General features: G+C 35.8%; 2 protein-coding genes across 2 annotated transcripts in view; one reads left to right on the forward strand and one right to left on the reverse strand.

Annotated features, from left to right (window-relative positions):
• LOC142347842 (uncharacterized) overlaps positions 1–11,351 on the forward strand; it is a 22,903-nt gene extending 11,552 nt beyond the window's left edge. Inside the window, exons 6-7 of the mRNA XM_075398962.1 lie at positions 8,646–8,759; positions 11,213–11,351. Coding sequence (XP_075255077.1) covers positions 8,646–8,759; positions 11,213–11,230 — 132 coding nt within the window. The 3' untranslated portion in view covers positions 11,231–11,351. The remainder of the gene's footprint in view (positions 1–8,645; positions 8,760–11,212) is intronic.
• Positions 11,352–27,224: 15,873 nt separating this feature from the next.
• On the reverse strand, positions 27,225–58,511 carry LOC142348606 (uncharacterized). The gene is made up of 4 exons (XM_075400006.1): positions 58,331–58,511; positions 48,325–48,454; positions 46,762–46,881; positions 27,225–27,362 (listed from the first exon to the last, which is right to left on the reverse strand). Exons 1-4 carry the CDS (start codon positions 58,501–58,503, stop codon positions 27,330–27,332), a joined length of 456 nt encoding a protein of 151 aa, XP_075256121.1. The 5' UTR covers positions 58,504–58,511; the 3' UTR covers positions 27,225–27,329.
• Between the last annotated feature and the right edge of the window lie 2,929 nt (positions 58,512–61,440).

Raw genomic sequence — 61,440 nt, forward strand, 5'->3', positions numbered from 1 at the left:
GCAACAAAGCTGGGATTGCCGATGGCAGCGCCCAAGATCTCAAGTCCTTCTTTGCTATTTCTCTTTACTCTGTTGTCTATAGCGTTCAGAAAAACGGGTGACCAAAGCTCACATTTTTCTATTCTGAGCTCTAAACCGCATCCTTCACCCAAATATGTCAACAAATTCAAAGCTGTGCAATTTTTTGGTGAGTACCAGCAAGGATGCCATCATCCAAATACCAATTATGCTGTACTAGATTTGGTATCTTTGTTTCAATTTCTTTAATGATTGGCCACGGAGCTAGTGAAAACAAAAGCGGCCCCAAAGGATCCCCTTGTTGAACTCACGATTGGCTATTTAAGTATGTGTTGTTAAAATGCAAATGACTGTGTTGTGAGTAGCAAAAGGTCGCAAAAGGGGCAACACTAGGTAAGAATTTTGCGACTGCTTCCAAAACTTTGCTTCTTTTTACCGAATTGAAGGCATTTTTGAAATCAATCTGCAATATTCCGGAGTTTTTTGATTTTTGCAGTTTTTCAAAGGAAACTCTTGTTGCGTGTACTATCCCCTCAGCACCACCCTTGACTGCTACTCCCAATTGTTTTGTGTTAAATAGATCAGCAGCTTCTGAATTCGCTTCGCGAACTATGCATTTAGCAATAAGACGTCGAATGACTTCCCCAACAGCGATAGGAAGAACCCCACCTTTCAACTTTTTCAATGCAGTTAGTGTTGCACTACATAGTATAGGAGCAACGAATTCGGGAAGCTGACCCCTGCTGGCTAAGTTGACGAATTTCGTTAAACTAGTGATTGCTCGCTTTGACTGATCAGGGGCACCACAGTTTACTGCATGCAGCAGATGCTCGGGATACATTTTTGACCGCCCAGCTGCAGTAAATTTGGAGAACGACTCGATTTGGGAGAATACTGATGCCTCGTCAAATTTAAATGCGTTCGTGTTAGCATCTTGATCAAATTGGGGATCAGGTTGCTTTTCCTTAGGAAGGAGCTTTTTAAGTTCATTCAACGTTGCAGCATTGTCAGGTGCGACGCCGTCAGAAGACAGAACTTTCGCTGCCCTCCCAAACTGCCCCTGCAGGCAAAGAGATTTCGCGCGGCCTGCTAAAGCGTCTATTGACTCATTGCTAGTTTTATTTGAATGCTTCATTGAGGCCGCCTCATACTACAGTGCAGCATAATCACCTGATTTCCATCGCTCAAGTCTGCTCAACAACTGTTTCTCTTGCTGCTGCTTGTGTTTCTTACCGCCACGATTAGACGCGCGTAGAACACATTTGCTAATTGCGAAGAGCTTTTTCCAATTCTCTAACGATTGCGCGTGTGAAATGCAAGCATCAATAACGGATGTTAGTAATTCTGACCATCTCACCAGAAACTTTACAGGAATAAGCCTTAGGGTTGGGATGTGCTTTTTGCTGATGGTTTCGAGGTCTGGGAGTTCATTTAGATTTATGTCTGTTGCAGCTAGATTTGGTGAACTCACGGATTGCACAATCTCGTCTATCCGCTTCGCTGAATTGCGTGGTATCTTTTTCACTTTAGACAGTAAAGGCGTAAATTGCGAGTAGGCCCATATTGATTTGGAGCACACCATCTCATCAAAGTTCGGTCCCCACTGGTCATATCTAATTTTAGTTTTTCCAAGATGATGTTCGATAACAGATAACTGGTACAGTTTATCTTTTTTGTCGGGGTAGAAAAGTGTTGTTTTGGGGGGCACTTGAAAGCGGGAAGCGGTGTCATCAATTATTAAAATATTCATTTGCTGAGTCAGTCCCGAAGATGAATTGCATTGTTTTGCCCCCTGACTAAGCTCTGTAGTTTCGTCAGTCTCAGCTAACAAAACCTTCTTGCTTTCTCTGGTTTTCATAACTGTTAACATTGAATGCGCAATTGCGTACCAAGTTTTTTTTTATCCCACCAGATAAAAAAAACTAGGGCGGGGGTCGTTTTGGTTAGATCTCACCGGTTTGAGGTCCACATAAGCTGCTGAAGAACCACTACATAATTGATTTGCTCACATACACAGTGCTTCTGATATGATAACAGCCAAAAAAAGTTGGTGGGGGATCAATATAGGGTGCTCAAGATTCAGTGTAAAATTTGTTTCTATTTTCGTCTTGCTTGTTGAAATCAAGAGAGCAACTTAAACGCACGCGATATGATATGTAATTGCTAAATAAACAATGGCTAAATGGTTTATTGTTTCTCAACAGATAAATAAAAAAAATGTGATTTTCCAGCTCAATGAAGGTTTTATCGTTGAGCCGTTCATAGGCTGATGTGTCATTGAGGCTTTTGTTCATACACAAAATGTTTTTTTTTTGCTTCATAAGTGTACTTTTTCTAAAACAATAATTTCTCTTCATGCCCTGCTTCGTCACAATAAATTTTTTTTTTGCAGATTTCATCGTACTTACAGTAAATTAAGTCATAATTATCACACAATTGTTAGCAGCAATTAAATTGGTAAAACACTTCAATTAGAGATTACTATAGATAATCCAATTCAATTTTCTCATTTTTCCTTGTTTATGACATTTTATCCTTCCTTGAAAATGCTTCTCTCATTTGCAACTTTTCAAAGATTGAACCCAAAACAAAATTCATTGGTGTTTTATAGTCCTTATCAAATGTAGACAATACAATGGTAGCAAGTATCGGCACGATTCAACAACTTTTTGAAGCTTTTTTGAATAAATATCAGACAGAAAGCAGAATTTCAGTTTAATATTATTCGTCTTAATTTTTTATAGTATAGCCATCTCTAGTCCGACACACGCTTCTTTTCATGACAGTGACGTGCCGAGATCCTAATACTACAAAAATAGGGAGATTTATTCGAATTGAAAGATTTTGGAGGCATCTCCGATGCTTTTGCCGTCTTTTCAAGAATGTTTCAACATTTTCACATCACAATTTTTTAAACTGTGAAGTGAGCACTTGATTTAAATGATGAACTAGAAAAGAAAAAGAAAAAATTCATGCTCTGTATTCAAAATGCTTCGTCTCAAATTCTGAAACAATCCCTCTCGCCTGGCCAGAAATAATTACGTTGGATGAGATCTATTTGCCCGATAAATTTCCTAGAAATTTTAATGTTGTCCTCGGCTGCTCTCAGAAAATGTTAAACAGACTTAAATCAATGATTGCCGATTTGAGGAAAGTAATTATTAGTAATTTCTGAAGTAATTTCTACAAGGTTTATTGTTTCTTAAGTGATAAATAAAGAAAATAGTTATTTTCCGGCTCAATGACGGTTGTGTTGTTGAGACGTTCATAGGATGTTGTGTCATTGATGCTTTTTTTTATACACAAAATGTTTTTTTTTTGCTTCATAAGTGTACTTTTTCTAAAACAATAATTTCTCTTCATGCCCTGCTTCGTCAAAAGAATAAACTTTTTGCAGTTTTCATCTTACTTACAGTAAATTAAGACAGAATTATCACACAATTATTAGCAGCAATTAAATTGCTAAAACACTTCAATTAGAGATTACTATAGATAATCCAATTCAAATTTCTCATTTTTCCTTGTTTATGACATTTTATCGTTCCTAGAAAATGCTTCTCTCATTTACAACTTTTCAAAGATTGAACCAAAAACAAAATTGGTGTTTTATAATCCTTATCAAAAGTAGACACTACAATGGTAGGAAGTATCGGCACGATTCAACAACTCATTGAAGCTTTTTTTGAATAAACATCAGACAAAAAGCAGACTTTCAGTTTAATAATATACGTCTTAAATTTTTATAGTATAGCCATCTCTAGTCCGACACACGCTTCTTTTTATGACAGTGACGTCTTTTCAAGAACGTCTTTTCAAGAATGTTTCAACATTTTCACGTCACATTTTTTTCAACTGTGAAGTGAGCAATTGATTAAAATGATGAACTAGAAAAGAAAAAGAAAAAATTAAACAAAAACAACGTATGCCTGATTTACAATGAAAACAATGAGGCTCGGTAATGTCTGTTCGCACATTAAGTTCCGACCCCGCTCATCTACATGTTTCACTTAATCGTCTAACAAATGAGGAAGAGATAAAAAAATTAACATATCACCATATCATACAACGAACTACTAAAAGAATAAAATAGTCTACTCTAGATGGCCTATGATACCTGTGGTTACCATAATATGAACTACCAGAAAAGACGGCAATAAAAATCAATAGTTACAAATATTAATTATGATCAAAACTACTTGTCCATTTTTTGAAAACCACTAATAACCAAATCAAAATGGCATCAGATAAAAATTATACTAAGAAAAATAACCGGTACTTTTTGGAACAAAACTTGGGACTTTGCCTCAATGCGACTTGGCAACAAGTCGGCTAGACAGGAGCAAAAGCGGCAAAAGTTTATTAAAACATTGCTTTTTTTAAAAAAAAAGAATTAAATTCGAACTGATTAGAAACATTGAGCTACAAATGAAATCATTTAGAGAGTCATTTTTACCTCAATAGAGAGCAACTGAGGCCTTTCATTATTCCCGATATGTCATACGACTAAAAAAAGAACGACAAATACAGGCAAAAACCAAAAAAAATGCACGAAATATCATGCACGAAAACGATGCCCCCCAATCAATTCAATATTAAGCTGATCACTAAAAACAGTAAAAATCTTCGTTTGCATTTTCTGCAGTTCACAACATTTGTAAGTAAAATGACGCCCATTATAGTGACACTTTGAAAAGAAAACAAAAACCTACAAAAAAAGTGGCAATTTTGCAAAAATCACAAAAATTGGTTTTATGAAAACTGGTTGGTCCAAGAAGAAAGACCATTTGAGGAAAATAAAACCGTTATGAAGAGCAAATTGTATTTCAAAAGATAAATGATGTGAATTGTATATAGAGATGCTTGGCTACAACTCAACAGAAATAAAATTAGATCTCAGAAGTCTATCTCTTTTTTAATTAAAAACAAATAATTTCAAAATTCATAGATAACAAAAGCTTTCGACTAAAAGGGTAGACAGTTTGTCTTGCAACTACTTGGAAAACTATTTGCGACTGTTAATAATGAGACTAAATCATCAGACTATAAAATAACATTAAATACAAGCTGAACTAATAAGTTTTACAAACAACTTTACGAAACAACAGTTTTGAAGCCATTAAATTTAACTGCTCTTTACCATAAGATGTTAACCGCGAGAATATAACATCTTCATTTGCGTCTCCTTTGATCATCATAACATCTTGTACTAAAACGACTATCACAAAATAACAACAAAAAGAACCAAAAAACTGAAAAGTGTCTAAACTTCACAAAATACTTCTGAAACAAATTGTCTAAGACCTGAAGACATCATTTGAAAAGTTTAAGCAACAGAAAAATTTTTGTTTGATTCAACAAAACATTAAAAAAGCACTAATTATGGGGCTAATTTACGAAAATGATACAACATTGTAAAATACGAAACAACCCAAACCAGAACAAAAAGGGATAAGTTGAAAAATACTATTACTCTTTTTTTAGAAATTTAACTAGAAGGTCAAAACAGCCATTAGTTATTTACCGATATCAGCTATTTAAGTTCACTTGTTTATCTACAGTTGAACACTGAGATCTTTTGTTACAAAATATTTGGCATAAGACAACCAAAAATTAACAACAAATGAAGAGCAAAATATAAAACTCTGCTGTTTCGGCAAGAGAACGGCGTCGCAGCCCTTCAAAGCATATGTTATGAAAACAAAAATAATGTTCAGTTTCAAATAATGTATAGAGTTTTAGTTAGTTTGTTAAATAATGTGAAAATTTACAAAAGAAACAAGAGCAACAGCAAAATTGGGCAATTATGCACAAAAATCAGGAAATTTTGTATGAAAACTCGTAGTAACAAAAGCAAGAAATTTTTGGGCCACAAAATTAGTTTTTATTCTATAAGGAGGAAAGGTTGACCTGTACATACTGAGAATAAGCAAAATGTTGACTAAAATAAAACAAAAAATTGACAAGTTCAAAGATCACAGAAATTTCATTAAAATAAAAACATTCAATAACAAAAGAGACATTAGATAACAACCGAATGAATAAAAAAGGTTCACTTGCAACTCTTGAGGAAGAAATTTAGGTCTTTTAGTGGGTAAACTTAAATATCAGACTGCCAAACTAATAACAATTGAAGGCAAAAGACAAGAATTCAGTTAAATTTCACTAAAGCTCTTCCTCAAAACCATAAAAACCCTTTGGTTGTTTGAAAACAAACTATCTACATTTGACCCCACAATTAAGTAATTAACTTTAAAAATCAAAAGCAAATATTTTGAAAAAAGGCAGCATGAATAAAAAACCCAAAAAGTCTCCGATTCTTAGAGTCCATGATTTTAACAAATCTCTCCTTGATTATGTCGCGCGCCCGGCAAAACGACCAAGGATTCCAATTACTTGCGAATTAGACCAATTGTTGAGTGGAGTTCTTCAAATATTGAAAAAAGATGCATTTTGTATAATTATCGAGTTAAATCTGTAAAAAACGGCAAAGTTTTAATTCCAGAAGAATTTCATACGGCGCGTAATTGCAACTAGCGCTCATTTTGTGATTAGGGAACCTGTGTTAGGGTTTCTGGGTCACTAAATTTGGCAAACTTTAACAAAGTGGCCAAAAAAGCATATTTTGTGCCATTTTTGATGAAAAAAACTTGAATTTTGAAAATTTTATCAAAAATTTTAGCCTAAAAAACTTCAATCAACAATTCACCAACGCTCTTCTATCTCTAACGGTAACAACAACTCTCTGTCGTTAAAAATTTTAAATAATTTTGAACTATATTAGCGAAATTGTGGCAAGTTTTGTCAAAAATTACTGAAAATGTGAACAAAAACAGTCGAATGTTCACAAAACTTTAAACCTCCATAATTCCCTGTAAAACACGAATATTGAAAAAATCTTTCTATTTCCGTATTCTACGCTGGACGGGCTTTTTAATGATACCACTCACAATTCTGTACGATGAATATATCGGTCGGCCAAAATTGACTGAACAAAAAAACCAGTTGAGTATATAGTTCCTCCCTCCCCACAAAGTGGGGGTCGGAACAAAAACACTTTTTTCAGGCTTTATGGTGGTCTTTATAAATGCGGTCTTCTCATAAACACAATTTTTTTAAAAGGTTGGATCTTAATTTTTTATGTCTGCCTTAGTTTTTTCAGAAATCGAAACCTTTTCTAGGTCGCATCTATAACTCATATACGTTATTTGCTTGATTTACAAGATTGATTTGCAAAGTCTACTATTCAAAATTTGGGAGGTTTTGATAACAAACGGTGTCAATTTCTAGATAAGAGATACCTTCTGGACAAAAAGGGCTGCGTTTATAACAGTTCAGAATTTTTGGCACGATGCATTTAGCTAAAAACATTTGAAAAATATGCAAACAAATTTTATAATGTACAAGTAGATGTACAGGAAAAATTATGCTGCAGAGTGACCTATATTAAGTATAGATAAAAGAGCAACCAAATTTTATCTCTCGTGTTATAAATCCAAATTCAATCTGAAGTAATCAATCGGAAAATATTTTAATTGGCAGAAAACTTTCTCAAAAGAAAAATAGTTTTAAATTGCGACCAGTTTGCTCGAAGATAGAAAACATTTTACTATATAACAAGGTCAAACTCCAGTTTATCAGAAAGCTGCAAAAAAGCAAAACTGGTCTCCATTTGTTTGAAAAAATTGTCAGCAGAGTTTGTTTATGGCAGCGATCAGGCAAAATTGGAAGATATCAACTTTAAGTTTAGTATTTTTCATATTTTTTAATCGCATATTATTAAAAACTTACAAGGTAGCAATCAAAGGGCCAAAAAATTAAGCTCTCGGGGCTTATGCGGTAGTTAAATCTCTGTCAAAATACAGAAAAAAATGTTTTCAGACTCATCGCTGTATTATTACTAAGCATTAGAGTCAAGTCAAATTGAGCATAGCGCCTTTAGCTATTAAAACGAGTATCTTTCTACTTAAAACACGGGTTGATCACCATGAACTTTTCTTTGCAACAATATCAAAGCCCAATTTTGGAACTTTTGATTGCTTTTCAACCAGATAGCTCACCTTGAAAAACATCAACATTGATAGAAAACTCTTAAAACAAAAGAGTTCCACTCTGAGTGGAGAAAACGTCATAATAATACAGGAAAAGAATAAAACTTTGTATTTTTGAAAAAAAATTGAGACAATTTATATTTATGGTGCTTTATAAAACCATAAAACTCAATGTAGAGAAATCCAAAACAACGAAACAAAATATCGAAATTTTGGCAACCATATCAAGAACTTATTAGGAACTTTTGCATGGCCAGAACCTTTTATGGTTATTTGATTTAGTTCTCAAGAAAGGTCAACCCGGCAAATTTTGATCCATTGCTTCTCAGAAACTGGAGCACAATTAGGTCTGAGTGATTGGAAAAATCACTATTATCCAAACCGTGTTCTGAACGTATGAAAGGGCAAACATACCCAAAAACAGTCCCGGTCAATTGATTGAAAAGTTCTGTTAAAGTCCTCTGCCTAATAAAACCATAAATAACTGACTTTTCACAAATCTCTGGTCCAAATAAGTAAAAGGAGTCAAGCTCTAACCATGTATACAATTGCCTGTGTGGTTAAGTGAACACTTTTCAGGTGGACTTGCGAGTGAATGACAAGGTGCAGTCTACATATGGAAAAGGAGTGGTGTGGATGGGAAAGAAGGGCAAGAAGGACAGAGTCAAATCAGAGATACAATCCACCAAAAAAGTTAGACAGCAATTGGTCTTTATAACAAAAATTGAAACTAAACATCGAAAATGTTCATTTTAGGACTACGCCTAAAGTCTACCTCATCATAATGTGTCAAAACGTTCAGTGAATTTTTCTAAGTATGACAGTGAACTTCGCAAAGGAATTTATTGCTGCTTTTGTTGAACTTCTTTTGAAAACTAACAGGTGCTTAAGCTCCACCGTTGACAATGCAATAAAGTAGAAGTCAATTTTTCTTCTTCGTTATATCATTAATTTCCTGTTTTGATCTTAATTTATTTCGATGAACGAATCCATCACTCAATGATGAAACATTTGAGTTTACAATTCATGATCAAGATTAGCCGTGAATGGCTGTAAAACCATTTTTATGTAATACTTAAAAAACAGAAAAAAATATTTGATACCGGAAAACAAGATTACCAGAAACGTCGGGGAAAAGCGATTAAGAGGGAACAGAAGCAATTGTGTGGTCAGGTCAAACTTGGAAATTTAATATGAATAAAGTATAATTCATAAATATTTGTAATACTTCGTTGTCTACGTGTAATTTGTAAATATTTGCAAATAGTGCGGAACTGCATTCCTTAATTTTTCTCCGGACCTTGTCCGTTTGTGCCCCTAACGTGCAGAAAGTCAGAAAAAAGTATCTCTGCAATCAGACTGCACATAACGAGGTAGAAAAACACTCTTAGGATACACTGATACAGTACTGGGCCAACAATATACAATTGGAATACAATGCATCAGCACTGATTTACTATGGCACTAAGATCCGGGTGCTCGGTTGGTGCAAAGTAACTTTGGCAGTCCACAGATTAAAGCAAATTGTACACAACTGTCCACGAATTCGAGGTGGGGGTGCGGTGTTGGGGTAGATGAAAGGTAAAAGGTTTGGGGGATTGGAGGGTTTGTAACAAATAGGGGTCACAGGGATGCAAGAATTGGGGGGGGGGGGGGTTGAATTCAGTTGCGGGGGAGGGGGTTAGGGTTAGTCAAGGGGCAGTAATTTGTCATTTGGGGGGGGGGGGGGCAGCCAATTCAAGGGGGCTTACCTGTGGTTCCATGTCAATCAGTACCGATTCTGAACAAATTCAGAGAAATTTCATGATTTAGTACTGACTCAGAATCAAGTGTGAAATGGTTTCTGAATTTCTCTGAATCAGAACAAAATTCGAAGAGAAGTTCGTTAATCTTCTGAATCAGAAGATAATTCAGAGTTTTTCACACAATTAGCACTGACTCAGTTCAGCACAAAAATTAGACCTAATTTGGATTCTGACTCAGTACTGAATTAGACCATTGAGTTGGGCACGGAGGGGGGTTGAACGAGTGAGGAGGGGTTTGGACATGGGGGAGCCCGGGTTGAAGCCTCTTTGATTTCATAAAAGTATCAAACAAGATTTCTTACTGTCCAGACTATTCTCTTAGTACGATTATTTTCTTAGTCTTTAGTTGCACTCTGATTACATTATACTTGGATATTTGGCATCCATCATTGTTTCATTTACCCTTTATGACCATGTAGGATATCCATTTTTTTCTCCTTTTTCTACCGAAAATGAAAATTAGTGAAATTTTTGTCAAAATGCGGCCGAAGTTTGTTGATTCAATTTTGAATTCTTATCACTTACAAAAAGCTTATTTGTTTGTTGCGCCGAATGATCAATCAGAACTAAAAAATATTTTTTTTTACAAAAGGTGACTTTAGTCACAAATTGCAAATGTGTGTTTTGTAGGATTAAGACCGGAATAAATTTGCAACTTAGATCGGTCAAAACTAACATTCTGCGCTCCACTTTTTCTCGTCTATAGATGTCATCTGGCAAAACTGTGCCAAACGAAAATTTAATCGGAAAGCAAGAAAAATTGTGCAATTTTGCTGACAAGATTTGATGCTCCTTTGTTTCTGAGTGTCTCTAAAAACTTTCAAAAACAAAGAAGAAAAGTGTTTTGGCTACAGAAACACAAAGTTTCTAATCACGTGGAGATCTATCGCGTTGAGATATGAAGTTTTACAAGCTTGATTATTGGATAGCATATTTTATGATAACTTCCTGCTTCCTTTGCTAAGTAGTCAGGAATGAGTTTGCATAATTAATCGAAGATGATTAAAGAGTTTATAGACAAGCTGAAAAAAATGTTGGAAAGTTTGAGAATATTTTCAGGATTGATTTTACTCGGTCTACAGTTCCAACAGTAAGAAAATTGCTGCCTATGCAATCAATATAGTCGAGATTTGGCAAGGCGGGATAAAAGAAGAAAATGAAGACGCAAAAACAGGACCAACTTTAAACAGAAGACAGTTGCGTTTTTTTGGGGTTCTCGGTCATTTTTAGAATCCAATAATATGAACAAAATTTCAAAGACAATGCAGATATTCTTGGTTCTTTTTTCAATCAACACATTGGGTTTCCGAAAATTGTCAGTTATTATTTCTACTGTTTCAGCTCGTCTATCCATGGTAATGAAGCTGAAATTGCTTAACAAACACGGACAAGTAAAATTAAGTTCAAAAGAAAAGAACTATTGGTTGAGGTTGGATAAGGGATCAAAACAAAACAAGAAAACAATTAAACTGTATACATTGATTGTTTTGTAACTCAGGACGCTGCACTGATTCGGGAATTTAGTCTAGAAAAAGTTGTGTTTAGAAAAATGTTTATGGAAATACCAAATGAAGATGAAGTGCTTTTCATACAACGTATCACGTTCAGATTTATACCTCAACTAAAGAAATACAACGCTCCACCGAAAATTGTTAATAGATGATTGTGCTCGACCCAAACAGCGCGTGATAAGACTCATGATTGTTTTTTATTGTTTTTACCATAACTCATATCTAAAATTTCATTTTTCACGAAAGTCATTGATCAGTCGGATTTAAAAGTTTCCTTAGTATTACAGAATTCTTGGTATAACGGAATAGTTTTGTACCGTTAATTACAAGAAAGTCTATTTTAGTGTTCTCATTTGAACCAGATATTGTGTAACATTGTGTGAAACCATCAGTCGAAAATTTTAAAAATTTTTTAAGACACAAGGTCACTTGGATACTTCAGTGCAAATGTGTATTTCGGAGAATTAAGACTGGAAAAACTTTGCGACTTTGATCAGTCAAAAGTAACATTCTGGGTTCCACTTTTGCTCGTCTATAGATGATATCTGACAAAACTGTACCCAATCAAATTTTAATCAGAGACCAAGAATGGTTGTACAATATTGACGACATTATTCGATGCTCCCTTGGTTTTGAGTTTCTTCAAAAACTTTTAAAACCCAGAAAAAAAGGGGGTTTTGGCCACAGAAACACAAAGGTTCTAATCACGTTGAAGTCTATCGCCTTGAGAAATGACGTTTTTCAAGATTGATTATTAGGTAACTTATTTTAGGATAACTTCCTGCTTCCTTTGCTAAGTAGTCAGGAATGGGTTTGCATAATTGTTCAAAGGCGAAGATAAAGAGTTTATAGACAAGCTGAAAAAACTGTTGGAAAGTTTGAGAAAAATTTCAGGATTGATTTTACTCGGTTTACAGTTCCAACAGGAAAAAGGTTGCTGCCAATGAAATGGAGTCGAGATTTGGCAAGGCGGCATCAAAGAAGGGATTGGAGACGCAAGAACACGACCAACGGTAAACAGAAGACAGAGTTGCTATTTTTTGGGGTTCTCGGTCATTTTTAGAAGCCAATAATATGAACAATATTTCAAAGAGAAAGCAGATATTCTTAGTTCATTTTTTTTAAATCAACATGTTGGGTTTCCGAAGAGTGTCAGTTATTTTTGCTGCTGTTTCAGCTCGTCTATCCATGGTAATGAAGCCAAAATTTCATATCAAACAAGGACAAGTAAAATTTAGTTCAAAAGAAACATTGTTTGAGTTTGTTTAAGGGACCAAAACAAAACAACAACAGTATTTAAACTGTTTACATTGATTGTTTTGTAATTGAGGTAGCTGCATGATTTATGAATTTAGTGTACAACAAGGAGGCTTGATAATTTGCGTTCGCACATTAAGTTCAACTACATTTTCACTTAATTGTCTACCAAATGAGGAAGAGATAAAAATTAACAAGGCAACATGTCGTTAAAAAACAAATAAATGAATAAAACATTCTACCTTAGAGGGCCTATGAGACCTGTGACTACCATAATATGATTACCAGAAAATACAGCGATAAAAGTCAAATAGTTTCAAATATTAATCAAGACCAAAACTCGTTGTCTATTTTTTGAAAATCATTAATAAACCATTCAAGATGGCATCAAATCAAGAGAAAACTTATACTAAGAAAGTTAACTTATACTTTATTAGAACAAAATATGGAACTTATCCTCAATGCGAATTGGTAACAAGTCGACAAGAAATGAGCAAAAGGGCAAATTTTAATAAAACGTTGCTTTTTTGAAAGTAAAAAATTTCAAACTGATTAGAAGCATTATGCATCAAATGAAATCATTGAGAGCTTCTTTTATGCCTCTAAAAAGAGTGATTGAGACCTTTCACTATCCAGGTTATGTCATACGACTGCAAAGAGAACGACGAATACAGGCAAGAAGGAAAAATTTGAGCAAAAAAATTTGCACGAAAATGGTGTGCCGGCCATTGAACATTAAGCTGTTCATTAAAAACATTAAAAATCATTGATTGCGTTTTATTAAATTGAAAAAACAATTGAGAATCATGTGATAGCCTTTATTGAAATACTGTGAAGAGAAAAAAAATGTACAAAAGAGGGGCGAACATGCAAAAAAATCACGAATATTTTATGAAAACTGGTTGTATCAAGCAAAAAGACCCTTTGAGGAAAATAAAACCGTTATGAAGAGCAAATTGTATTTCGATAGATTAATGACGTTACCGGTCATTAGAGATGCTAAGCTACATGTTAACAAGTTAACAAAAATAAGATTGGCAATTCTCAACAATCTGTTTTTTTTTTAAAAAAAAAAAATTTCAAAATTCGAAGACATCAAAAGCTTTCGACTAAAAGAGTCGTTCAGTTAACTGGAAAAGTAATTGTGCCTTTTTGTTATTGAGACTAAATTATAGGACTACAAAAAACATTAGGTACAAGCTGAACTAAAAAATTTTACACACAACTTTACAAAACCACATTGTTGAAACCATTAATTTTTTTGAAAAATTAACCAGCAGAACATGCAGTCCTCATTTAAAAGAAATCATAAATTTTTTTGTAAAACGGCAATCACAAATTGAATAGCAAAAGAACCATAAATGAAAAGTATCTAAATTTCACAAAATTCTTCTGAAACAAATTGTTTAAGCCCTGAAGACGTCAGTCAAAACGTTTAAAAGACAGAATTTTTTGTTTGGTTCAACAAAACAATAAATAGAGCTCTAAATATTGCGAAGTAACAAAAGTGATACAACCTTGTAAAATACGAAAAGAAACGCAAATCTGAACAAAAAGGGATAGGTTGAAGAATACTATCACTCTTTTTTTAGGAATTTTATTTGAAAGTCAATAAAACCAATAGCTATTTACCGATATCAGCTATTAAGTTCAGTTATTTATCTAAAGTTGTCCACTGAGACCTTTCAACACCAGATATTTGGCATACGACAACAAAAATTAACAACGAACAGAGGCCAAAAAAAGATCTACCAAATTCTGCAAGAGAATGGTGTCGCAGCCCTTAAAACCATGTATTGAAAACAAAAAAAGTTCAATTCATTCTTCTTATAAAATTTCGTTTAGTTAGACCGATAACTATTGTGACAACTTAACAGAGAAACAAAAAACAACAGCAAAAATGTGCAATAATGCACAAAAATAATAAAATTTTGAATGAAAACATGTAGTATCAAGAGCAAGAAAACCTTCAGTTAAAACAATCCTCCACAATCCAAAATTAGATTCTACTCTATAGGAAAGAAAATTTGACAAGTTTTTACTGAGAGTACGCAAAAATTGACTAAAGTTAAAAAAAAAACTAGTTAAATTTCCTTAAAACAAATACATTCAATAACATAAGAGACATTAGGTAGCAACCAAATGCATGCTAAAGGTTCAAGTACACCTCTTGAGGAAGCCATTTGGACCTTTGAATGGTTTAACTTAAAACAGAGACTGCAAAAAGAATAACAAAAGAAGGCAAAACATAAGAATTCATTTGAAATTTTATAAAAACTATTCCTCAAAGCCATAAAAACACAATGGTTCTCTGAAAACAGACTCTATACAAATTCAGCCTCATATTTACTTAAAGCGGAGCTGTCATTATTGGAGCCGTGAATGAAAAATTCTATCAATAATTAACATTAGAAAAACAAAAGCAAATTTTTTTGAAAGAAGGCAGCACTAAAATTAAAACTGAAAGTTTCTGATTCTAAGAATCCATGATAATATTGAACCTATCCCCGGTTTTGCCGCGCGCCCAACAAACCGCCCAAGTGGTCCAAGTGTTTGTGAATTAGACCAATTGTTGAGTGAAATTCTTCAAATATTAAAAAAAACAACGATGCTTTTTGTATAATTATCGAGTTGAATATGCAGAAAACCGCAAAACTTTAATTCCAGAAGACTTTCGTAGAGCGCCTAAAATCATCTAGCACTTTTTGGAGGTTAGAGAGTCTATGTTACGGTTTCTAGGTCACTACGTCTGGCAAACTTTAACAAAGGGGACCGAAAATCTTATTTTCTGCCAATTTTTGATAAAAACAATTCAAATATTGAAAATTTTATCAAAAATTTTAGCCACAAAAATTTCAATCAAACAATTCAGCAAGGCTCTTCTATCTCCAACGTTAACAACAACACTCTACCGTTAAAAATTTTAACTTACTTTAGTTTTATTAACGAATTGGTGGCAAATTTTAGAAAAGGTTTCTGAAAATGTGAACAAAAACAGTTGAATGCTCGCAAAACTTTAATACCCGATAGCTCCCTATAATAAACGAAAACCGTAAAAATCTTTTTAATTTCATATTCTAGGATGTACGTGCTTTTGAATGATACCACTCACAATTCTGTTCGATGAATATATCGATCGGCCAAAATTTACTGAACAAAAAAAACCCAGTTGAGTGTATAGTTCCTCCCTTCCCACTAAAGTTGGGGTCGGAACAAAAATGTTTGTGTTTAGAAAACTGTTTATGGAAAAACCAAAGAAATATCAAGTGCTTGTCAGATGACGTATAACGATTAGATTTATACCTCGACTATAGAAATACAACGCTCCACCGAAAATTGTTAGTAGATGATTGTGCTCGACCCAAACAGCGCGTGATAAGACTCATGATTGTTTTTTATTGTTTTTACCATAACTGTTGTTTCAAATTTTCATTTTTCATGAAAGTCATAGATCAATCGGATTTAGAAATTTCCTAAATATTTTTGGTTCAACTGAATAGTTTTCTACAGTTAATTATAAGAATGTCTATTTAGTGTTTTACATTTGAACCATGTCTGTCAGGAAGATTGTTCTCCCGGAACAGAAAAGTGGGGAAAAATCACTCCGTGTTAATTCTGACAGTAGTAAAAAAAACTTAATCTATTTGTTTAATAAAGTACGATATTCAAACTGCTATTGTACAAATCTACTGATATACTGCTCAATTTTAAATAAATTACGTCAATTCATTCCTTTCTTTTGCACAACCTTTTGTTCATTTATCAGTTGAAACGGCTTTAGGGAAAAGCATAATTATCTTGACGTTTAAATCTTTTAATTATGTAGAATGATCGATTTTAAAAATGGTTGATATTGATTTTTGAACTTTGCAAAACGCTAAGTTTTGATTCGAAAGGCGAATAAGGCATGAGTGTCAACAAATGCTGAAGACAAAAAAATCATGGAGAAAGTTATTATAACGGACATTTTTTAGCTTCGGTAAATGAGTAAATTTCCATTTGATGAGGTAAAAATGGGATCGGTCTAAACCGTATAAGAAATGGTCCGCACGTTGTAAGTAAAAAAAGTTGAAGACAATTTTTATTCCTCAAGGAGTGAGCAGCAGGTAGCTTTGATCTAAAGCTAGTGAAGAAAAGCAAATAGATTCATGGGTTTCTACGTTTACTGATGTCATTTCTACTTCCGTGAGCAAGCGTTTTGTTTTGGTTGACCAGCGCGATCAAACTAATGATTGTTTTGCATTGAATAATGTATGATCTAAAGTATAGATAACATGAGATGGAAAAAGACAAAATTTGCATCTGAAATTGTTTGACAAACTGTTGTTACCGTGTATAAAGAATCGAGTTTTCTCGTGTGGGCTGGAATTCGTTCTGTCAAATGTAGACCATTCTCTTTAGAAAAGTGTCATTTCTATGTGCTTCAAATAAACTTGTCATTTTCTGAACATGTTTTTTGTATAACTCTCAAAACAAATGCTCTTAGCTAAAGTAGAGAAATCCGAAAGAACTTCATTAAATTAAACATACCGCGTGTCTTACAAGTGAGTAAACTTCGGAAACATGCACATATTTAGCCGGAGATGTTGTCAAAATTGCGAGTGGGCTGCAATGTGCTGCAGGCACAAGGTAGGCCCGACCTAGGATTTGGGCTTTCAAGGTGGGTAAAAAAGTTTAAGTGTGAGCGGTAAATTGTCGAGAGAGGAGTAATTTATCAAATATTTTTTATATAGGTAGACCGTCAAGAATTGGGCATGCAATGATGGTCTGGAGGCTGAGGAGGAGAACCGGCTTAGAGTATGAATAAGACTGGTGATGTGAGAGTGGCAATGCTATGATAAAGTTCACAACGAAATTGCAGCTCAAAGCTCTTTCATCTTTTTTGGCTGCAATAGGCTGCCAAGTGGGGTAAACTGATGTACCAGTGGTTGGGTAGAAGATAAATTAATCTCCTACTCCAGCATCTTTTTGCACTGTCAAGAACTCTTTTTACGATGTAAGAGTTTGGGTGTAAGGGAGAAATAATCCTTGACTCTTACATCATTTGATCCTCATTGACATACCAAAAAGAAAGAAGTAAGAGACAGGGATTAATTTAACCTCGATACCCTGACATCATTTTACCCCTCTTGGAATCCCATTGCTGCCCAAAAATATTTAAAAGTTTTCAGCTGCTTTTTCTAAAAATTCCTCCCATTGCAGCCCAACTCTTTCATTTTGACGGACAGAAGATTGTGACCCGGGCTTTCTCAAAAAGAAAATTAGTTCAACAGTAAAGGGAGAAATGAGATGAAGCATCATTCTGTGCAGCATGATGAATAAATTGATTGGTGACGAGAAATTTTACTAAAATCTGACGAAAAGCAGAAGAGCAGATCGTCATCCAATTGTTGACTGTGCGTAAGTGTGTGTGCGTGCGTTTGTGTGTGTATGTGTGTGTGTGTGTGTGGATGGGTGGGTGTGTGTGTGTTAATTTGGAACTGATTATTTTTCAGCAGAAGCATTTAGTAATAATAAAGGGTAGGAAAATAGCAGAAAAGAGTGACTTAATATACTAAGATCAGTCAACTAGTCCCTAAAGCAAAACAAAGATGAAGCGGAAAAAACTCTCTCTCTAAAAGTTTAAAAAGTTTGTTTTGAAACATGTAAAATTTAACAAAATTTAAGCGCATACTAAACAAGGAGTCTTGTACTTTATCTACCAACCAGTATCAGCCACATTCCTGACTCAGTTTTCTACAAACTGAACACTTGAAACACAGAGACTACGATGGAAAAAAGTAGCAAACATTTTTTAAAAACTAAATTGATTCCTAAAGTTACCGACATTCATAGGCAAAACAGTTATTTTCAATGAAAACTAATTTAAACGGAAAGACAATTATGAAATATAGTAGAATGCAACAAGGAATGAGACCAAAAATCAATATCTTTCCGGTTTTCCCATTAAATCGCAAGTTAGATAGAGGGGTCAAACATCCTTTATATTCACGAGACAAGATTTGAGACAGTAGTGCCTTGTTATGGACTTATCTTTTGAATCACATATAACAATTTCTTTATCAAATCAAACAAACACAAAAAAAAACAAGGGTGACAATAACAGAACTCTGAAAAAAAGGAAACCATTTGTTTTAATTTGGTATCAAAATTTGGAGATTTGTGAGATAACATACATTTTTCATAAATTTCGAAGCACGCGTTTACGATAAATCGGAAAAATGAAAAAAAGCAGATTGAAAACTTAAAACCTTTTGGAAAAGTATAGCTTTTTGTTGACGAAACTAAACTAAAAAAATGAAATCAGTGTTAGTTAATTTGGATTATTCTTCACCCGACGGCTGGTCAGTCGTGCTGATGTTGGCAATAAGCAACAAAACAAAGAAATTTTTACTGAGTAACCACCAAAGAAGAACAATTAGTTTAAGCAGAAATAAAATTGAACAACCCAACATAAATTTTTAAAAAGTAATGTAAATAATGGATGTGAATAAGAAGGAGAAAATTAAGATTTTTAGTGAATGTGATATGAAATTTCAGTTGAAACTAAAAGTTGGATTCACATAATTTTTTTTAATCTGAAGTTGTAACGGCTGCTCTCCTATCAAAGTCAAGGAAAACTTTACATCGCCCAGTTCGTTTCAGCGTTTTCAAATCTGTCCGGATATTGTGTTTTTGCAGTTAACTTTTGTGAACTGTACTATTCGTTATACTGTAGATAAACGTTGCATTACTTGTTGCTCTATTACATCGGATAACCAATTATTCAGCTTTGCTGAATAACTAACTTGTTTCTCTCAGATTAACAAATCAATTGAAATTGAAACAATCAATCTTTTGCTTGAGTTTTTGTTAAAAACTCAATTTATGAACTGAATTTATGAATTCTAAAACCAATAAGTTGTAGCCCTATAATATGGCTATTCTTCTGCAAAGTTTCAGCTCTCTATCACAAAGATTGCAAAATCAGTCAGAAAAACTGTAAGTTTAACTGATCAACAATAACAAATAATCTAACTTTAATGTTAGCAAGTCTCTCTATTGGTTTCATTAACACCAAAGTTGAACTAGACTAGACTTCGTTAAAGCCAGTAAGAGAAACTGACTTTATGCTTTGCACAAAGCTTCTCTTACTTAGGAACTTCGTTCCTCAGAAAGAAAAATTTGAGAATATCAAAAATAATTCTATTTTCACAAGTCAAAGTAAGGTTAAAACTGCACAATCACTATTATGATCTACAGAAGCAAGACACAATAACAAGTAATTTACCGCTCAAGAAAGTGTGCTTCAATACGCACTTTATGCCAGTTTAAAAAGACAAAATTAACTAGTTTCAACTGATTTTTGTTAGTATTTAAAGTTCTATTTGTACTGCCGTACTTGTCAAAATTGCATCTCTGATTAGTTGTAGCTCACTATGTTGTATGAATCTCTGAATACACTTAGTTTGGGGTTCGAGAAACCGAAAACGGTGCCCCGTACTCTCTGAATTGGTATGAAAATTGCAAAATTCATCTAATCTGGCTTACCAATTTGGGTATCTTTCGCTCCGTTTGAGCTAAATTTGTGTGGCCGTGAACACGTGGCAATAATAACGTAGTTCGAATTTGAGTTTCAGTTTAACTTCATAAGTGACGATTGTGTGCTAATGTTTTTTGCTAAATATAAATGCTGAACAAAGTGAATAAATCCGTATGGCTTCAGTAGAATGTAGCATTAAATTCTGCTCTTCATGCTACTCTTGCTATAATGCTTCAAATAGCCTTGAAGCGCTATTCATTTTGATTATTGAGTTACCCACATCGCCGGTCCTGTTTACCATTGTGAAAACATCTTTCCCAGTTAGTACTGTGCGAGCTTCACTACTGGTCTCTTGTACACTCCGTCGTTCGTTCAAACTTTTGCTGATCGAACTACACCGTCAGATCCACCGATGGTCTCCATTACTCGACATAGATTGTAATATCCAGGTTTATCGCTGTCTTTGATCAACCAAACGAGATCACCTTTTTTAAGGATTTCATTCGACGTAGATCGCCATTTTTGTCGATTATTTAGAGTTGGCAGATATTCTTTCCGAAATCTGTCCCTTATGAGATTTGCGTATGCTTGATTTTGTCGGAAGAGCTTTCGATGGTCAACAAATTCTTCTGCTTATGGTAGATAGGGTAAGCAAACATTCCTGTTGCCAAGCAAGAACTGATTGGGGGTCAATGCTTCTAAGTAATTAGCATCTGAAGTGACTGAAGTCAACGGTCTTGCGTTCAAAGTCTGCTTAACAATCCACATCGTTCTTGAAAGAACGTCCTCGGTGACTGATCTGTTCCCCAACACTACATAAATTGATTTCTTGCAACCTCTCACCAACCGTTCCCATACTCCTACGAAGTGAGGTGCTGTGGGTGGGTTTAACTTCCATTTGATTCCTCGTTGAACTAGATGTTGTTCAATCCCTTCTTTGTTCCATGCCGCAACGTACTCTGAAATTTTTCTTTCAGCTCCAACGAAGTTGGTCCCGTTGTTACTGATGATTGTACTCGGTTTGCCTCTTCGCGCAATATATCTCATTATTGCTTTGAGACAACTATCGGTGTCCAACTTGAGTACCACTTCTATATGCAACGCTCTCATAGTTAGACATGTGAAAAGACAACACCATCGCTTTTCGTTCCTCCTCCCAATCTTCACAATGAAAGGACCTAATTGGTCAACTCCAACTTTTGTAAAGGCTGTTGAAGCATCTAACCGCTCTTCGGGTAGATCGGCCATTACTGGTGCTATCGTTTGTGCTCTGCCCTTTCTGCAGGTAACGCACCTGTTCCTGATTGATCTTAAGGCGTTCCGTATGCCTAGAATTTTCTGCTGAACAATGTTTTTTTTATGCTCAGTGCTTCCGCGTTGATTGTCTTTGTGCTCGTTTCGCAAAAATAATTCAACCGCATGATGTTTCCAATGTAACACTATGGGAGGGTTTGCATTGAAGTCCATCTGCTTTTTGCCTTTTCTGCCTTTGGCTCAAATAAGACCGTGTTCATCTAGGAAAGTAGAATTTTGCTGCCTTTTGGAATTTTCTTTTCAGCTTTGAGAGATTTCATCTCTTCACCAAACTGTTCTTGATGTATTAGTTTGAAGATTCTTGCCTTTGCTTTTTCCCTTTCTCCAATGCTGACTTGGAGTGTTGCTGGTTTGTGTTTGTTCAATTCTCGCTGTACGTATGCCAGTGTATTCACTAGTCAGTTAAAGTTACTAAACCATTACCAGGGAATAACATCTTTCTTCTCTTCAGCCTGTATCATGAAGACTGATGAGGGTATACTCTCTTCATCAGACGCAAAGATTGGGTTCACTTGCTCTGGCCATTCATTTTCTGGTCGTTTGAAGCAGGACGGCCCAGTGAGCCACTCACTTCTCTTGAATTCCTCGATGCTGATTGCTGTGGTGCCAATGTCCGCTGGGTCGTTGATACCGCTCATATGTTTCCACTGTGAAACATCAGTTGTATCTTGTATCTCCAACACTCGATTGGCCAAAAACACTCGTTGTTTATGATGGGAATTGTGTATCCACTGCAATACTGTAGTTGAGTCCGACCAACAACTGCAACTTTATATCTTCATTTCTTGTTCGTTGACTATCTGTTCTACCGCTTGCAATTCCAATCGAGGTGTTGAAAAACGATTCATCGGTGCCACTCTGCCTTTTCCAAAGACAACTGCCAAGTCAGCTGAGCATCCTTTTGGTTGTGAACGTAGATAGGACACTGCACATATCGTGTTTGCGGATTTGTCAACAAACACATGAAGTTCGGCTTTATCCATTTCTCTGTTGAAGTATCTGCTATCGATACTTGTTTCAGCTACAATTGGAAGTTGTTCGTGCCGTTTCAGGAACTCTTCTTCCTCACCAGGCTCCACTTCGCGATCCCAATTTTGTACATTCTTAGTCCATATGCCTTTCAGATGTTGTCTCATGTGAACACTGAACGGAGCAAACAATCCGATCGGGTCGAAAACTGAGGAATTAGTGATAGAATCTTCCTCTGAGTTATAGGTGTTTCATTTTCCTTGTTCGTATTTGTGCACAATTGAAGATTATCAATAGTAACAGTCCATTGTAGTCCTATCTTTGAGGATCCCTCTGTATTAAGTTCCACTTCAACTTGCTTTGTGTTGCTGATTGACTTCAAGTCTTCGTTTTAAGTCTATACTCTCAAGTCTATACTCTCTTTCGTTTTCCAGTTCCATTCGCTTGAGAGCATAGTTTGCACAACTTGGAGAACTTTTAGCTCCAAATACTTGATATTCATATATCTGAACGGGTTCATTTGCTCTTGGACGTCATAGGAACCTCAAGCAACTTCTAACCTGATCGGGAACATGCACTTGTAGAAACATGGATTCGATGTCAGCTGTCAGGGCTATTGGTCCTTCAAGGAATCCGAATATTGTTCCAATCAAACCATGTAGCAGAACAGGGTATGCTATGAGGCAGCATTGCAAACACGTCTAAATTTGCCAGGCTTGTTCGTGTTTAGCACTGGATGGTGTGGCAAGTACCATTCTTTCTCGAATGTGCCTTTCACTTCGGACTCGTTCAAAATCTTTGCGAATCTTTTTTCTACATCTGTATCTTTTGACTGTTGATACAAACTTTTCAGGTTTGTGTCCCTTTGGAATCGACCTTGTGAATAAAGCTGACCCAAGGCTGACCTGTAGTTGTTCGGCAGTTTTGGCTCTGGTGCACTCCACAACATTCACACTTCGTACTGCTCGCCTGTGAACTTCGTCGTCTTCTCTAGCATTTTGTGTGCCTGCAGTTCCTTCTTGGACTGACTGACGACCTTGATTTTGGAAGCATAGGTTTCATATGTCCCACCAGGTTTGAATATTCTCAACCACTTTCACATCTTCAGTGAAGGCGAAATGACAAACATTTAGTCTTCTTTTTTTTGCTCCTCATGGGTCCACTGACTCCCCATCCTAGCTCTGTAAAAACGATGAAAGGTTCACTTCGGGTTCCTATTTTGTAGTCCAAAGGGCGTTGTAGCTCATAAGCATCTTGACCAAGGATGATGCCAACTTCCATCAAATTGAAGCTTTTGTTAGGGTAGAACACTCAGATGGTTGAAGCTTTACTTCAGCTTGTTGTAGATGTAGTTTGTTTGCCAAGGACATTGACGGGTGTGCAAACGCTTCGATTGAATGCACCTTTGAATGTAGTCCCTTAATTTTGAGAGGAACCCTTTCTGTCTTCATGTCCCTTGTTCCATGTATGCCAGCTATGTTGAGCGTCACATCGGCGCCTTGGGCCCGTATCTTCTCTTGTACACTTCGATCAATGAATGAAACCGTTGATCTACTATCGAGGAAAGCATATGTGTTCAGCCTGTTGCCACCGCTCTGTATTGAGAAAGAGCGGTGAAGAAACTATCTGAAGAAAGCTAGTAACTTCGTTACTCTTGTTGATTGTTGCTGCGCTTACGTTGACTGCGTGATTGCCCTCATCCATTTGGTTTTCTGAGTGTAGCAATCGGTTGTGCTTCTTGATGCATCCATTAATACTGCACGGATTGACTGTACAACCTTTGAATGAATGTCCTTTGCCTAGACATCCGTAACATCAGCGTTGCTTCCACCCTGCTGCGTCCCGATCATTCACACTCATGTTCCTGAAAAGTGGACAGTTCCATAATTTATGAGTGCCATCGGCTAGCGGACAGTGATCACTTGCATTTGGGTTGTTTCTTAAACGTTCGAACTTGCACTGAAGTTCGATGTTTTCGAGAACAGTTTGTCTATATTTGTACCTCTTCGGTCTTTTTCTCTTCGCTCTCACTTGAAAGCTGAAAACCCTTCGTGGACGAACGCGATCCTAGATAGCCATTTTTCAAACAAATTCAAATCAGGCCAACCTTCATCATTATCATCAACATAGAACCACTAATTCTCTTTGAGACCTTGGGGTAGTTTGTCTACAGCCATATACAGTGTCGACCTTGGTTGCAGATCACTAATCTGCTTGTACTCTTTGAGCACATTCACAAAGTTCGAATCAATAACTGAGAAACTTATCAGGTCTGTTGAGTAGTGAGGTTTTACCTGAATTGCTTTGAGAAGACTCTCCAGTTGTTGGAACACTCTCCAGTTGCGAAAACTCTCAGATTAACAAATCAATTCAAAATGAAACAACCAAATTTCTGCTTGAGTTTTTGTTAATAACTCAATTTATGAACTGAATTTAAGAATTCTAAAACCAAAAAATAGTAGATCTATGATATGGCTACTCTTCTGCAAAGTTTCAGCTTTCTATCACAAAGATTGCAAAATCAGTCGGAAAAACTGCAAGTGTATCTCATCAACAATAACAAATTTTCTAACTTTAATGTAAGCAAGTTTCTCTATTGGTTTCAATATAACCAATATTAAACTAAAGTAGGCTTCTTTAAAGCCAGTAAGAGAAACTGATTTTATGCTTTACACACAGTTTCTCTTACTTAGGAACTTCGTTCCTCAGAAAGAAAAATTTAAGAATATCAAAGTTAATTCTCTTTTCACATGTCAAAGTAAAGTTAAAACTATACAGCCACTAATATGATCTACAGGAACAAGATACGATAGCAAGTAATATACCGCTTAAGAAAGTTTGCTTCAATACGCACTGTATGCCAGTTTAATAAGACAAAATTAACGAGTTTCAACTGATTTTTGGTAGTTTTCCAAGCTCATTTTATACTGCCGTACTTGTCAAAATTGCATCTCTGATTGGTTGTAGCTCACTAAGTCGTAAGATTTTCTGAATACTCTGAAAACACTATTGCAAATTTCATCTAATCTGGCTTACCAAGTTGGATATCTTTCGCTCCGTTTGAGCTAAATTTGTGTGGTCGTGAACACTTGAACACGTGGCAATAATAGCGTAGTTCGAACTTAAGTTTCAGTTTAACGTCATGTGTGACTATTATTATTTGCTAAATATAAGTGTTGAACAAAGTGAACAAATCCGTATGGCTTCAGTAGAATGTAGCATTAACTTTCACTCTTCATGATATTCTAGCTTTAATGCTTGAATTGGCCTTGAAGCGCATTCAATTTGGTTTTTGAGTTAGTAAACTCAGGTGGCACAGAAGTCCTTAACTAATGAAATGAAAGGGAACGACAACAAAATTTTAAAAGTTTCGTCAGAATTGGAATTTCATTTATTTTCCTTTATAAACAACTTGCGTCCCATTTAAGAAATTATCTGTGCTCAAAACAGTAACATAGGTGAGTATAGGTTATTGTAAAAATTGCCGTAAGAGTCAACAAAAATATTGTGGAATTGAAAATGTTGAACATTGATAACTCCTCCTTGTAGATGACTCTTAAATTTAAAAACTGGTTTAATGTTCATCTCTTGAGAGTCTTTCTAGCTAAACCATTAAACTCCGAATGATTGAACAAAAACAATTGAGCATGTAGTTTGCTCTGCCACTAAATAGTGATGGGATCAAACAGCATTTGCTGCAGGAAACAAAACCATTCAAAAAAATTAATTACTTTAGATATTAATTTATGATTACCAATTCCCAGTCCTTGTAATCTTGAATTGAAAATTTGTTTTAAAAAAATTGAATTGTTGTCACAACAGTAATTCACGAATTATTATCGAGTGTGATCTGATAAGACGCTGATGAAAAATCTTTATCTTGTACGATCTTATCTGGTCTTACACCATAAAAATTTTACCTACGTGAACTTTAATCGTGTAAGACCTGATATCATACTTATCAGATCTTTTATGATAATAAATCAATTATCAGGTCTTACACGATAAAAGCACATGGTTCAATGATATCAATAATGCCGTATAACGTAGTGAAGTTCCTATGAAAATAAAAAAATAATCGGTTAACTTCTCAATTGAAACTTGTAAGATCTTATGACAGGAGTTTTTTTACCGTGTAAGACCTGACAAACGTCCTATCAGATCTAATAAGACGATTCATCCCCCTCCAGGCTATTAGTAAGATGAATTTGTCAGAAATTGTTCACATCTTACACGATAAAATTCGGTGAACACTGGGGAATTACTTGGGACTCGTGGAGTGAAACCAGCCGATTAAAAAATGAACGTACTTATTCAGAAAAAATTTTAATCAGAACTGCATACTCGTAAAAAGATGTCTGATAAGAATTTGTATCATTGCTAATTGTTTTGGATTAATACTATTTGAGAAGCTCGATTAGCTACCTTATAATGTATCTAAGCCATATGATTTTTCAAGTACATACAACGCTGAACATTTTTCCTGAAATTTTGTCGTATCTGTTCACTCATTTTTGCGGGGTGCTATTGACAATCATCTTCAAGCATTTGTCTAAAATCAATGATTTTCTCTTATTTCAAATTTCAAACTTTCAAGTTTTCTTCTTTCCAATTTCTAGCTTCAATCTTTAAATTTCACAACTTTATTTTCAAATTTCGGTGAATCGACTAGTAAAACAGGATATGTAAGGCCTTTAGGACCAATAGCTCTATGACAAGAAAAAAGATTTTACCAAATATATAGCTGCCCACATTTTGGCTAGAGGCTGTGCGAAAAATATTTTCTGGCTTCCAATTGAATTGAAATTTTTCTGATATAATTTGACGAACAAAAAACACCATTTCACAGCAGATAACCGCATGTGACATTCTCTTGTTTCTCCACTCACTTCAAATCAAGTTTCTCGCCCTCTTCGATCTGAAACATGCAAACAGTTGTCATCAATCTCTTTTAACATCAAAAGTCACTTTTATATTCCAAGAATTCTGATCCGTTTATCAAGGACAAGATCTTCGTAACAAACTACAGTTCGAATCCTGTTCGTTTTTTTTTGTTTTTATCATAAGGAAACGGTAGAGCAAAGAATTTGATTCAAAATTAGCCTCCCAGTAAGCGTCTCTCAGTGACTAAATTTGACACCCGTGAAACGAAACTTGATACACCTTGCCAGGACATGCAAGATCTTGACAGCCTTGATAAAACACGGAGTTTCTTACCAAGTTCTTGATAGGACAAAAATTCTTTGTACATCAAGCTGTATCAAGAAAATTTCTTGATTAAACTCGCCAAGATCATGGTAAAATATAGCAATAATTTTTCACTGAAATTGAGAGGCGTAATAAGTAATCAAGTGTTGTGATTGCTCCTTTCTGAACATTATATTTTTAAGTTGCTCTTTCAAGACTTAACGCATTCAAACGAATGTTTTTGCCCTCGGATTCTCGAATCCGTTCTGTTAGACATATGTCAACAAAATACGTTTCAAACCAAAAAGAAAAGTTTTTATTTCTTTTGAGCGCTTTTTTAATATTGATTTCGGAACAAATATATAATTAAATTGTGATATGTAAAAGTCCGTAAACAAATGAGGGCAGAGTGGATCAAATACGCTTTTCGACATAAAAGGAACTCATAAATGTTTTCTAAAGTACAATGAACAAAGATAGTTCTCAAGCCAAATTCAATCTCATGACTTAGCTCTGAATTATTTGATTCATTAGAAATGCAGAATTGATGATTTCAAATCAGACGAACTTTTGTTAATTTTCGGAAAAATATTTTGAACCTTTTTTCCTCTGCTCTCTCTCTCTCTCTAATTGCAAATTATCAACCTACTACATCGCTAAACCTAGTTTTTGGCCTCATTGAACTGAGTCAGAATTAATTGGTTGCTCTTTTTCTCAACATTACATTTTTGAAATGCTCTCTTCTGGGTTTTTCGAATTTAAACAAACATTTATGTCTGCGGTTTCTCGAATCTTTTTCTGTTGGTCATATATCAATAAAAAATACCATGCAAACTCACAAACAAAGGCTTTTATTCACTTCCACCCATTTTTATTATTGATTGCGGCACAAACCTTGAAAAAATTTGGCCTGAATTAAGGTAGTAATTAATAATCAGAATAAAATGATTGCTGTTTTCGTCAAATTTATCTTATTAAGTTGCTCTCTTAAAGAATTCTCGCATCTCAAAATAATTAAAAAAAACATTTTTGTCCTCGGGTTCTTTGGTCATTTTTCTACAAAAATTTTTTTCACGCCCAGAAATAAAACACTTTTTGTTTCACATCAACTCACATGTGTTTTGATTTGAGCTGTAACATTGAAAAACTGGTTATATATTAAAGTCTGTAAAAACATGAGGGCAAGGTTTATTAGAGACGTTTTTCGATAAGAGATGAACTCATGATTATTTTATAAAATACAATGAGCAAAGATAAGTCCCAAGGCAAGTGCAATTTCATAACAAAACTCGAAATTATTTCATTCAGTAGTACTGCCGAAAGGTTATTTTCAATTCAGTCGATAAGATTTGTAGTTTGAATCTACACTTTCAAAAATCACAGCACGTGAGTCACAAATCTGTCGAAAGAGCTCAAGAGTTTGCTGAGAATTATGAGAACTGCATTGAGGCCTTTGAAACAATCATTTAGCTCCAATTTTCAAACTTTTCCTAGTTGGAGTATCGAAACTGAATAACTAGAATCTCTGTACCCTCCAGGTGTCAGCATTTTATGTGGTTCAATTTTAACGCAACAAAATTGCAGAAAAACATTGCACACGTTGAAAAATGATAAAATGAGCTTTTGAATTGGGAAATGCTCAAAATTTCTTTTTGTATTAGAAACTCGCTGAACTTCTTTGGAAGAGTATATCATAAGATAGAAGCCACTTTTGCGCTCGATCTTGTGAAACTATGGACAATTTGAGGCAATACAATGAAAATTTTAGGTTAATCGGCAACTTTTCAATATGCGTTAGCGAATATAAGATAACCGCCGATTAAATGACCTTGAAATTGAATCGACATATGCGCATATTTTCGTGTCATCAAATTTACCACCTATTGAAACTTTGGTGCACGTTTGAAATGAGCTGAGAGCTTAAAGAGGAGCGTACTTTGGGAAATAGGAAACATTGTTATTAGCGGTCGCTTCAGTCTCTATATCTGAGAATCCTTATGATTATTACAGCTGAGCAAGGAGGGGGGGGGAGTAGTCAGTAAATACTGTCTCAACAGAGGGGGGTTATCCTAGGATACTTAAACATGGGATAATAGGGGGTTATCCTAGACGGAAAGGGATTAAGGGGATTAGGCGGCCTTGAACCTCATTTTTCCGCCATGACAACCCTAGCGACGGTTGATTTGAAAGCTATTCACGAAATTTACAAGGAATTGAAAAAGGATTATTTTCAATACGGTGAAAGGTTTCTTTATTTCTTGGCAACATGTCAGTACTTGGATCCTGACCTTGATTTGGATATTGCGATGAAAATGAGACCCTATGGTGGACTGATTGGTATTGATAATTCGTCTATGGACAAGTATTTCAAGTCTTACAAAATTTTGAGGTTGCATGCTATACTTCACGACGCTTCAGGTTTTGTCTTTGAATATAGTGAAAAAGGGCCGGGCTATTCGTATGTCCTACCGTGTCCAGTGACAAACGAGTATCTTGGTCACGTGACAGGACTTGCCTTCTGTCTATATATAAAGATTTTTAAAAGCAATTTATTCTGTTTGCTGGAATGTTGAAATCAAGACCAGTTGATCTTGATTTTGAAGGCTTTCGACATAAAAAGTCTGGTTTTATTATCAAAGAACTAGCTGTTTCGACAGAAAATTATTGCGATACTGTGTCATTTTTACCCCCAACTTCATTCAACATACTGTCCACGAGTGAGAGACGATCATACAGTTGGGTGTCAAAATATCTCCATGGTTTGAATTGAGAGAGTGGAGATTATCCATATTGTTATTTGCAACAAATTTTTGATAGCATAGCACTTCGATTTCCCTTGGCAACTTTGTATGCGAAGGGAACAGAAAAAAACAGAAACTATTCAGAAACTTCTCAAAAAGGACGTTATCAATTTAGAGATTTTATTATGTCCAAAAATTGAAAATTTGAAATTTTTTCATGAGACAACAATTTGTACTTTACATGTTTTAAGCTGTCCTAAGCGGCAAAGAAATCAACACTGTGCAAGAAAAAAAGCTTCACATTTATACCTGTGGCTAACGAATGAATCGACGGTCCGAGAAAGCAGCATCGTCTCTACTTCAAGTGAGCTTGTCCCCAAATTTAGTGGTTTACAGTTGTATAGCGGATGAAAATCAATTAACAGCTACATTTGTCAAAGAGGAAAAATTTGACAGTCGTGGTCAAACTGTACTGAGGAAACAGCAAATTGTCTGTACTGGAGCTGAAATAGAAGCCTTCATGAAATACCTTTCACTTTTGGAGTACTTTCAATTGTACCATGTCTTTGAAAGAGAAAATGCGAAAGCTGAAACTAACCCCTTTACCTATGCTCAAGCGTGCAGAACCAGTTCTGATGTCACTGAACGATAAGAGCCTTCCAGCTGAAATAAGACGAAGAATTGAAAAGAACAACGTACAGTCAATTGTTTTCAGAGAAAAAACTGACAGAGTAAATGCGAACTACACCATTAGTTTTATCAATGATAATCAAAACTCACAATTTGTATCTTATGAAATTTATATAATGAAATAACCAAATTTACCTCTTTTTTTAAAAAACTTATTTTGAAATGAGTAAAGCAGAGGATCAGTTAGATACAGGCGGGGCAATAACTGACTTGGTGTTTGATGATAATCACCATGAAAGACGACCATGGAGGTTTTGTAATTCAAGGATACCACGATCAGAAGTTGTTTATTTTACACAAGTTTTTATTATAATTTTTCTCATAATAGTTTCTCTGGTAAAACCTGTGTTTTTCCAGCTTGAATGTGAAGAGTCTACTTTTTGGTTTTCTCTTCTTTCTTGTACAGTTGTATAAGCTCTTCTCAACCCAAAATTATGAACAAAATCATTTCAACAACTGACCGGTTGTTTATGACTGTTTGCGGTCCGTCATGTTTTGGAAAAACAGAGCTTATTTTCAGAATGTTACTCGAGAACACTTTTTCTCCAAAGTTCCTCTCGATTTTTTATTTCTACCAACATGAACAACCCAAATTAAAGTCACTAGAGCCAAAATTAAACACACAGTTTACCAAATTTTCAAGCTTCGATTTAATATCGGAGCCCGAAAACTGTCTGTTGGTGTTTAACGATTCATGTGAAGAGATTTTTAATGACAAAGAGTTTTCGAAATTGGCTACAGCATGACGTCACAAAAACATTAGTGTAATTTACTTAAAACACAATTTATTTCAACAAAGTAAATGGTCACGAACTATTGATCTTAATACAACACACATCATTTTATTTAAATCACCCCGTGACATTCAACAGATTGGTTTAATTGGTCGACAGCTTAATAACACGCAATTTTTGAAAGATAGCTACGAGCTAGCAACCAAACAACCCTTTGGTCATTTAGTGATCGATCTGGATCCAAAAACATCGGACGTTTTACGTTACTGCTCCAATATTGTTCCACCAGGACCATCCGTTTTTTACCTTCCCCCAGCTAAAGCTGTTATAACCAATTTGAGTAATGAGAGAGAAAGAGCTTTGTGTGCTGCGGCGAATGTTAGAGACATCGGACATAAAGTCAAAAGTACTAATCAAGTCGGCACCAAACAGTTATATTAACTTTCTTTGCGAGTGTTTGCTTAATGTTGTCAACGGTAACGTTCCCGCCAAGAAAACATTAATAAAAGGCCATGAAAATTCATTTAAAAAACTTTTATCTAAACAAACAAGTTTAAAAAATAAAAGGCAGATTTTTGCTAAAAACACGGTTCTTTTGAAAGGTATTGCTCTCTCGTGTTACCTTCATCTGAGGAAGTGATAATGTATAATGAAGAATTTATCTTAATTCCCAAAAGAATGTTCATGTCAACACAACCGGCAAAAAGTGAAAGTTTTGACAATCCTGTCTACAAACAGAAAGCCACGCAATTGCCTCTAATTCAAAGAAACATGTTACAAAATCCGGAAAAAAGTGAAAAAGAGGATGGAGCAGTCCAGACAGAACCCAGCATAAATGTTGAAACAGATCATGAGGAAAAAGAGGAGCCGATGAGTGATGACAGTGAAATTGAACCTATTGTCAAAAAAGGTACAACTACAACGTTTCAGTCAATAATGAGAGATTTGGGAGTGATGGAGAAAAATAAAATCGGAAGAGCAGAAATCATTCTCAACAAGATATTAGGATCCCCGACAATATCCACTGAAGATCCAGGTGGTATCATTCATAATGATAACCAACCACTTGGCTTAAAAGCGTCAACTTTTTTGTACAACACACAGCAGTCAACAAAAAAAATTGACATTCAAATATATTCTCGAGCATTATTAGCTCTCGATCTTCCACCTCATTTAGTTTCGAATACCTATGCCAAACAGATCTTGGAAGCATCCGAAAGTGAAGAAGAAAATTTTGCAAGCTCACGAGGACAATCAGGAAGCGGTTATCAAGTTACCAACCAAAGAAAAACGGGCACAAGAAAAAAGACGGCAGAAGGAGAGACCAAACAGCAAAAATGGTCTTACTTCTTCTGAGAAAAAAACGTTGGACCCACTTTATTTGAATGGACTTGCATCGTTTGGAAACCCAAAGCGATTAAAAACCCAAAGCAAATTATCATTTGCTAAAGTTAAGACATACTTGGAAACCAAGTCATCTTTTACAAAATATCGCCCAATTCGTTTACGATTTCCCAGACTTAAAGTAATGGTAAAAGACATCAATGAAATTTGGTCCGTTGAAATTTGGCTTTTGTGGATAAACTAGCAAAATACAACAGAAATGTTAAATATTTATTGGTTGCGGTCGACTGTCTTTCCAGATACCTCCGTGTGGAGCCCTTAAAAACAAAGTATGCAACGGAAACTGCCTCGGCCTTTAAAAAAATGATAAAAAACAAGCAACCACAAAAAGTGTGAGTTGATGATGGTACAGAATATCTTGGAGCCTTCAAAACCTTATGCAACAAACGAAGAATTCATTTATACAGCACTTTTAGTGAAAAAAAGTCTGCATTCGCAGAGCGGAACTTTCGGTCACTAAAAACATTATCTACAGGTACCTTGAAGAAAAGTGGACATACTCCTACATAGATAAACTGGATCAATTTGTGAAAACAATTAATTCACGAGTCAACCGAGTAACCAAACTTGCTCCAAATAAAGTCACTAAAAAGGATGTTCCACGACTTGTCTCGTTGAACGCTCAAACAATCAAGTTTCAGAGACCCAAATTTTACGTTAGAGATTTTGCTAGAATTGTCAAAAAAGACGACGCCTTCAGGAAAGGGTATAAACAATTTTTCACCGACGAATTTTTTGAAGTAGAAAGCTTAGCAACCTTCAATCCGCAAACGTATTCACTTATTGATGCAAACGGTGAAAAAATTGAAGGTAATTTTTATCAACCAGAGTTAAAACTTGTTCGTGTAGAAAAAAATGAGTGAAAACCGTTTCACCGATGAATTCACTGTGCATGTTATTTCATCTGCTTCAATGGAAATTTTTGACTCTAACACTCTCAGTTCATTTTGAAACTTTTTCAATGATGAAATTCAACTCGCTGGTGACTGGAGAGTAGCTCTCAGTGAGATCATTTTCCCCACAAAAATTGAGCATATTGTAAATGGAGACATGGTAGTATATAGCTTAAAAGGGTACGAAGACAGCCAGAAAAGGGCTACCGAAGCCAATGTGATCTCTCGTCCGTTTAACGGTGAAAAATTGTCTATCATGACAGGAACTTATAATTCAGTTGTTGACATACTAACTACTATCAAACGAACTGTTGGACTACCAAACTTTTCATTCAGAGAGATCAAGAAAACTGGAAAGTTTGAAGTTTTGATGGGTAAAAATGAAGGAATTACTTTTCCAAGTAAAGAAATTCCCAGCATTATTGGTTTTTCGGGCATTCCAGATGGCAGTGGAGTACAAATAGGGTACAAAATGAAAAGCGCGACATCAAACAGACTAATGAAGAGTGATGAAACGGCAGCATACTATGGAGAATTTCCCGTTGATCTTTGCTCGGGAAAGCACTTAATTTTTATATATACGAATATTATTGAGTACCAGTGCGTCGGTGATACAAAAGACCCCTTGCTTCGAGTCATTGATTCAAAACAACTTCTGAAAAACGGTAGTGTCTGCGAGCTTGAACCAACTCATCGAAGTGTTTTTTCCAATTTAGATTACAAAAAACTCTTATCAAACACCATTCAATCAATATCGGTTGAGCTTCGCACAGAAACGAGAGAATTGGTTCCCTTTTCGGGAACCGGTAAAGTCATTTTAACCCTTCAGTTCAAAAAATTTTCCAATTAGCATGGACTCTTATTACGCTAACCAAGCAACATCCTTACCACATTTCTCTGGCTACTACCGGCAAAGAGGCAGTGGTTTTGGTGCATTAGCTGCGGGAATTGGGCGGGTCGCTTTGCCCCTAGCTCGACGTTTCATTCTTCCTACTGCAAAACGTATTGGAAAAGAACTTTTAAAGCAAAGTGTTCCAGAGCTGCTAGAAGTTGTCAGCAGTAAAAAATCACCCAAACAGGCACTCAAAAATACTATAAGCAACACTGTTAAAATATAAACAGGGGGAGCAAGATTTCGGCAACAAAGAAAAACGATTAGGAGTCGCTCAAAAAAATCACCAAGAAAAAGATTAACCAAACAAAAGTTGGTCTTTTCAAAACAAAAAGTTCCAAAAAGAAGTCGGTCTGATTTCTTTTCTCAAGTTAAATATGATCGCTAACCTGTTACCAAACGAAGCAACCCATAGCTCTTTGGATCTTTTTGAGAAGCCGGCGTTCTTGGTGACTTTCGATGAAAGTTTTTGTCAAAATTGGGACCTGTTTATAGTCCTGATGGACCCATGTTAGAGTTCGAGGTAACTGGTGACCGTAACAACTTTATTGATTTACAAAAAATTTTTTTTGGAAGTCAAATGCAAAATTGTTCAGTCTTCGGGAGCTGATCTCAAATATGACGGGGCAGCTACTGCTGACACTGCTAAAACCGATGCTCCTTACTTTTGCAATAATGTGCTACATTCACTTTTCTCTGACTGCACAGTGTCAGCCAACGGGTTGAAAATCTCTAACGCCAAAGGAAATTACGCACACAAGAGTATTAAAGAAACTGAGTTCTCACATAACAAAGACGCAAAGAACACTTGGTTGGCATGTCAAGGCTATTCTTACGAAGAAGATCCATCTGCAATAAAAGCAGGTGAAAATGCTCGAAGAAAAAACTCTGTCAGAGAGTCAGCAGAATGCACTTTTCATGGTAAAGTAGCGGTAGACCTTTTCACATGTGATAAACATCTGCTCAGTGGTGTAACTCTTCGTATTGCATTCAGAAGATCTATTGATGATTTTGTTATCATTTCGGATGATGCTGCAAAACATTACAAGGTGAAAATTGTTGAAGCTAATTTGTACATTCCCAAGATGACATTGAATGACGAGGTCGTGTCTGCCATTGAAAAAACCTTGCTCACTAGCCCTGCTGCCTATCCCTACTTTGAAACTTTGACAAAGACGTTTTTGGCTTCAACTGGTCTGCATAGTTGGAAGCAAGAGGACATTTTTGCACGAGAGCCAATCCGAAGACCCTCAATTTGTCTCAATACGAACGAAGCTTTTTTGGGCAACAATATGCAAAATCCTTTTCATTTTCAAAAATTTGACTTGGAACAGATATTTAGTTATCGCAACGGGTTACCAGTGGCTGATAGCCCAATATCTACAAATGATAACAAACGCCTTTATTTTAATACAAAATCCGATTTAGCCTATATTGATAATGGGCATGGAATAAGTCTGTCAGACTATCCCAACGATTTTATAATGGTATTTGATCTGACTAGCACCCAACAAGCTTCTCATGATTTTAGACACCCGGAGCTAACAAACTTCCATATTTATCGAATTGAAGTTTTCAGAAGCGTTACCGAACAACATTGAAGTTTTTATTATTGGAGAAAAAGCTAGTACAACTTTTGTTGATACTGCGCGACGAGTGTCAAAAAATCATATTCTAACAAACTGATGATGGACGAAGATGATATTAATGGTTTAATTCAGAGATGTCAAAAACTATTTCACAAAATTTCGAGGTGTATTTGCAGCAGACAATTTTCCTTCAAAATTGAAATCAAACACTTTTTTAATAGTAAACGCGTCAAAATCTCAAAGTCCTGGCACGCACTGGCTCCTCATATGTAAAAAGAATTACCATCTTCTGTTTACTGATCCCCTTGGACGATCCTTGTCTTCTTACAAGAATATTTATCAACGACTTGCAAAAAATAATGTACAGTTTCACCAATTACTTGAAAACCAACCAATTCAAGGTCAAAACTCAGAATTGTGTGGACTCTTTTGTATTTTTATTGCTCATTTAATATTTGATGATAGACAATTTGTAAATCATTAAACTAAACCATAAATTACAATTTGTGATTTTCAATTGATTCGCTTTGCATTTCACATGATGCTCTAACAAAACTAATATTGTGAAATAAATTTTTTTAAAACTGAATTTTTTCTTCATATACAAGACGAACAAATAGTAAATCAGAATCAATGTTTAGTTTTCCAAAACCACTCATAAATATATCCATAATCTGACAAAAAGCACCAGAATGAGGACCACTCAAAATTGATTCCATTCTTTTTAAAGATTCACTACTAAATTGATCAGTTTGTGTTTTTGAAGAAATTGTAGAACACAAAATTGTGAATTGTTTTCTGTGGTAAAATTGAGGTAAATCTCGCCAATGTTTTTGAGATTCCACTAGTGACCGCTGTAGATTTTGATAGTTTGGTTGCCGCTGTTGCCAAGGGTGGAAGTCGCTTGCGTACATTTGCTGTATCCGTTTTCTCTCCAGATTTGTTATTAAAGTCAACGGCAAGCTGTAATTTTGAAAATGTATCTCCTTTAAATTCCAGACTTGTTGAGGTTGAAAATAAGTGTCTGAAGGTAGCGAAGAGACAGGGAACTGCAAAAAATTTGATTGGCTTCATGGTCTCAACATCGATTGCACTCTCAATCAGAACGTGAAAATGGTTAGTTGGTAACTGACAAAATTCAGACTCAAAATGAGGACACACAGCATAGTTATTCGAAGCTGTTAAGTTTGGCTTTTCATCGGCAATTAAAAACTTGAACTGCTTTTTAAATTGTTTGAAATAGTTGGGAGATCGCTCAAACATTGCTTCCACCATCTCTACTACACTGATCAAATTTCTGCTTCTTTGCTGGGGGTGGTTTTGAATCTTGCGTTGCAGCAGCTTCACGTATTTTTTCTGCTTTTTTGACTAAATTTCCAAACTCTTCTAGAGTTAGAGAAATTCTCTGTTCAAACTCGTAATCCTCGGCCGCTTTCTTGAACAACTTTAGAAACACATATGTTCCGGTTCTTTCCTAAGTTTTTAAAGTTGCCCTGACCAAACGCTTTTCAGTTTGGGAAATGTCGAAATAGAAATCTCCAAACTGTGTGTCTTTTGAAGAAGTAAAAGGCATGGTAGGCAACTTGTTTTATCACCTGCTCTAAATGTAAATAACTACGAAGTTAGGAGGGGCGGCAAGTTGGGATCAAACCAGTGTCGTCATATTTTTGATTTAATCCAAGTGATTGGTAAATACAATCTCAAATACGCCCCACGGCGTACTTGAGACTGTTCATTTTAGACTTTTATACGTATGTGACTTTAGATAATAGTTAATTAAAACCATACCTTTATAAACCACCAGAACCTACTTGCGAACAGAGATAACAAGTACATGGGTTTTGTATATTAAGCAATAAATTTATCAACACAACCCCACACTTCTGTGTTGGAGAGAATTAATTATTAATAGTGTAGGGACCCATGTATTTTACAAGTTGATTTAGAACAGATGTGACCCTAGATAGTATAGTGTAGAGACCACACAAAATTTACATAAAACTAAAACAAAACAGATGTGACCCCAAATTCCTCTGTAAAGGAACCACCGTTCGGCTAATCACATGCTATAAACAAAGAGCTGTATTATGCAAGTAGGCGTGACTGAAAGGTATGCTCCAATCTTTTGTTTGGTCTTAGATAAGGGGAACCTTGCGAAACACATGTTGGGAAAGAATTTTGTACTTGTTTTCATTTTTAGATAAAAGTTAACAAAAAAGACCATACCTCTATAAACCACCAGAACCTACTTGCGAACAAAGATAACCAGTACATGTGTTTTGTATATAAAGCAATAAATTTATCAGCACAACCCACACTTCTGTGGGGGAGATAGTTAACCATTAATAGTGTAGGGACCCATGTATTTTACATACAAGTTGATTTAGAACAGATGTGACCCTAGATAGTATCGTGCAGAGACCACACACACTTTACATAAAACCAATAAAAAACAGATGTGACCCCAAATTCCTCTGGAAAGGGACCACAGTGTGGCTAACCACATGTTATATACAATATATTATGCAACTAGGTGTGATTATGCTCCAATCATTTGTTTGGTCTTAGATAAGGCGAACCTCGCGAAACACATGTTGGGAAAGAATTTTGTACTTGTGTTCATTTCTTTCATTTGCTCTTACTTAACAGTTAACTATTGAATCGAACTTGAACTTCAAAACAATGTCCGTGAAAATTCTTTCGGAGTCTGCTATCTCTTTTGAGAGAACTCTTGTTTACCAAACCGTGTTTGAAAATTTTTTCGTTCTGATACAACAGAAAAGAAAAAACGACTTGTGGTACACTTACCAGCATTGTTTGGTACCGAAGCTATTTGTTAACGCTATTGCTGCCCTACCGGAAAAATCGGAGCCGGTTGAATCCAGTGTCATTACTTCTGGAGGACACTTACCACTAAAAACTCTACCACAAATGCATTCGACTGAAGAAACTTTGCCGGAGGAACTGAGACGTATCTTGTACTGATACGACTGCGATTGTGTGCCCTTATTCGAGAATCAACTCGGTACATATCAAGCCTACGAAAATTTGGGTGATATGTGGGGTGTCAAATCATCACCATCCTCACCGGACAGTCAGCCAACGAGTGTTTCAGTCAGTGTTCCAACAACTCATGCTGTGGATCCAAGCCCAACTTTTACTCCAACCCCAAGTCCGTCACTCTTTGAGGATTTCCAGAGGAAGAACAAGATCTCTGACAATTTTGCAAGTCAGTTTGATGTCAACATTTTATCTGGTTCAAACTTTCAGACACCACAACCCCGAACAAATTCAGCCGATTTCAAGACACCCAATTGCTCGGAAACTCCAGTATTGTGCGCAGCACCAAAAAAACGAAGACAAGAAGACTCTCTAATGGAGTTTTTTGACCTCTAACAGCTTATTTAATATTGAATTGTTTTTCCTTTGCACTTTGGTGTGTTGTGTTACTGGCTTTTCTGAATAGCTCGCTAATTGTCACTCGTCTTTTAATCTTTTTACATAGCTAGCAGACATTAGAATCAGAATTTTACAAAAATGGACATGTTCAAACATGTTCACAAAAAAGTATCGTTTAGTTAGACAAAGTTGGGAGAAAATTTCCAAAATGGACATGTTCAAACGTGTTCGAATATATAGCAGGAAGCAAACAAGTTTCCGATTGGTTGAGAGAAAATTTGTTGAGAAAGCTATTGAAATGTAAAATTTGGTTTGAACAAAAGCTTCAAAAAATGCATAAAGTCCTTATCAAACAAAAACCTCATTTAGCAAATCGTTCTTCGTATGCTGATATAATATCAATGCTCCTGTTGGGTATACCTTCAGGTGTTAGTTAAACTAGTAAAACATCATTTTTTCAGCAAAAAGGAGGAAAAAAGAAAGGATTTTTTTTTAAAATGAGATTTTTCCGGTTTTTTTTGCTTAACAATTTTTTTCCGACGGAACGGAAACTCAAAACCTGAACGCCATCACCAACTGTATTTTGTGGGCTACCGATATGAATAAAAAATTTGACCACATTTCTTCTAAAAAAGTTGAAGAAAAAAACGAAATTTTTTTTTTGTTTTTCATGGTGACCTTTGACCCCAAAAAAGTTGGCTCAAACAGATAGTTGGGATGAAACTGACTATTGGGTTGACACTATCAGACACTGTACTACAAAAAAAGCTCATAACGCTCGTCAAAATAAACTCAATCCTTCATGAGATAATTAACCATTAATTAACAGCTAATTAGCAACTAATTAGGCTAATTAGTAATTAACGAAAAAAATCCCATTTTTTAAAACGGATTTGTATTCAGTGGTACATGCTTGTCACTTTTGGTCATAAGGGTCAGGGTCGAAAAACGGCTCCCTCGCCGATTTTCAAAACATCTGGACATTAACGTCTCATTAACATCCGGCATTAATTAGCAATTGAAGTACCCGAAATAATAATGATACACCAGGTTTTTTCTAAAAAACCGATTTTTTGGGGGCTGGAGACAAAATCATCTCATAACAGCTGTCATCGAAAAATGCTTGCAACAGGGGGCTTGTCATTGGCTGTCATGTGATGACATTGATTGAACATGATTAACAGAAAATCTAACTTTTTTCCTGATAAAGATGAGGAATTTTTTCTTGTCGGTTCCTACGTTTTAGTGCCCGGGGAGCATTTTTGGTTATGATGACCAACATCGTCAGACGCACCCATCGGCATCTACAGTAAAAAAAACTATAAAAATCGCTTTTTTTGCAGCATTAAGCGAAAAAAATTGAACATTTTATTTGCTTTTAGTAGATTTTTTTAGCTGTTCAAACACCGTGACAGTAATAAAACTATGCATGATAACCGTCCAAAGCATCCCTTGTACTTGAAATTTAACAAAGTGTACAAAAAAGCGATGTTTTTGCAATATTATTCAAAAATTCTATGGAAATCAAATCAAAACTTTCTTTTTATGTAGGCTACTGGAGTGCAATATTACATCTAACGGGTTCAAACACAAATGTTTCCTCTACCCTTATGCCATTGGAGCATATTATCTATGAAAATGAAGAACAAGATTAAAATATTTGATTGAAAGATCATTAAAAATTCATAAAAGTTTACTTTGACTGAACCTAAAAGTTAGCAAATCAAGAAAATTGCAACTGATATGCTTTCTTACCTCACATATAACTAATAACTAAAAGGAACTACCCGTGGTTTTAAAAAAATCTTTTTATATATTGCACTAATAATTCGAAAATAACAAACAAGTTTTATCATGTCAGTGTTGTTCAGTGAGAAACGTAAAGTCAAGCGCTACTTTACGTCCAACGCAACTTGCTATGTTCATAGTAGTTGACTAAAGCGGGGACGCGCTCTTATTATCCAATCAAATTCGAAAGTTTTGAAAGTTTGAATTGCGCGTGTCTTATATGAACCTCGTGTGGAATAGAAATAAATTCGCCATTTGAAGTTGAGTTCCATGTTTACGAAAGTCGTCATTATCTCTGTTAACTTTTGAATCTTGAATTTTTCAACTATGGTTTTTAATTGCAAATATTGTTCGGCAACTTTTGCAAACAGAGGAAAACAATCTCGCCATGAGCATCGCTACCATCCCGACGAAGTAGGTTTACCAATCTTTACCTGTTGTATTTGTACATTCACTTGTAGAAAACTTTCTGAACTGGAACAACACATGAGGACTTGTCATCAAAAATTTCCAAATTGTTGTCGGTCCTGCTATATGGGCTTTAACGACACCAGATTATTTGCTCAGCATATGAGTTCTTTGCAATCTTTACCTGTCTTTGGCGATCAATTCCAACCAACTCAGGCGCCGGCCGAAACTGCCTTTAATGGTACCCTTCAGAGCTACCATCTGCCGCCATCACCAACCCAAGCCAACACAGACCTTGCTCAGTTCATGCTCCAGCATAAACCACAAATCGATTCGCTTATAGAACAAAAACTCTCACAAGGATCACAAAAAGTTCAATTTAGTGCTCATCTTCAACTCCGAAAGCCGAGTCAAAACGAAGATCAGGGAGATGAGCTTATTGAATTTTATGCAAACTCGCTCATGACACCGGTGTATAGTCAGGGACTTAGCAGTGAGACCTTCTGGACTATGGTCGAGAAGATGATGATAGTGCTAACGACATTTGCCTCTAATGGTAGTGGTTGGGTGCTTGAGAAAGTTATCAAAATAATTGTGAACTTTGCCCGTTACCGAACTATAACTGGCTCGTCTTACATTGCATTACCATCAAAATTACAAAATTGCCGCGGTTCACTTAATTTTCGTAACCATGAGGACGCAAATTGCTTCCTTTACTGCTATATTGCTGCATATCATATGCACAACAATATTAGCTTAGATCGACCAGGAAGGAACTACAACACAGACAAAACTTCACCCGAAACTTACAAGCAAACCAACCTTCATCAACCAACTGGACACTTCGATATGCCCATGGGGCTAGAAGACAACAATCAGTTCGAAAATCTAAATGAAGTTCGAATCAACGTTTTTGGTTATGATGGTAGAGACTTATTTCCACTCAGAGTATCAACGTTGGTCTCAAACTTCACAATGGATCTATTGCTTTTATACGAAGCAGACTGTTACCATTATGTGTTGATTACCAACTTGGTTACGGTAGTCTGTCAACTCCGAAATACTTGGTTACGGTAGTCTGTCAACTCCGAAGTTGTGTGAAGAAGGCCTTGCAAAGCTTACCGCACATATGGAAACCTGCTGTGAAAATGCACCGGCTGTTGTTCGATTACCAGCTCCGGGGAAAAATTTATATAAATTCAAAAACTTGGCCGCTACCTGGTTTGTTCCATTAGTCATTTACTTTGACTTCGAATCCTTCTTGTGTCCAGTAGCAGGATGTAGGCCCCACGGGAACAACTCATACACCAGAGTTATTGAAAAACACGAGCCCTGTTTTCACTTGCGGTAATTGATCACTACTCAACAAAAGCCATCTTCTTTCACGTGGAGAGCTCTGAAGATTGCATTACTAAATTTGTAAACATGTTACACACACTAGCCAAGGATATATACAAGCGCAAACGAGCTTTTCCTTTCTTCAGAGGTGACCGTAGCCAGTATCCGAAAAGTGCAGCTGGCGAATGTTGGATATGTAACGAAGCCTTTGACGATAAAGATGAACAATCATCAATTGATCTGGATCACTGCCACTACAGCGGACAATTTCTTGGCTGGGCTCATGAAAAACGCAATCGAGCACGAAGGAACGTCAACTTTACCCCTGTGGTGGGTCATAACAAACAAAATTTTGATCTTCATCACATTTGTTTAGCCCTCCGATCTTGTGAGCCAACGACCACTGTAAGTGTAATTCCCTCTACTGATGAAAAATACATTTCCATGAATTTTGGAGTACTCGTGGAGACCATAACCCTAGATGATGGAAAAGTGACCAAAAAGTATGAAAATCTGAGGTTCATTGATTCAATCAAAATGATGAATTCGTCTCTCGAAAATTTGGTTGACATTTTACCAAGAGATCGTTTTGGAATATTTGCTTCTGTCTTTCCTAACCTATCCTCAACAGAATTGAAGCTCCTGCAGCAAAAAGGATATTACCTCTATTCATATGTTAGCGGTCGAGAAAAGTTCAACGAAAAATCCTTACCGCCTCTTAATGAATGGCGTAACACTTTAGAAGGAAACGATAACAATAACTCAAGAAAACTTGAACCACGCCAAGACGATGTGGAGCACTCTGAATTGCCAAACTCTACAAGACTACCACGATGCATACCTGAAAACCGATTGCGCTCTTCTCGCGTGCGCTTGTGAATTCCACAGAGAGCTCAGTTTTGTCCACCTACAAACTCGATTGCATGCACTTTTACACACTGCCAAATATGGCTAAGGAAGCATCCTTGAAAATATGTAAGGCGGAGGTCGAATTGCTTACAGAATGCGAGCACCTCGATATGATAGAAGGAGCAGTACGTGGGGGAGTATGTTCAGTCTACGAGATGAGAAAGTTTACAGCAAATAATAAATATTTACCAGATTACGACTCTTCACAACCCTCAACATTTGGCTTCTGCGTGGACGCCAATAACCTATACGGTGGCGTCATGCAAAATGAAAAACTCCCTCTGTCAGATTTTACGCTGAACTCTGATATTACACTGGCTGAGATACTAAACTGTCTTGATGATAACCCTGTCGGTTACTTCATGGAAGTCGACTTGCATTATCCAGCAAGTCTACACGATTACCATCAGGAATTCCCCCTCGCACCATCGAAAAATTTTGTTGAGGATGACTGGCTCAGTGCCTACCAAGTGAATTTGCGAGAGAGTCATAACTTACCCCCCTCAAAAGTTCCAAAACTGTTGCAGACTTCCTTCGACAAAGAACATTATGTGCTGCATTACAAATTGTTTAAACTGTATGTTAACTTGGGATTAGTCGTGAGGAAAATGCATCGTGTGCTACAGTTTACTCAAAACAATTGGTTAACACCCTATATAACACTGAACAGTGAGAAGAGACAGGCGGCTTCGAATAAATTTGAGGAGATTTTCTATAAACTAATGAACAACGCCGTTTATGGGAAAAACTGCGAATCGAAACGTCGACGGATGAAAATCGAGCTTACGAGAGACGCAAGACGAACGCTTACTATAGAAGCAAGTTTGAGTTTGATACATTCAAAGTGTTTGGCTAGAACATGGCAGCTCTTTCCTCCCGCCCAAGAAAGATTTATTGGGATACACCAACTATAGTAGGGGCCACAATACTTGATCTAGCGAAATACTACATGTATCAGTTTCACTATGGAACAATGCGATCTTCATTTGACTGTCGATTACTTCATAGTGATACTGATAGCTTGCTTTACCGGATCAATTGTGAAGATCTCTACCGTGAACTGAAGGAGAGCAATGTTCTTGATCAATTCGACTTCTCAAATTACCCAGAAGATCACGAACTGTACAGCGAAGAAAATAAGCGCGTCGTCTTAAAATTCAAAGACGAATTTGCTGGGGATTATATAAAAGAGTTTATATGCCTCAAGCCAAAGCTGTACAGCATTACTTCCACGAGTGAGTATTTTACGTTTAATGATTCAAGAAAAAACTAACAAAGTACCAACTAACCTTGTATGATTGTCCTAATTTGACGCTTTTTTCTGTTCATAGGTAACCGCAAAATTTCCGCCAAAGGAATAACAAGAGCAGCCCAAAATTTGCTTCGACATGCAGACTACAATAATACACTTGTGACTGGTAGTTCACTGCGCACTGAAAACACAAGGATTGTTTCGGAAAAGCATGTTCTACAAACGGTTTCAACGAATAAAATATGTCTCTCTGCTTTTGATAATAAACGCCACATTTTGAACGAGGGAATTAAAACACTACCATTTGGCCACTATAAAATTGATCATTGCCGAGTCGAAGTTTTTTCTTGGGATAGCGATGAAGTAGAGTGGGACTACGAAAATGTAGAAAATTATGCTCACCTTCTTCTAGATTCGAGTCCAAACTGGGACCATAATAATAGTTTTATTGTACCGGATACAACAATAAGTGAAAGCCCGGAAGAATGGGAAACACCTGACCCGGGATTTGCAATGACAAGTATTATTAACGAGGACGATATTGATAGCGATGATATCGTAGATTTCGATGCTACCACCAGCTCCAGCTCTTCCTCCCCTAACCCATTCATTAATTATGAAGCTAATGAGTGCAGTGAAAGTAGTAGTAGCGATTATGAAGAAGAACGAGCATTTAAAGTTGCACGCAGACAATAAACTTATTGTACTTAACTACGTAAATTGCGCCTTTTGAATTCCTAACCGTGTAAATATTGTGTTTATGAGTGCTAAAAGACGTTTCAATAAATTGTTCACTTGCAGATCTTATCGGAACGAAATTTAGAACAAAGTTGGCTGTTTGACCGAAAACAAGTTTGCCGCCTTGGAAATAGTCGCATCTGGTAAAGAATGAAAGTTAATCCCTTTCCGTCTAGGATAACCCCCTATTATCCCATGTTTAATTATCGTAGGATAACCCCCCCCCCCCCTCTCTTGAGACAGTATTTACTTGCTACTGGGGGGCTCAAACGTGGATGGACTCAGCTGGAGGGGTGGGGGGCACAGAAATAGAAGATGAAAATGTACAATTTTTTGTACATAAGAGACAACTAACTATTCTCACTGACAGAAGTTGTGCTGTGAGCTGAAATTTGTGTTTTCGAGTAGAGTATTTCTCAATCCAATAAGGCACAGAGTAAGTGCCCTCCACTTTGTTGTTGATTCTCAGTTTGATCTAAACACAAATAGACAATAACTGACATGAGTTCCCTATTGTCACTAACAAAACATGTGACCAATGCCTTCTCTCAGATCCAGGTGAGTGCTAGAGGGGTATTGAAGGTGTTAGATTGATAAAATGAACTCTAACTAGAAGGACAAATTGATAGAAATTAGCAGTAGAAAATTTTATTTTCTCCCTAATCTTCAGCTAATTTTGCTTCATAAAAGATACGGATTTGTAAACCAGGCTATAAGAGTTTGCATTTTTGAGGCCGATAATTTTAAAAGGAAGTTAATTGTGGATAATCCACTTGAAAACTTTCTCTCCATTCCCATCTGTTTAGCTCACAATTAGTTTTCTGAAGCTGTTTTGAAGTTTCCTTTGAGGCTGTTGAAGATTTGAGTTTCCTTGTGATGTGTTTGTTACTTGACTCTGATGCAATCACCTGAGAAAACCTGACTTGAGATACAGACCAGAATTGCCTACTGAATTTCCAGGAGTCACCTAACTCTGCTTCAAAAACCAACTCTTCGCCTTAACAATGTAGAAATCTGGAAAATCAAAAATGAAAAGGGAAACTCTGAAAATGTAGGATCTGGCAATTTGAAACCCGCGCCTTTGTCTTGCGAAAGCAATCAATTTTGTTGACGCGAAAGACAGAACTAAAACATTCTACCTGTTCACTTGTGCCTATTTTGCGGTTAGGCAATTATAACGAAAATAGCAAATTGTATCTTTTCTTGTTTTGAGGTGGATTTATGGTATTTTTTCACTGAAGTCAACGGACACTGAAATGCAAGTTACCTCAGTCGGTTATTAACTTGTGATTATTGACATTTATTGCTTGCGATGATAACTGAGAAGCAATTTGTTCATGCTTTGTGATGGAAAGTTAAAATAGAACAGCCTTATGTAAATTGTGCATAAGGTAAGTTTGACATCACTTGACAAAAGCTCTACTTGTTCAGCGCACATTTGAAAACATGTTCGAGGAGCAAAAAGGAGCAAGCCATTGGGTTAAAAGAGACGTTCAAGCTCGAGAGCTTAAGACCAGTTGATATGAATGGGTAGCACACTCCAATTGGTTTGGAGATATCGACTTTCCGTCTGGGACTTCAACCTGGGTAGGCTTGCAGCTAAAATATGCTGGCTCGAATCCAGTACTGGTCCAATTTCACAGAAGTTACCTCTGCTTATACCCCCTAACACTCTTAAAAGCAGTCGCAGTAATTTTTTCTTTCAAAAACAGTACCCAGTATTGCGAGAGTGGAAACTACCCAGGCTGAGGTGTGCGCTCGAAATCGTCCGGGTCCAGACCATTTCGAGCGCACACCTGACCTTTGTGCGCTCGAAATTACAGGGCCTGGAGGGTGGAATGAGCCTACTTGAGTCTGATGATATACAACTTCTAGCGCACTATATCCAACCCATTAGGTTCGATTGAGACTGACTGACCGTGGTGTTTTGCCATCCATCGTAATTGTCCGCATGGCGAAACACAATGTACTTGTAGATGGAGTTGTCTGTTGCATCCAAGCGAAGGTATTCATTCGAACAAGTCTTGTCTGGGTAGAACACATCATAGCTAAACATAGCAAACCAAATTTCTAGTCCATCTGGACAAACTTGGTGAGTTTCCTGCTATTTGGCGTGTTCGGTCAAAAAAATATATTTGTTTTTTTTTATCAATTTGCGAACCCATTTTTCATCGTTATGATTACTAGGTCGGTTGAGAAGTAGCCCGAAAAAACACGAATCCATATAAATTGGGTGAAAAAATTTGATGATCAGCTTATATAATGGATTAGGAAACAGTTTTTGTTGCTCGCGCATGAATTGGACAACATCACATACAGCTTACTTGCGCAGAGGTAAAATTATTCCGATTGCTTCAATCTTAAAAACAGGACACTGAAAATTAGGTGCACTCTGAAATTGACCGAGTTACTTTCTGACGTTTCATCGCAGTATTCACATTCAATTAATGTGACGGAACTTTATACAGCTTTGTACTATCAAAATCGGAAGCGCAACAGTTAGAAGTGTTTTTGTAAGATTTCTAAATTTAATTTGATCTTTGGGGTTTTGAAACTAGTTGGACGGTTATTTGTAGGCAATTACCTGAAAAGAGTTAAAATTATGTGAGAAACACCCTTTGTTCTAAGCATAATTCTTGCTTAATTTCAGTGCATTTCAGCAATTTTAAGCCCAATACTAACAAAAATGTTTGTTAAAATATCGAAATAAATAGGAAGAACTTCAGGAATCAATGGCATAGTGGATTAGATGATGACTGACTCTAAAAAATGAGGTTGCAACTTCGTCAACGAGAGAAAAAATCAAAAGAATTCGATCAAAAGAAAATAAAAGCGTTTCTTACAAAATTACTGCTCACTTCGGCCTCAATTAAACAAATTATTCAGAGAAAAGATAAAAAAAACTCCACCCCCAATTTAGAGACAATTTGAAAGCTTCTTTCCAGAAAACATCCGCAGTTTGGCAGAATTCTGTCAAAAAATCTCACAAAGAGTCTTACTGTAAATTTGAAGCCAGCATTTGTCTATACTAAAGACTGATATATCGCGACTTCTTATTGCTGCCACGAGAGCTTAAATTGAAAAATTTTGCTCAAAGTGTGCTAGCAATTATTGATAAATAAGTAAACATTTTACAATTTAGTAACCAAGTTGCAGATTTACATTTTATTGGTTTTTCCCTCGGCCGATCTGGTTTATTTTCATTTTCTTTCTAATTTACTTTGGCTCTGGTTTTTGGGCAATCAAAGGTTGTTTTTAATGAGTTTTGAGAAAAAGAATAACACAGGTCTCGATTGTTTACTGACAAAAAAAAATTGCATACCGGTTCAAAAAGTAGTGAAATGCAGTTGCTAAAAACAATAGCAAATTCTTTGAGTTTAGTGTAAAATTGTTTGTTCTGCTTTTTTTAAAATTTTTAGAGAGTAAATAAAGCAGCTGAAAAAAGTTTTTTTATCCAATGCCAATTATCTACAACATATCGTGGTTCGCAATGAGAATAAGAGCAAATTAAAAAAAAAGGAAACAAGGAACTTCACAGAGGCGAACGTTTTTGTGCGAACATTATTTTTGTGAGGGAAAAGGCTCTGAAATACTCTAAAAACGACGCTCATTTCAGGTTGAACTTAATAATGTTACATATGGACCACTGTTCAAAAATATTTGGTTTTCAAAAGACCAGATCAAGTGAAAAGTTTTTTATTGAAGGCAGAAAAACTCTTCGGAAACAGAATAGCCTTCCTTCAGCAGATTAGCCCGATTCATTAATTCTTTTTCTCAACTAAACAGTTTTTCTAACTATTCAACACAACAAAATCCATGTCAATTTCGAAGATAAGTGAAAAACTTTTAGGAGGGGGAAGCAGTGAAAAGATTCAAATGTAAAAGTTGCCCTTCAGGATGGAAAGTTTTTGAGAAACTTTAATTATTGATACTTGATTTTCCACTAATTTGGAGACTACCGAGCTGGTTGTAACTATGTTTGGTTGAATTCATTTTTATTAATTTTATTATTATTATTATTGTCATTATTATTATTATTATTATTATTATTATTATTATTATTATTATTATTATTATTATTATTATTATTGTTATTATTATTATTATTATTATTATTATTATTATTATTATTATTATTATTATTATTATTATTATTACTATTATTATAATTATTATTATTATTATTATTATTATTATTATTATTATTATTATTACTATTATTATTATTATTTTTATTATTATTATTATTATTATTATTATTATTATTCTTATTATTATTGTCGTATAGAATAACTTACGATAACAAAAGAGCAAGTTCGAAGCTTGAATTATCAACTCTTTCTCGTTTTGCTTTAGGCAGAACTGCAGTTTAGCTTTCACGCTCTACGTGATTTAGACTAAGTACCAGTTGGCACTTGTGGTAACAATGTTTAACAAGGCTGTCACTCAAGTTTACAATATGGTTATCACCTATTGGTGAAACTCAACATTAACATAGCAACAAAAGGAATATGAGTTCATTCCATCAGGAATATAAATATATGCAATATAGTTTATCAGTGTTTATATTATTAGTTGCGATACTTGGTTGTCGGCTCTCCGGGTGGATCCGCCACCACACTTTCCCTCGATGGTTTGATTTTTGATTTTAATCAAAAATCTTGTTTAGGGCTTCTATGTCCGCTGTGTTGAGCGACGATATGGAACTTGTTCCTGAATACTCGTCCTCTTGTTCCTCCGTATGGATGTTTTCTCTTTCAGTGTTCGTATCTTGGCGTTTCTCTGGTGGGTCTACTGATTCTTTGTTTGGTTGGACTGGTGGGTTTATTTCGTCTTTTTGTAGTGTTGGTGTAGGGTCTATGTTGTTTTGTTGTGTGCTTATGCTTGAACCATTTGGTTGCGTTGTTCGTTTGTCGATCACATGCTGTTACCAACATGTTGTGGTGGTTGTTTGTTGTCGATGGGTTGTCGTGCTTTTGTGTTATTTCCAATTGGTGTGGATGTTGAAGCTGGGATAATCGTTATGATTTGTTCTTCTTCAGGTTCTGTTGTCGCCTTTTTCGGTGAATTTGTAATTTTCTTTATTATCTTGTCTATTTTCGCTTCTCTTTTTGATGGGCTGTCGTCCTTGTTTTTTGGTTGTGCGTACATGAATGCGTTAGGGTTGTTGGATGTAAGGATTTGTAGTGGGCTGTCTTGTGATGAGTCTGATGCGAGATTGATGATTTGCACTGATTTGTCTCGCTGCAGTTTTTTCATGTCCAGTTGGATAAGTGGTGATCTTGCTTTGTCCTTTTGGCGTTGTTTCGCTTTTTCCAATTTCGTTTGTGCGAGAGCTGCCTCTTTTGAGCGTATTTCAAATTCTTTGTTGGGTTTGTGTGCACGTTTCGTTGGGGCCGTTCCTTTTCGTCTGGGCTGCTTGGGGGCTTTAGCTGGTTGGGTCCTTTGTGAACCGCTCGGGCCGGGTTGGTCCTTCTGTAGTTTGCTCTCTCCTGCCCTGCTTGGTCCCGGTTGGTCCATATGGAATTGTGATTCGGGAGTGTGGTCGGTTAGTTTCTTGCTGAGTTGGTTCTTTTGGTTCTTCTTTTCTGTTAACAAAAATTCTTTTATTTTTTCTTGGTTTCTATTGTATTCTCGTACAGTTTTACATGCTACGAAGTGCATTAGTCTTGTTTTTGTTTCGTTAATTATAGCTAGGTCGTTTTTTCTTACTACAACGTTTTTGCGGTTGTGTGTATCTAGTGTTATTGTTGTTGGAGAATAGTTTGTAATTGTACCGTCTGGTATTATGTTCCATAATGGTTTAAGTGTGCCTCGAGGTTCTTGTGATCTACGTGCTAGTGTTTTTCGTGCTATTTGCTTATTTGTTTTGGTGATGGTGGTGGTTTTGTCCCCGAAAGTTAGTGTTAGTTTATCTGGTATAATCTTAATAGGTGATGTGTGCTTACGTTTCACTGCTTTTTTCTTTACATTCTGGAGTGTGGAGTTGTCTGAGGCAGAATCTTCGTTTGGGGTGTCTTCATTAAATCTGATATCGAGTTCGGGTTCCGAGTCGGTCTCAATGTTCCAGATGGATTCTGCGTTCAGCATGGGTTGTTTGAGGCCTCTCCTTTCGTCTAAATAGAAATTTTTTATGTTTTTGTATCACATATTGTTTTGTGATGGTTTTGTTCTTATGTTTGAAAGTTGTGTATTAACTTTTCTTCCGAAGTGTGCTGTGTATGGTGCTATTTTTGTTGTTGTGTTTGGGATTAGTTTGATTTCTTGTATTATTTCTGCTACTTTGTCTGCGAGTGTTACTTGTGACCAGTTGGTGTCGCTATTTATCGCTGTTAGGCGTCTTTTAATTGTTTGTATTAGGCGCTCTATCATTCCCGTGGCTCTGTGATCTCCCACTGGAGCTAGTATTGATTTTATGTTGTTGTTTTTACAGAATATTTCGAATTGTCGTGACTTAAATGCTTGTGCTTGGTCGCACCTTATGTTTCTGGGGATCCCGTGGAATTTTATGTACTGATTGAGATAACTGATGGCGGTATCCGCGTCGCAATTATGGTATACTTTTGCGTGGGGGTATCTCGAGTATCTATCTACTGATGCTAGTATATACGATTCTTTGTATTGTTCGTCAGTTATTGGGCCGGCAAAGTCCAATTGGACTTCTTCATTAGGTTCTACTAATGGTGGTAGTTCTGATATTTTGTTTTTGGGTATGAGTGGTTTTAGATTCTTACCTATCTTTATGCACGGTTGGCAATTTTGAGTGAGGGTGACGATTTCCCGGTGTATTCGCGGGAACCAAATGAGGTTTGCAAGGTGCATCATCCCGGTTGTCCTGGATGTTTTCTGTGTATGGCGTTCATAATTGGTTTTCGTAGCTGTGTTGGTATGAACAGTTTACCGTCGTAGAGGATGCATCCCGTTGGTGTCACCCCTAGGTCGCGTTTCAATGAATGCCAGTACCGGTTGAAATGTTTTAGTGTTGTCCAGTCTTTGTCCTGTACTATCTGTAGTAGGCTTCGGCTTTGGGGATCTGCTCTGGTGGCCTCTGCAATGAATTCCTCTCCTAGGACTTTATGTAAATTAGTGAGGTAATCTGGTAGCTGTTCGTTGTTTGTGTTTGCGAATGGGTTGAAATGTTGTTTAGTATTGAGTGGGGTGCGTCCTAGTCCTGTGTTGTTTGTTTCCTCTGTCTGTGTTGCTATTGTGTTTGTGTTTGTTTCTGTGGGATTGTGTGGTGTGTCCATCTTCTTTTTGTTTTGTGCTCTGTGTCGTTTTGTTATGGGTATGTTGTTTGTGTCCAGATCTGGTCTTCTTCTTGTTGTAATGTATACTTTCGATGTAGATAGATTTTGTGTAATTTGTTTTGGACGATAATGGTTGTGTTGTTTTGAATTGTTAATTTGAAAGTTTGTTAATAAAGAAGGCTTAATAAGTAGCGACTGATTGTTAGCGTTAATTTGGCAAAAAGCGTGTTGCTTTTGTTCGTTCCGATTGGAATGGTTTTTGACGTCATTTTGTGCTCTTATTTTTCGAGCATTCTGATTGGCTAATTTTCTTTGTTGCGTTAACAGAGCGTATTTTAGCGATGTTATTATATTTATGACGTGGTTTTCATTCATGTTCTCACCAGTTGGTGGTGAATTAGGATGGCGGCTTAAATAGTCCGTGAATCCCATGTCCTTTCCTGCGATATGTTCGACTTTGAAGTGGAATGGTAATAATCTGTCGACCCATCTTGTTAATCGGCTTTGATACGTTTTTTTTCCTCTATTATTTTTTAGTGCGGATAATAGTGCTTGATGGTCTGTTTTAAGGGTAAAGTGTGATCCATACAAGTAGTATTTAAAGTGTTCCAGAGATCAAACGACTGCTAATAGTTCGAGTTCGTTTATACTGTATCGTTGTTCATTTTTGTTTAGGAACCTACTGGCGTATGCGATTGGATGCCAATTATTGTTTCCTTTTTGTTCTAGGCATGCCCCTAATCCTTCTTTGCTAGCGTCGCATTTGACTCGCGTTTCGTTGTTTATGTTGAAGTGTTTTTGTTCTATTATGTTTTTGATTTTTTTTATCTTTTTGAATGCGGCTGAATGTTTTTCGTTCCATTCAAGTTTTTTTTTGATGTTGATGATGATAGTAGTGGTCTTATTGGTGCTGATAGTGTTGCCAGTTTTGGTATGAATTTGATTAGGTGGTGAATGCTACCCATGAATGATCGTAGTTGTTTGGGTGTTTTGGGGTTATCCAGTTGGATAATTGCGTCCGTTTTTATTTTGGTTGGCTTTATTCCTTCGGCGTTTATTTTGTATCCTAACCAAGTGATCTCGTTTAAGCCGAATTCGCATTTCTGTAAGCTAATTGCTAGGTTTTCTTCATTTAGTCTATTTAGTGTTTTATCATTTTCTTTTTCGTGTTTTTCTATTCTGCCTTTTGTAATAACTATTATGTCATCTAAAAATACGTTTGTTGAGTCTAGTCCGTCTAGCGTTGTGTCCATCATTTTTTGGAAGGTTGCTGGTAGGTCTGTTAAACCATAGAATCCATTTAAAAACTTGTATGTGCTTGTAGCGTTGCCTCCTAATATGTTGAAGTTACAGTGCTTTTGTGTCTCCGGGTGGAGAGGTAACTGGCTGTATGCGTATTTTAGATCAATTTTGCTGAAATATAATTTTCCTTCTTGTGTTTTTAATTCTGATATCTTCATACTTATTTTGTCCATTAGGTGGTCTATGTTTTGCATTTGGTATTTATTTTTGTGTATTGCGTCGTTTAATATCTTTGAGTCTAGTGCAATTTTGATTGATTGATCTGATTTTACTGTGATGACCACTGGACTTATGAAATGTTCATCCGAGCATTATGTTAGTTTTTGGATCTGTTTTTCGTCGATTAATTTTTTGAGTTCTCTCTCGACTTTTTCTGTTAGGTGTAACGGGATTCTTCGTCCTTTGTGTTGTGTCGGGTGGAATTCTTTTTTAAATGTTGATTTTGCCACGTGGTTTTTTGATCTTCCCAAGCGTGTACATAAGTGGGGGTATTTATTGAATATCCATTTGGTTATTCGTTGATGTGTGTTTGATATGTTGAATAAATTCTTCTCACCTTTATTTGTTGTTGTCATTGTTAGGCGTAGGCCGAGTTGGTCCATGATGTCTCTCCCCATGATGTTGATGGTGTTGTTGTTGACCAGTAGTATTGTACAGTTTTTGGCGGTGGATGACCCTGATGTGATATCCAATTGAATGGTGCCGATTATATTGATTTTGTTGTTATTGAAGCATCGAAATTCTCCAATCGATTTGTTCGGCTGTTTGATGGTTGTCTTTCCATTAGCCAGTAATCTCTGTGCTGTGTCTATGTTCATGAAGCTACGTGGGCTTCCTGTATCTGCCAACCAGTATATTTGTTGGTAGTCTGTTTTTGTCTTTATCCAGAATTCTCCTCTGTTTGTTTTGTTTACATCTGATACTTTGATGAAGTTGATTGTTTTGATGAAGTTGACGTTTTGCCAGTCCTCCATCATCTCTCTTATATAAGACGTCGATTCTGGGTCGATTGTTTCTTCTGTTTCTGTTTGTTCTTCCGTTTCTGTTTCTTCGTTGATGTTCCTTATTTTTTGTTGTGGATGTCTTTGTGCCCGTTGGTTCTATTTGTTTTGGGTTTGTAGTCCTGTACTCATTGATTTTGATCTTTGTTGTTGTCTGAATGTGTTACGTGGTGGCATCTCTGATCTGCAAAGTTTTGCGAAATGTCCGATCTTTTTGCATATTCTGCAGGCTTCGTTTTTCGCGGGACACGTGTTTAAATGGCCAGGGAGGAATTTGTTTCCGCATCTCCTGCAATTTTGTATTTGTCCTGTTTGTGGGGTTGGTAGGATCGGTACTCTGTTTTGTCTCTTAATGTACTGTATTTTTTCGAACCATGGGTTGTCGTTGTGTGTGGATGAGTGTGGTGATTGTGAGTTGTGCATTTTCTGTTGGTTCGCTTGTCCTCGTTCTCTTGCTAATGCATAGTTTAATGTTTCACTGGGTGTTCTGTCTTCTGATAGTAAGTCCATTTGGATTTGTTGATTTCGCATTCCTTGGATGAATATGCTTTTCACCATGCTTTCTTCGAGATGTTCCCAATTGCATAGTGCTGCATGCTTTTTTATTCGCGAGTGAAATACTTCGAGTGATTCTCCTTCTTTTTGTTGACATCTGAAAAACTGAAATCTGTCAAATGTTTCGTTTCTTGTTTGTGTGAATGATTCCTTTAATTGTTCAACTAGTGCGTCTGTGGTGCATTTCTGTAGGTCCGTGTGTGGAAATTTTTGATGGAATATGTTTGTGGCTTGTGCTCTCAGAGATAGGTAAATTAAGCTTTTTGCTTTATTGTCTGCGTCATCCCATGGGATATTATCTACCATTGATCCTTTATCTTCGATTGCTTTGCAATCGTTTTGCCAGTCGGTTCTTCTTTTTTGATTACGTTGTTCACGTTGCCTTCTTTCGGCCGTGGTTTCATCTGCTTGTGCTGGTTCATAATGTGGTTTTGCTGGATAATCTAAGTCCTCGATTTCTGGTTTGGGTTGTAGTAGTTTTTCTACTTGAGTATTGTCCTTTACCATAATCGCTAGTTTCACAGTTGATATCCATTTGTCCCAGTTTAGTTCTGGTTGGTGACCTCTGTCCCAGAAGAAGTTAACTCCAAGTGGGGATCTTGCCATTACTGACTGCGCCATGTCGTATAGAATAACTTACGATAACAAAAGAGCAAGTTCGAAGCTTGAATTATCAACTCTTCCTCGTTTTGCTTTAGGCAGAACTGCAGTTTAGCTTTCACGCTCTACGTGATTTAGACTAAGTACCAGTTGGCACTTGTGGTAACAATGTTTAACAAAGCTGTCACTCAAGTTTACAATATGGTTATCACCTATTGGTGAAACTCAACATTAACATAGCAACAAAAGGAATATGAGTTCATTCCATCAGGAATATAAATATATGTAATATAGTTTATCAGTGTTTATATTATTAGTTGCGATACTTGGTTGTCGGCTCTCCGGGTGGATCCGCCACCACAATTATTATTATTATTATTATTATTATTATTATTATTATTATTATTATTATTATTATTATTATTATTATTATTATTATTATTTTTATTATTATTATTATTATTATTTTTATTATTATTATTATTATTATTATTATTATTATTATTATTATTATTATTATTATTATTATTATTGTTATTATTAATATTATTATTATTATTATTTTTATTATTATAATTATAATTATTATTATTATTATTATTATTATTATTATTTTTTATTATTATTATTATTATTATTATTATTATTATTATTATTTTTATTATTATTATTATTATTATTATTATTATTATTATTATTATTATTATTACTATCATCATTATTATTATTGTTATTATTATTATTATTCTTAGTATTATTATTATTTTTATTATTATTATTATTATAATTATTATTATTATTATTATTATTATTATTATTATTATTATTATTATTATTATTATTATTATTATTTTTATTTTATTATCATTATATCCTTTGTTATGTCATCTTTTCAATGGGCGATCTTTACCTACACATTCTTGTTCAATCATTTTAGCAGGTCTAGGCATCTTCAAATCTCGTGTCTCGGTCTGCTTCGTTTTAAATGTTCATTGACGGCTAATTCAAGATATGCGATCTGCCTGGATTTTAATTGCCTCATTTTTAGTTATGAAATATGGTCCCTGGTATGTTCTATGGCTATTATTTGTTCAAATATTCATCCCACAGTTCGAAAATATTAGAATGCTTTCAGCTAAATTTATTACAACAGACTAATTGTGATAAACTTGTTGTTTTCTGTCTGATCAATTTTTAATGCTGAGTAGGTTTTTCTTACTCATTGACAACAGTGTGTTGGTCTTCTCCACTGTACAGATCTTTTACAATACATTCTTTTTGAGTGTTGTTTTCATTTTTGACTGGACTGTTTGTAACATCAAATTTGTAGTCACTCTTTTCCACTCCTCCCATTGACTCTGAATCAGGGCTGCCAGTTGATATTGCAAACATGGTGATTACTGAAACAAACAAAAACAAACAACCCAAAACTATTGTAAACATTTTAAGAGAATCCAGATTTATCCAGACAACTAACTGATCTTCTATTTGGATTTGATATGATATATGGTTACTTTAGTCTTTATTGCGCCGAGTGGTTCAGAGGTTGTTTCGATGATGTTAAGATAAAAAATTTTTAGTTCAGTAATCACGCAAAAGATATTGAATTCGACTCACGTAAACATTTGTTTTTGAAAAACTGAAAAGATAATTACCTAATTGCAAATAACAATAATTGCTCTGTTCTGATGTTCTTTTTATCATTTACAGACGCTTATCTTGCATTGCATCTTTTTAAAACTTTGGATACTTTTCATCGCTGTTCGCACAAAAACATGATTGATTTTTATGAGGTGTGCTCATCTTTTTGCTTCTTCATAAATTTTCTCTTTGCTTTTTATTACATTATGAACAATTGCAATGCTAAAACAGGCGTTGTCTTAAGAACATGAACGTTAGTTGACTATAAGATTGTATGAATGTCTTAGTTTTAGCTCAATTGAAGCACAAACAGTTATGAGCCGACGTTATACAATTGGAATACCACGTTTCAGTACTGATATGTCATGGGACTAGGTTAAGAAAATATATAAATTATATGGATGAAGGCCGTAGCTACAAGTGTACCTAATTTCGTACACAGCGCTAGTTGATTACATTCAATGTACTTTTTCCTAAAACCAAATTGGTATGAGAAAAATTGAAGAGTTGTATTTTTAAAAAAATACTTGGGGAAAGGGCTGCCGTTTAGATATCACTATCTATGGGTTGCACTCTCTACTTTGAATTTGTTTTTACTTTGGCTTCATTTTTCATTTAAAATTGAAAAAAAAGTTTAATTTAGTAAAAGAAACGTTGTTTTTGGTGTGTGGCTGAAAACGAAAAAAAATAAAAAAGGGAGCTGTGGTTGCTGGCTCTGTTTTGGCGGGCGCTGGACTGATATCTCCTCATACGAAACGCCTATGCTAATGGGTTGCAATGCTCTGCTATGGACACAAAAAGATGCTTTTGGTTCCTTTTTGGATTCTTTGGATGCCAATCTACGAAAAACTCTGAAGATATTGACTACTTGAAATAAAGCCATTGCTCCTTGATTTGTTTAAATTATTTTTGTAATTTAAACTATTCTCTTTGATATGAGCCTTTGCTGCCATTATTCCATAAATGAGCTTGGAAAGAACACTTCTTCGTTATGGTGAGCCGATGCAGACCCAGTTTTGAGCTCCTATCGTAGGCTGTTTTGGTTCATTTTTGAGAATTTGTTTGATGGCAAGCCTATTTGCAGACTGTACAATTTTAATGTTGCAGGCTGAAAACGGTAACAATTTGATTTTTGTTCAGTTCTTGCCATCAAAAGTTTTAAAATATGACACGATTATAGTACTGGTCAAAGTAAAATACAAAATTTGTCTGTGACTCCAGTCCGGATTAACAAGTATGATTTTTGATTTCGAGAAGTTAAACTAGATAGGATATTTGGAAAGTTTGATATTAAGTTCAACAGTAGTTTTCTCTGTAAGGTTTATTAAAAAAATAGCAGTTTAATTTAAATGGATCAAATCGTGAAGTACGGAGGTCCATAAAGAGATGCACATTCTGCTTCAAAATAAGGGGAAAAAAATTGAACTTCAACGCCATCCTTGTTTACCATGAAGCAACGATCCAGAAAGTGTCTGGCTAGAAATCAAATGTGCAGATCAACCAATCTCGGCTATCTCTCAAAATTGTTCTAGCAAATGCTCTTGTCAGATCCAATTATCTCGAAGATGAACCCAACAAATACTAAAAAGCTGTAAAGTTTGAGCTCTTAATTTAAAAATTGTGATAGAAATATCTCGAACTAGGATGCAGTCGGAATCCAGAATTTTGTTGTAAGTATTTAGAAATTTTATTTTATGAGAAATAATTATGAAAAGATATGAGTTCTCTGTCAGCTTGAGTTCATTTAGCTGATCTTTAGATAAACTTAATGGTGTTCTTTGGTTTGAAAAGAATTGACCTACTTCCCTAATGTAAGCGAACGCCTCAATGAAGAATTGATCCTATAATCTGGCTCTTAATCTTGATTTTCTTAGTGAATTAGTGAATTGTACAAAATTAGCATCCAGATTTAAATCATATTCCTTTTCTTCAGGGAAGGTTGAACAACCCCAGTTGAGAGGTCGACTTTATGAAAGACTTATAAAATTGACAAGGGGGGTAATTTCCCCTACCTTAAAAACACGTGCGACTTCCTTTGTGATATTCGACCTAAAATCTTTTCATAAGTCATCCAACGGTCTTTTCATATCCAATATTGGTCCACCAATAGTCTGTTCATATCTGAAACTCTTTTCATAAGTCGACCAATGGTCCAGTACGGTCGACCTTAAGTCTGCTCATAGGTCTCTTTGAACAAATGCTCGGTGCATTTTTAGGGGTTCATGGATACTTTAGACTGAGTGTTGAGTACCCCGTATGTACAAAGATAGCATCAAATGCACTAGAATCATGTCAATGATATGAAACAGAAGGACAATATGTTGGGTCCAAAAAAGATTTGGAAAAATATTTTTTGTCTTTGGTCATAAATTTTTGCAAACTGAAATAAAACAATTAACACCTGAAACTACATTATATGCGAAAACGTATTTGTCAAAACTCAAAGTCGACCAATGCCATGTCGGTTGACCTCAAGTCGACGATGACCATATCGGTCGACCTAAAGTCGACCATGACCATTAGGGTTGACCTAAAGTCGACCATGACCATAAGGGCAGACATAAATTCGACCAAGAGTATTAGCGTCAACATAAAATCATTTCAAACCCAACGTCGGTCGACCACTGTCTTTCTATACCCGATATTGGTCGACCACGGTCTTTTCATAATTCGACGTCTCAACTGGGG

Source organism: Convolutriloba macropyga, chromosome 10 (assembly GCF_964194025.1).
Source record: "Convolutriloba macropyga chromosome 10, txConMacr16.3, whole genome shotgun sequence".
In the NCBI taxonomy this organism is placed as follows: domain Eukaryota; kingdom Metazoa; phylum Xenacoelomorpha; order Acoela; family Convolutidae; genus Convolutriloba; species Convolutriloba macropyga.

Coding starts and splice junctions, on each gene's coding strand:
- LOC142348606 (XM_075400006.1), bottom strand. CDS start 58,503: ATGTTTGCAATATCAACTGGCAGCCCTGATTCAGAGTCAATGGGAGGA. Junction 48,455..58,330: donor CAACACACTGTTGTCAATGA/GTAAGAAAAACC, acceptor TGCTATGTTTAG/CTATGATGTGTTCTACCCAG. Junction 46,882..48,324: donor ATGGATGGCAAAACACCACG/GTCAGTCAGTCT, acceptor ATTTGTGTTTAG/ATCAAACTGAGAATCAACAA.